The 70,750-nt window shown below is 52.8% G+C and overlaps 1 protein-coding gene across 1 annotated transcript; it reads right to left on the bottom strand.

Annotated features, from left to right (window-relative positions):
* Positions 1-29,029: 29,029 nt before the first annotated feature.
* Plxna1 (plexin A1) lies at positions 29,030-69,902 on the bottom strand. The gene is made up of 31 exons (XM_032906119.1): positions 68,586-69,902; positions 66,990-67,172; positions 56,377-56,517; positions 55,331-55,431; positions 54,973-55,096; positions 54,729-54,882; positions 54,235-54,334; positions 52,897-53,011; positions 49,609-49,809; positions 47,893-47,989; positions 47,625-47,818; positions 47,354-47,505; positions 47,151-47,271; positions 46,765-46,901; positions 45,461-45,628; positions 45,152-45,245; positions 44,568-44,807; positions 44,318-44,461; positions 43,691-43,925; positions 42,491-42,633; positions 41,719-41,975; positions 41,546-41,612; positions 36,691-36,837; positions 36,419-36,578; positions 35,707-35,810; positions 35,358-35,454; positions 34,828-35,018; positions 34,552-34,721; positions 32,880-33,092; positions 32,631-32,781; positions 29,030-31,485 (listed from the first exon to the last, which is right to left on the bottom strand). Exons 1-31 carry the CDS (start codon positions 69,825-69,827, stop codon positions 31,390-31,392), a joined length of 5,739 nt encoding a protein of 1,912 aa, XP_032762010.1. The 5' UTR covers positions 69,828-69,902; the 3' UTR covers positions 29,030-31,389.
* Between the last annotated feature and the right edge of the window lie 848 nt (positions 69,903-70,750).

Below are 70,750 nucleotides of genomic sequence, written 5' to 3'. Positions count from 1 at the left end.
CGCAGTCGTGCTGAGGCTGGATCCAGACCACAGCACACATTATTCAGGAGTGGGAACCTGGTCTGGTGTGTTTCAGTGTTGGGTGACTGGATGGACTCCAACCCCTTGCTTGCCCCCAACTGTGTTTCCCTAACAAAATTGCTAAGCAGCAGAGAGCATGCAGAGAACTCAGTGGCTGGGAAAATGCAAGTCACACTGAGTGGGCACAGCACAAGCTTGTCATGGCAGCATTGTGGAGCAGGGGAATTAACAGCTTGTGTTCCACCTGGGCTACAGAGGGAGTTCAAGGCTAGCCTGGGCAATTTAGTGAAACCTTAGTTAGGGTTTCTAGTGCTATGATGAAACACCATGATCAAAAAGCAAGTTGGGGAGGAAAGGGTTTATTAGGTTTACCCTTCCACTGTTTGTTGGCATTTTGTCTAAGCTCCACCTGACAGTTGCCTGGCAATGGCCATGTGTGCCTGACTCGCTATAACAGGGGCTGCTTGCCCCCTCCTCTCTCTCTCTTGCTCTTGCCTTCCTGCTCCTGCTCTGTCCTCTCATCCTTCCCCTCTCTCTCCATGTGCTCATGGCCAGCCTCTACTTCTCTACTCTCTCTTTTTCCCTGCCTTTCTCTGCCTCTACTACCCTCTTGACTCCTCTCCCCATGCCCTGAATAAACTCTATTCTGTACTGTACAGTTGTGTGGCTGGTCCCTAAGGGGGAAGGGATGCCTCAGCATGGGCCTGCTGAGGTAACCCCTTACCACATACCTCACCACACCTCCATACAACATATCCCCCCCCTTATCTTTTTATAAACACATCACTGTTCATCACCAAAGGAAATCAGAAGAGGAACTTATACAGGGTAGGAACCTGGAGGCAGGAGCTGATGCAGAGGCCATGGAGGGATGCTGCTTACTGGCTTGCTTTCCCTGCCTTGCTCACCCTGCTTTCCTATTGAACCCAGGGCCACCAGCCCAGCGATGGCAGCACCCACAATGAGCTGGGTCTTCCCCCATTGATCACTAGTTGAAAAAATGCTGGACATCTGGATCTCATGGAGGCATTTCCTCAACTAAGGCTCCTTTTCTAATGTCTCTAGTATGTATCAAGTTGACACACAGAACCAGCATAAAGGCCTGAGTTCAGATCCACAGCACCCATAGACAAAGCCAGGCAGCATAGCACACATTTATAATCCCAGCGACTGGGGAGGTGGAGACAGGGAGGACATTTGTGGCTTATTCACGACCATTCAAGCTGACAGGTATTCACTCTCTGAATTCAGTCTCAAAAAACGGAGTGAAAAGTGATTGGGGATGTGCACAGACATAGATAGATAGATAGATAGATAGATAGATAGATAGATAGATAGATAGATAGATAATAGAAAGATATACAGACGATTGATAGATGAATAGATGATGAGTAGATGATAAAAAGATATAGATAGATGATAGAAAGGTAGATATTGATAGATTGATAGATATAGACAGATGATAGATGATAGATAGTTGTTGATAGATAATAGATTGATAGATATAGATAAGTGATAGATAATAGATAGATAGACAGACAGACAGACAGATGATAGATGAATAAAATGAGGGCTGGGACTATAACTTAGAGGAGAGCACCTGTCAAGCATCCAGGAGGCCCGGGTTCTATCCCTAATGCCATAAAAATAAGAACCTCGATGAACTTTCACCTTACACCCATTAGGATACTCACCATCAAAAGAGCAAACTGCTCATGGTGTGTGTTGGTGAGGATGTGGCAGCCTTGGGAGTCTGGGGCACCGTGGCCTGCAGTGTACAGTGGTGGACCCACTGCAGCAAAAGCCTAGAACCGAGGCAAGCACTTGAGCGAATGTTTGCACACAGCACAAAAGGAGCAATTTCCATTGCCTTACTTTTCAATCGAGTAAAAGTCAAACCCTCTAAATACATCCATGTATGGAATAGAGGTAAGCCCAGTGGGATTGAAACATACCGTGGAATATTTTACAGCCCTATACAGGAAGGGGTTCTATACATGCTAGAACATGTGTGAATCCTGAGGACATGCCAATCATAGAAGATAAGACCCATGTGTTGCACTCACAGGAGAAGTCAGACTCTTGATGGGTTGTGACTGCCAGGGGCCAAGGAGGAGAGAACAGGGCATTTCATGGACCAGTGAGGAGAGTTCCAGAGCATGCTGCCCAGATAACACTGCTGTTGTCAACAATGGCAAAGATGATACTGGGCTCTGCGCATTTAACCATGGCTAAAAAATTTAGAAATAGTAATTAGAATATCCACAGTTAAGATATGACCTCTGTATAAAAAATAAAATGTATACAACAAAGTCAAAACAATATCAAGAAGAAAAAATGTTCCTCCTGCCTGCAGGCTGCCAGGCAGGGAAAGCAAGCTGTTCTGTGCCGTCCTTGACCTTCCAGGTTATGCTGCCCCTGAGCTGGCACAGAGAGGCACCAGCTAAACAGTGTTGACACAGGCTTTCGGGGATGAACAGTTGGAGGTTCCAGAGGGCCCACACGGTGGCTGAACACCTGGAGGGTCATATGCTCCACTCAGTGCTGTGCCTGCTCTGTCCTCATGGGAAACTGCACTGGCTCTCACACTATACAGCCAGGAAGCCAGAGCAGGAAGTTTAGTGAGCTCGTCGCGGCCATCCAGGTGGACAGTTACAGACAAGGTGCATTGTTCTCCGCTGTCATTTAGGGCAACCCAGAGATGGAGAGTGCAGCTTCCCGACAAAGGACTTAAGGGAGTCCCTCCTGCACTGGCTTCTGTATCATCAGGTCCCAGGCGGATGTCAGAGCTGCAGAGGGTTCCGAGCCCATAGTGCGCTATCCAGCTACACTATCTAGAATAGCAAGTGGGTGCCATGGGAGAAATCTGGAAAGAGTGGTTTGCTCTGCTCTTGTTCGTGATAGATAAGAGAATGGCCCAGCAGTGCTCTGCAGCAGGAGCCACACATGAAGGGGGAGAGAGGGGGCTGGGCACGAGTGTGGCCAGTGCTCAGTCATCGGGTTAGGAGGCAGACAGCTGAGCCTCTGAGTATCTATCTTTAATTAAAGCATGCCGGGATCCAGGGTGCGGCCAGGGAGGGGTCAGTGTGGCTTTAGGCCAGGCTGCAATTCCACCTTCCTCTCTTGGCCCTTCCCAATTCTCTAAAGCCAGGACAGAGCAGGTAGCCTCTCTGCCACAGAACTGGGCCGGGGCAGAAGGACCAGGAGGAGGCAGTGCTGGCATCCACTGATGTCTCAGGCCCAGGGACAGCCGAAGACCTGGGTTCAGCTAAACGGCTTGGCCATTTTGCAAGGATGGAAGGAAGGTCGGACTTCTTTCGGCCTTCAGAAACAAGATCTCTGCTTTCCACTCCACCCAGAGCTAGAGTCCAGCAAGAGCTCACCTGGCCTTCAGCCTTGGTGGCCTTGGTTGAGGAGGTGATCATTCCAGAGGAGGATGGGCAGGGCTGGGGGCACATATGCTGGTGAGGTTAAGGGACCCGAGTTCCTTGGCCACATCCCTGGACAGGCAGGGAGGCAGGTGGTATGGGGCCTCTCATCTCCTGATTCCAGATGACTTCCACAGCCTCCGCTCTGGCTCTGCTCCCTAGCTGGAGGGAGCAGGCCCATTGTGACTTAATTAACTGCTGGCCTGGGCCCTGACCTTGTTACTACAAAAGCATGGCCCTGGAAGCCAGCCTCAGAAGCTATAAGGCTTGAGTCTCCATTTAGTTCTGAGAAAAGTAGCCTTCAGACACAGATGTCCAGTCAGCTCATTCAATGTACGGTGTGGCCTCGGGGTCTTTATGCCATGGCCAGGAACTCGGTCCCCGATGCTCTGTGCAGAGTTTTGCTGAAATGTCACTCACCAGACATTTTTCCTCAGCCACCACTGTCCGTGGCTCATGAGCCTAATGGTGGAACTTGGAGCTTTAAGCTATGAAACATTGGGCAAGAACATTTGCTGAGAATCCTAGAAATCGCTAAGTTCAGATTGTGCAGAAGTCTCACATGTGAGTGAGTGCCAAGACCCCTTGCAGGGAGAGGTAGAGCCCTCCTCCCTGCTCTCAATTCGGGATGAGCCTCTCTCTGCCTCAACATAAAAAAAAAAAAAAAAAAAAGTTGCTGGGCCCAGGTTGCCAATGGCCTTGAAGCTTGACCCAGCTGCTAGCCACCTCCATGTCAGTGCCCAATGACAATCAGAGCTGTAGACTTTCTGGTAGTAGGGTGCAAGGCATGGACCTGGGGTCTGTGAGCCTCCAACAGGGCCCCAGCCTGTTGAGCAACTGATTGACTAGGCTGGCCCTTATGAAGATTATCATAGGTCCTGCTCTACTGTGTCCCCCGCAAATGAGAGGATTTTCAAGCCAGGCCAGAGACTCAGCCTGTAGAAGGAGCTGCTCTGGTGGGGCCATGGGAAGAGCAGGTGTAGAGGAGAAAGAGAGCTAGCGAGGTAGGCTTGAGGATACAGGGCCTAAGTGAGGTTCAGTCAGCTGCCTCATAGACTAGCATCCTGAGTCCTTGGTTCCACACGCACCTCCTGGAAGGGCTCACCCCTCACCCCTCCATGGAGGACCATACCTAACCTTCCACGATAGATGCAGGCCCCATCCAGGCTACGCTGCTGGCTAGCTCAGACCTCCTGGGTTTGTCCCTCACATTGGCGCTTCACCCTCAGCCCCACTCTGTCCTCCATTCTGTGGCCAGAGTCCCTCCCTGTGGGTTCTAGCTTGAGGAGCCACTGGTCCAGAGGAAGCCCAGGAGATCTCAGCTTGCCACTCACTTCTTCATACATCAGAAGACCTGTGAGCTATGGGGTCAGCTGGAGGAAGGACCACCCTGGTCTCTCTGAAAGCTGAATCATACCTGCTCCAGTGCTCCAAGCCCACAGCAGTGGACACACACTGGCATTACTGCTAGTTCTGGACAGACCACAGAGACAGATAACTTTGGATGATGACACGCTAACCCCACCCCACTCCAATCCATCTCAGCCGAGCCCTGGCCCCTGGCCCTAAACTCTATGTAGGTTCATACACTCTTCCCTGGACTCTGTTCTGGGAAGCCATATTAGAACCACCTATAGGACTAACAAATAGACAGGGTCTGAAGATTCCACAGGTCATGGGAGGGACTGATGGGGCCTTGAGGAAAGGACACAAAAGCATTTTAGATCAGAAAGCCTGCTGATCGAGGGCAATGGCTACCCACCAGTTGTCAAGGAAACAATGAGAATTTCCAGGTCAAGTCCATGGGAGAAGATGCTGATCAGTCAAGAGGTCAGACCCCAGAGAGAGACTCTTGGAAGGAAACAAGGAGAGAAGGGGCTCTTGGATGCCCTTGCCCACATGCCCAACACAGAGGCACTGGGCAGAGCAGATGCTCAAAGTGGTGCCCAAGCAGGCCTTACAGAGACCAGGCGAGCTGTGTCTTTACGGGTGCTTCACTTAGAGGAGCACACAGCCCAGACCCAGCACCCGGAGACCCCACACTCACCATCCCATAGTTCCTCTGCTGCCTGAGGAGTGGGGTAGTCCTGGCTCACACAAGCTGGAAGCTAGACCCCACCCAACTCACTGCTCCCTGGACACCATGCTGAGAACATAAAGCACAGAGTACAGGACACCACCACTGACCGACGAAAAGCTAGGGTGTCCCAGGGTCACCAACCTCAGGCTAGACTCAGGACTATGGCTGAGACACCCCCTCCCCACCTTGGCCTCTCTCCCTCCTTGCCCACCCTAACCAGGTTTTCATGCCTCTATTCAAGAGGTTGGGACACTGGTCTCAGCCCTTCCCTGGGGACAAGTAGGGCCTCCCTGTCCATCTCCCAGCCAGTTTCTACAGCCACAAAATGTGTTCTGGTGACTCACAGAGCTATGACTGTGTCCAGAGAGTAGAGCAGCCACTTCCCACTGTGCCAAATCCCCATTCCCTGCCCCACAGGAAAGTGTACTTCCCCTGGGACCCATGGACTTCCCCTGACTGACAGAGATGATGGCTGCTGGTTTCTCATGGGACTTGCCACTCATTTCTAGGCAGTGGAGTTTCTTGGAGCTTCCTCTTCTCTGGGTCAATGGGTGGCTGTACCCCAGCCTGGTCAGTTACCAGGTTTTCCTCAGTCAATCTAAGATGGACAAACAAGGTGTCATCATATGTAGAGAGAGGTGCTAGAGGGCTGAAGAAGGCCAGCCTAGGGCAGCCCAGCATGAATGGGAGAATGCTGTGGCCATCCTGAGTATGTGCGACAAGTGTGTCCCTGCTCTGGTCTGGGAGCCATGATGCTTTCTCTCCTCAAGCCAGTCCTGCTCAATCCTCACCCGACACTAGCAGGGACCAAGTTCTTCAGACACTGCAGCCCAGGGGCAGCCTCCTTGCCACAGCCTAGGGAAGTTCTGCTATCAGTCCTCACATTGGTGCTTCACCCTCAGCCCCACTCTGTCCTCCATTCTGCTGCCAGAGTCCCTCCCCATGGGTTCCGCCTTAGAGGAACCACTGGTCCAGAGGAAGCAAGAGAAGAAAGGCAGTAAACAGATGTGGAAAGTGTGCAAACAGCAGGAAGGGCTGCCTAGAAAACTCAGGGAATATTCCAGGGCCCAATAGAATCTTCTGCAAGATGAGCACCTCTTCCCCGGATGATTGTGAATGCTGGGCTCCCGTGAGATGAGGACCTGAGGATTTTAGACTTTATTGAATTTTAAGTAATTTAAATTAAAAAAAAATGGAAGCTCAAATCAGTTCAGATATTTTAGAACTACTTGGGTATGTAAATCTCTTTCAACATAAACTCTATCAAATCTAAATGCAGATCGAGTGCTTCTGATAAAAATTTAGCTTTGGAATTGACACGGGCCAAAAGCATAAAACTCATCAGATTTCACAGACTTAGCACAACACAAGAGTATGAGAATCATTCGTTGATATCTTTACATTGGTTACCTACAGAATAGTAAATATTTTTGATATGTTGGGTTAAGGGAATTAAGATAAATAGAGCTAAATACTTAATATGCATGTAAATATTAACTGTCCCAATTAGCATTAACTGTCAAATTGTTATCACCTGAGGAACCGTCTGAGTAATTATCTTTATCAGATTGGTCTGTCAATGTGTTTGTAAGGAACTGTCTTCATTGATGATGTGGGAAGGCCCAGCCCACTGCGGGCATCACCATTCCTAGGCAGGTAGTGCTGAGCTGTATAAACAAGCTAGCCTAAGAATGAACCAGCAAGCAGTCTCCCTCCATGGTTCCTGCCTCCAGGTTTCTGCCTTGACTTCTTCCTTCAACTACAGATGAACTGTGACCTGAAAGTGTAAGCCAAATCCTTTCCCTATCAAGTTGTTTTTTGGTCTGAGTATTTTATCACAACAGAAAGGAAGCTAAAGTAGTAACTAATTTTAATTTCTCATTAGCCAGGCTGTTGTAAACTTTTAAATTACCTACATGGCTTATGTGGTCTTTCTACTCTACGGTTCTTTTCTAGAACATTCTTGGATAAAAGAAGAAGGCCTCTCTGAAAACATAATATTGTAGGAAAGGGAAGAGCCCTGGCACCTGGGGAATCAGCACGTGCAAAGGTCCTGAGGCCCTTGGATGCATTTAGCATGCATGAAGGACTGAAAGAAGGTAGGCATCTGGAAATGAGCCATCAAGTGAGGAAGCAGACAGAGGAACAGGTAACGACAGGTAAACAGGGACGAGCTGTGGACAGAGCCCGATTTCCGGTCTCATGTGCTCTTCTGCGTGAGTGACACGGCCTCTCTCTGTTCTCTGCTAGAAAGCGAGGATGCCTGTGCACGCTGCTTCAGTGTGGAAACTGTCCTTCCTGTGTTCAGAACTCGCTCCTGACACCATGCTGGGGATTATGGGGAACACAAGCCGGTTGGGAGGCCCCACAGGCATAGCACGGCAAGTACATGCACCACCCAAGGAACTGGAGCCTGGACCCCCCTACTGGGAACACGTCATGCAATCTAAGAGTGGAGGCAGCACAAACACTCCCTCCCCTGCTGTGTGGGACACTGGGAAAGGCTGGAGTGGAGGGCCCATAACCTCAGTGCCCTCGAGGCAGTCCAACCTGCTGGTGGAGCTCCCGAGGCCCTGCTCCCATCTGTAGAATCAGGACATCACATGGTCCTCCTGCCCCACAACCACCGATGTGTTGAGGCCCGCTAAAGAGATTACAGCATGCCTTCTACAGACACCCAGGGCCTGGAGGCCAGCACCACTAATCCCGACAAAGGATAACAGCCCCTAATTAATTCTTCGAATCTGATGGCGGTGTAAACGCCAGCCAGGCTGCCCGCCTTAATGAGTTTAATCGACTGGACTTGATGATTTTATTTGAAACCTAGGGCCGCAAATTAAGCTCTTAAAAATGTACTTGAACTTGATTGGCAACTGTAATCCCAACAAAGTCAGTTTAATCCCTGGGCTGCTTGGGCAAGAGCAGCCTGCGCAGTGCTGTGGGCTCCAAAGCACCCACGGGAGCCCCTCCTTCCTTGGTGAAACTGGCCGCCTTGGCCAGCCTCAGCCCTAACTTACCCTATTGACCACATGGCAGAACCCCGTTCACCTTCAGACCCCAGCCAGAATGACCTCTGAACCCTTCCTGAGTTCCTCTTATAGAGCCAAGTATCATAGCTCTGTTTGCAGTCTCCTCATCTACTGTGCCCTCCAGGGCAGAGGTCACTCTTGAAATGTGCTGGCCAGGCATTGAGGTGGCCAATTTGACTGCACTGCCCCATACATGTGCTCTGTGCTCTCGTGTCCTTCTCGGGAGGTGGACAGAAAACCTGACCTCAGGATCTCCCTCACTTATACCCACAAGGTCCCTGGAAAGTTCTGCCTACCTAGGACCCTCCCAGCCAGCCTTCCGTCACACACAACTTCTGCACACAGTAAGCCTGGTCCTAAGGTGTGGGAGGTCCAGCACAGCACAACACGACCCAGTCAGGCTCAGCCCAGCCCAGCCCAGCCCAGCCCACAGCATCTGTCCAGTTTGCTAGTCTTGGACCATTTTGTTTGGAGGTGACTGATACATACTGCTGCTTTCTGTCATCCCCCCTCTATGGCCCACCTCTCCACACAGCTGCTGTGCTGTGCCCTTCCTTTGGTCTTCAAGGCCTCAACATGTTTAGCAGCACCCAGCTTCAGCAATCACCTTCCCAAGACTAATCCATGAGCACAGCCCTGGCTACACCGCCCTGTACCTGCTCTGGTCAACTGTCCTATCCTTAGCCTTTGCCCAGGATCCCTTCCTCCAGTTCTGAGGAACTGAGCAACCTCGAGGGCACGGGGCCTTGCACTTACACTGTACTCCCTTCTCCACAGACGACACATGCGCACTACCACTCGCACGCACATTCACACATACACATAAACACTCACATGCACGCACATGAACACAAACAGGTCAATACATGCACACACATGGACACAAACAGGTCAATACATACACATACATGCACATGTGTGTTTGCAAGCTCCTGTGTTCTAGTCCCAAAGAAGGCCCCCTCTTCATGCTTCTCTGAATGGTTTTCCTTACCACACTGGACAGGCTCTTTCTGTTGGCAAGACCTAAAGCTGTACGACCTGCTCCCTGCAGGCACACCTCGAGGAAGAGCTGACGTCTTCAGATCAGCTCAGACAAGGGAATGGCATCTCTGCCCTCACAGTGGGGACACAGGTGTGTCCCCTACAAACCACCCATTCTAAAGCCACTTAAGTGCATGATTTGGTTGTTAAATAACCACAAAGCATCAGGAAGAGGAGTAAATGTGATTTGGAGCCATGGCAGTCATAGGTCTGGGACCCTGAATGTCCTGTCCTCTGTGCCTCCCGCACCCTGTACTCACATTGCCGTCCGCATTGCCTGTTCACCCAGAAAGCTGGTGTAGCAGATTTTCTGCTCCCCCCTCCCCACTGCTATGTGCACACTAGGAGCATCCCCAGCTCCTTACCCCACCCCATGCCTGCAACATCCTGGGCAGTCCAGGCTCGATCGACACCAGGATGCCTGGAACCACACCCCACCCCACCCCCACCCTCCCACCCCCGGCTCCTCATGCCTGTGACCAGAGGCCAGTGTTTTGATGAAATTTTCAGAAGCTATGCATCTTTCAGGAGCAGGGAGGCAGAGAGTCAGTGTGGAGGTAGGGAGTCCGTGTGGGGGTGGGGAGTCCGAGTGGGGGTGGGGAGTCTGCACGGAGGTGAGAGTCAGCATGGAGAATGGTGCTCCCTGGATGTTTTCTTTTTGAGGATGTTTGAGCCCAGTATCTGGGACAAGCCAATGCAGTGATGTTGACTGTCAGTTGGTCTGTCTGCTCTGGTCTAGACAAGGCTTCTCTTGCCCTTGTCATGCACTGAACAGCACAGGAGAGGGGCAGCTTCTAGCTATCGTCTGCTGAGCCCATCCAAATCCTTACCTAAGTTTCTGAATTTTAGATGCTAATGCAAGACAGAAGGTGGAAAATTAAGGGGCTTGAGGAACGGAAGACGTCCCTCATCCGGGGGCCCAGGTTGCCTTCCTGCTGACTGAGCATTAGGAAACTTCAACAGAACCGATAAAATCAAATTGCCTACAGAGATAATGCCTGCTTTCCTCAGAGACAACTCTCACAAGGCTGTGGAAAACAGTAAGCTCTGCTTGTCTGGGGACAGAAAGTCTGTCACCTGGAGTTTGACACTGAACCTTCTCTCATCTAAAGCAAAACGTGGTTCTCTGGTAATTTTACTTTTTCAGGAAAGAGAAAGGTGAGCTAGCTCCCACTTCTACGCTTCGTTCTGAACATTGTTAATCTTTAAGCCTCATGGTAAATCACATCCTTTGAGCGAGTGACTTTGTAAACCCCAGGATCAAACGGAACCATTTTAAACACTCCCAAGCGTGCCTGACAGCCTTGCTTGGGTGTGGCCTGTCCTTTTCCTGTGTGCCCCTCCAAACACTGCTCTGTGGTCTGAAGTGTGTCCTTTGGCCATCTAACTTACTTCACTCTGGCTTATCCCAAAATTATTTGCTTGGGTGTAGTCAAGGACCTGACTTCCCCTGAGTGCAGGTCGCTCAGATCCCAGGGAACTCAAGCTGGGTAGTGAATGCTGGTCACAGCCAGCCAGTTCTAGGAGCCCAATGTGATACAGGATGCAGGCCACAGGGTCCAGCTGCCCAGAAGGGTCTGGTTCTATCAGGAAGTTTTCCTCTGCACAGGAAGGAGGAACTCTGTGGCTTTCTAGCTCGTTACCTCTGTGTTGTCTTATTGATTGGTGCATCATCGATCTCCCGTAGTCTTGCCGCAGCTAGTCATTGGTCTGCTCTCCTTCCCCGGGCGGCTTAGCCTGAAACAGGCTGGGTCGCCTCTGCGGTTTGCCCTCCATTCTGCAAACCCATTTTTACTCGTAGCTTCTCAGCCCTCGTCCCTCCTTCCCCATCTTCGGTTTCATCTCCTTAAGCAGTTTCACCCTTGCTTCTTTGCAGCCTTCCACGGGCAGCCATGGGTTGCACTGTTTCTATCTCTCCATCTTCAGCGATACGTCCTTATCTTTTCCCACTCTCTACATTCACTCGCCCCTTTCTTAAATCTTGAATCTCTTCTTTCTAAATCCCTGTCAGATATGGCAGTGTCCTTTCCTAGGTCATGCTGAGTTCTTAACTTTTGTCTCTGTGGGGCCCTCATGGCCCTGGTATCTCTCTCACCTGGCTCCGCCCGTGGCTGCTCCTCACGGTGGGAGAATCAAGGGAAGTTGAAAGTTGATGGCGGCCCTGGATGATCCAGCCCAAGCACACCATGCCTACAGTTTTACGGATTGCTCAAGGAACTTCTCTGGGACCATCATCCTCTGGGCGTGCCTGGTGCATGGTTCATGGGACCTCAGGACGACCACACCACAGTGTACAGGAGCTGTCCTTGACCCAAGGCCCACGCAGTCTCTCCTCCTGCAGTTCAGAGGCCACCACAGGCAAGAGACTGGTTTGCTGAGCCTCTGACACTATAGAAGGTGTCCCGAGTCCCAGAGGACCCCTGCCTTCCCCTACCCAGGCTCTGGCTTCCATGGAGGTCTTTCTTCTAAGCCTCAGAGCAAAATTTCCAACAAACAAAAGAGCTCTGAACTCCACTTTCAAAGTATTTGGGAAATTAATATAGAAAGAAAGGGGGACCTAATTCCATCTCCAACAAAGAAGTCAGCCCTGGTACAAAAGCCCCAGAAGAAGCCAGCCAACTGCTGTGCTGTGAGGACATGGCCAGGATGTGGCAGCCGGCAGTTGTGCAATCGCGTCTGCTTAGTCGTAGTTCAAACCTGAAGCGTCTCTCCCAACATTGTTCCCCAACTGGTAGAGCTGCTTGGGGCGGTTGAAGAGGGGTTAGGAAGTGGGTCGGTAGGGTTGGGTCTTTGGCGGTCATAGCCACCCTCCTGGTTGTGTTCTCTCTGTTTCCTGGTCTTGTGTGTAAGCAGCCTCTGCCAGGCCCTCCATCATCCACAGGGAGCCACTCCTCCCTGACTTCCCTGCTGCAAGCGAGTGAAACTGAGAGTCAAAGCAAACCTTTCCTCCCTTCAGATGGTCTCATTGGACATTTTCTCACGGCAACACAGTTACTAATGCCCAGGGCCCAACCTGTTTCTAATGCATATAGTGGGATCCAGTTCTGCTTCTTCTTGTGTTTTTCTTTTCTTTTTAAGGAGGAAAATGGTGTGTGGGTGTTTGTGGAGGAGAGTATGTGGAGGTATGGAGGTGCGTATATGGGGGAAGTATGTGTATGGAGTGTGTATGAGGGTCGCATCTGGAGGAAGGGTGTGTTTGTGTATGGGGGTGTGTGTAGAGGAGTGAGTGTGTGGGTGTGTATGTAGAGGGGTATATGTGGTGTGTGGATAGAGAGATGTATGTGTAGGGTGTATATGTGCGTATGTGGAGGTGTCTCAGTTCTATTGCTACAATGAACCAAACAGCAAGTTGGTGAGGAAAGGGTTTATTTGGCTTATACTTCCACAATGTAGTCTATCATTGAAGGAGGTCAGGACAGGAACTTAAACAGGAGAGAAACCTGAAGGCATGAACTGATATAGAGGCCATGGAGGGGTGCTGCTTACTGGCTTGCTCCCCAAGACTGGCTCAGCCTACTTTCTTTTAGAACCCAGATGTGTGTGAAGGTAAGTATGGGGGTATATATGGGTGTGTATGCAAAGGTATGAGTATGTGGATGTATATGGAAAAGGCGTGTATATGTAGTGTGTGTATGTGTATGGAGATGTACAGGTATGGTATGCATGTGTGTATGTGTATATATGGGATGTATGGGTGTGTATATGTAGGGGGATGGGATGGGCCTATGTGGGATGTATGTGAGTATAAGGGTGTGTGTGTGTGTGTGTGTGTGTGTGTGTGTGAGAGAGAGAGAGAGAGAGAGAGAGAGAGAGAGAGAGAGAGAGAGAGAGGGTACATTAGAGAACTCATGTCAACACATGTAGAAGGAGGGGGTGGAGGGTTGTACCATCCCCTTCCCTGGTTCCCAGGAAGGTGACGAGTTATACCTTGGCATTTATTCTGTGCATCTCTTTGCTGTCTAAGAAGCATGTATCTCCCTAGGCTTTTAGTAACAGTCTTATTAAAATAGAATAAAGCATAGGGGTCTCCAGTACAGGGTTCTCATGGCCCCCACTGGGAAGCTTGCGGATCATCTGGGTTCTTCACCAATGGTTCCCCACCCAGGTGGAGTGTGGGACTCAGCTGGAATGTGGAAGAGGGGACCCCGGGACTCAGCTGGAGTATGAGGCATGGGGGAGGGACCCTGGAACTCAGCTGGAATGTGAGGCATGGGGGAAGGAATTCTGGTTCGTCTGTGAAGGATCACTTCAGCTAAAAGTAGGCAAACGTGGACCTTGGGTCAATAAACATAAAGCCCTAGAGAAGCAGGGGGAAATATTAGCATACATCCTCAGCCCCTTCCCAGGGGCTCAGGAACCCTGATAGAGATCTGACAGTCTAACCCAACCGGCAGCCTTGAGGGTCTTGTTCTGGTGTACAGGGGAGAGGGGTGGGAACATGGCCTCAAGGCCAGAGACTGATACACATGGCTCCTCCCAGGTTCCCAGGTTCCTTCAGTGCCTTTCTCTCAAGTGACCTCCTTTCCCAGGAATTTAGACACTGGGTTGGGCAGACTGGAATGAGTGGCGAGGGCAGCTCCACATTACATGTACTTGACCTGACCACAGCCTTCTTCCTACACTGTGAGCATGAAACACGGCCCTGGGTCATGAAAGCAGAGGGCACAGATATTTTGAGGACAGAGGTTCAGCATGGCCCACAGGGAAGGGCTGAGAGGCAGGCCTATGGGTCCAAACCTTGATTCCTCGATTCCTTCCTAGCTGTGTTACCTTGGGCAAGTTGTTCAACTGTTCTGGGTCTCAGCGTCCTTTGAGGTAAACAGGATGATAATAGGTCCAGTGAGCCATGGGGCACAAGGAAAGTTCTCAAGCATTACCCCTGTGCTTGGTATTTGTCTGAGGGATCAGGACCTGGCGGAGGTCCCACAGGGGATGCCCAATACCTTCTTGCAGCTGAGGGCTACAGCTGTTGAGGCTGCGAGGACCCTCTGAAATAGACACACTTACCAGTAGGATCATGGTTGTCTCCAGAGCACGGAGCTGCACCAGGCATCCAAAGAACCTCATGGCATCTTGCATCCATTCAGTGTCATGGACACAGGTCAGGGTGGTGATCCTCCCCTCCAGTCCTTTATTCTTCTCAGTCCAGCAACCAAACTCAGAGCCACCAGCATCCCCAAGCTGCTCTGACACCGGTTTGTTTTCTAGGCTGCTATTTTAGTTACTTTTCTCCTTGCTGTGATCAAACACCCGACAAAAGCAACTGAAGGAAGGAAGGAATATTTTGGCTCCGGGTTATGGGTACAGTCCGTCACGGCTGGGAAGTCACAGAAGCAGGAGCCTGAGACAACGGGTCATGTATAATCCGCAGTCAGGAAGAAGAGAGGGCCAGATGCTGGCACTCAGCTTGCTTTCCCCTTTTTAATGAGCCCAGAACCTCTACCTGTGCAATGACACTGCCTGCACTTAGGGTGGCTCTTCCCACATCCGTTAATTCAAGCTAGAAACGCCCCTCACAAATGTGCCCGGAGGTTTGTCTCCTACATCCTAGAGACCAACAAGTTGATGGTCAGTGCTACCATCACAACTGTATAGCAAGTAACTCACTCAGCGACATCAGCCATCACCTCTGAAGACCTTGGTGTCTACAGGCCCAAGAATCCAACATTAGGAGCCTGCTGTTCAGGGGTTCCACAGACTGGTAATGTGTCTGCCGGCTGAACTGTGTTCTTAGAAAAGCCTAGCTTCCAGGGTTACCTCATAGCCTAGGAGTTGTTGACAGAATTTGGCTCCTTAGAAGGCCAGTACCAGGCTGGGGATTTAGCTCAGTGGTAGGCGCTTACCTAGGAAGCGCAAAGGCCCTGGGTTGGTCCCCAGCTCTGAAAAAAGAACCAAAAAAAAAAAAAAAAAAAAAAAAAAAAGAAGGCCAGTACCAATATCCCTATGGTCTTGGTGGTAGGGGGGATGGGGCGGAGGAGGCACCTTGATCAGACCCTGGTTACTGTACTCTATAGGGACCTGAAAGCTCATGTCATACCAGTAAGGAATCCTTTCAGTGATGGAGTCCCATGTGGCTTCCATTCACCACCCTGCCATAGGCGGAGCCTGACAAGTACCCAGCATACCACACTCACACCATATCTTGGGCAGGAATCTATGGGCTGTGTCAAACATGGGTCATCATAGCCTGATATACCTTGGCATTCCTGAGGGACTCTAAGAGAGAGCCTTGACTCTTCACTCGTTATGAATTTGCCTAGCAACTGTTGCCAAGCAACCACCTTCAGAAAGAGAGGCCAGAGAACTTAGCTTATGCTCAAGGTTGGAATGAGGAAATATATAGGTCAGTGGGTGCTGGGCTCAGGGTCCACCTGGATTCCTCTGTCTAGGTCTTTCTGGGTAACAGTCACCTACTGCTGTGAGACCCCGACAAAGTCACATGACCCCATTGGAATGCCAGGTTCCATCTGTTGTAGGGGTGGAACATGAGGGTGAGGGAGTGGGAGACTCCCAGGCGCTGGAATGCTATGGAACTCTGAATTGCATCAGGAGACCAGCTTGGACCAAGCATCCTTGTTTCTTTTTAGTCAGGGCTCTCAGTAACCACTTTGGACCCATTCCTGTGAGCATCTCCAGGATCCTTCACTTGCCACCACCACCCCCAGTCACTCATTCATTGGACAAATTTGCTGAGCACCTGCTGTTTGTCAGCCGCCAGTGGGAGAGAGAAAACAAGGAACCAAAAATACATGAGATATTACACAGCAAGGAAAATGGAGAAGACTCAGCAGAGATGTAGTAGGACAGGGAGATGGAACTAACCAGGGTGTGAGAGCTACAATTTTAAATTAAGTAGCTGGGGCCGGAGAGATGGCTCAATGGCTAAGAGCACTGGACGCTCTTGCAAAGAAATGGGGTGATGACCCACAAAGCAGCTGGCCCACAAACCAACTGTAACTCCAGGGGATCTGACATCTTTTGGCTTCCACAGGCATCAGGCACACATGTGGCACATACATGCACAGAGGCAAACACAAAAATATAAAAGTAAGTCTTTTAAAAGTTTTCTTACAGAAGTAATTGGGGAAAGTCTTTTTTGTAACCTAGAGCTTTGAATGAAACCAAAGGACGAAAGAAAGCAAAAAGCCACGGGTATCTGGGGCAAAGGGCACAGGCAGCAAAAACTAAAGAGTACTTAAGGTTCTGCAGGAGAATCAGGAAGTGACTGCTGACCCGTGCAAAAAGGACAAAGCAGATGTAGATGTGCCTGCACAGAAGGACGTCCCTGGTAATCTCTAACTGCAACAATCAGCAATCAGAAGGGACTGTTGGTGGTCCCAAGGGAGTGGTATGGCTGAGGGATGGCAGGAGGGATGGGGCTGTGTGGAGGTGGCTGATCAGGGGATACTCATGTGACAGGCAGGAGGGAGCAGACTGGGAAGGAAGCCCTTGTCCCTAAGGTCGATAGATAGGAGCTCTGTCTAGATTTCTGGAGAGCCTGGAGCCAGAGAGGAGTGCTGTGTGGGGGAGAAGGGAATCTGGCTTGCTTCTGCCCAGACTGACCATGACCCTGCTTCGGAATCTGAGGCAAGCCAATCATGGTGGCTTATGCCTGAAATCCCATTACTCAGCATCAAAGCAAGAGATTTTCTGCAAACTAGAGGTCAGTCTGTGCCATACAGTAAGGCAAAGCTTTCCCTCAAAGACAAAGACATGAGATAAACCTATGTAGGACCTATGTAGGCAGCCTATGCTCTGCAGGCACCAATGAGCCGCTAGACACTGGCTGCCCTTGCAGTGACAGGGAGTTCTTTCTAGAGGAGCACATCCTGTGGCTACCATGACCACATAACCAGAGCAACACAAGGGGAACATGGACACAGATACAGCATATTGTATTTATAAGCATAGCACAATACGCTTGTCTTTGTACAAGGAAAACTGTCTGATGGCTTGCTCCCAATGGCTATGACATGAGGGAAGTATGACAGTAGGGAGACTATGAGAAGCCTATTCTTCCTTTAAGTTGCTTTTCATAAGGATATGTATCACAGGGATAGAAATGAAACTAGGGCACCATAACATATGACTTAAGAAAGAAGACAATGAGGCATTAGTGTCAAGTGCTGAAGAAATGAAAATTCCCAGCTATGATTTTATACCTAGCCAAACTGTCCCCTGCACATTGTTCACACCAAGTTCATATGCTCAAGTCCCTTATAGTAAGTAAATGGTGCCATATTTACATATAACTCATGCAAACCTCTTTTATACTTAAAATCACCTCAAGATGACTTATAAAAAACATCATATCCATTTATTTACTGACTGCTGACCAGGGCCTTCCTTAGGCTTCGTCTCGGGGAATCTGCCCTTGAGAAGGCAGCTGCTATGTGGTAAGGATGTCTGAGTGGCTCCCACGGGGACTGTCTAACAACAATTACAGGTGTGCCACTGTCCTTGGCATCAACTGCAGTAGAGTAAGGAGCAGAGCTTCAAGGGGAAAGCTGGTGACATGGACAACCAAGAATGGTGGCAGTAGCCATCATAGCCATGGAGGGTTCAGATCAGATAAGACCCAGCTGGACATACCATTAGGGATGACTCTGTAGCCAGCCTGTGACTTAACTTGCTACCTGTAGACCTCTGGGACTCTGGGGTGTTCCCATAGCTCCCTTCTGCAAGCTCTGTTCCATATAAGTCAGAGGTCATCCTGCTGTCTGCAGGAAGCTCTGGCCTTTGCATCTAACTAACTCTGGCTGTGTTTGGCCAGCATGGCTGAGCAGTGTTATCACATGTAATGTAATGTGTATTGACCTCCTGAGGAGTCACATACCAAGGATGGTACAAGGGAACTGAGCGGGCAGCTTAGACACTCCTGAAGGCGTCATGACAGAAGTAGGCCTTGGAGAGCAACAGGCTGCTAGCCCCTGAGAAGATGATGGCTAGGACTCACCCACCTTTAGCAAATCACCTGCTGTTCCAAAGAAAGACTCAGCTAATGACATCATTTTAGCCCTGAAGTATGGGCACACCCATCCCCAATGGAGGAGGAGGAAATCTTTCAGAATTAAGATCCACACACACGACTGAGGCAAACAATGAGTTGGGATGGGCCCCAGGGACTCAGCACACATTGGGCAGGCAGGGGAGCAGGGACCCACAGGTGCTATGTGCAGGGACATAGCATGGCACTTGGACATTCATTTTTGCCTGCTGGGATGTTTCTGGAACCCTGACAGAGAGGGAAGTGGCAGTTTGGGATGATATGCTGGTTCTAGAGCCCCAGCAGGCAGGAAAAGCAAGCTACAGGTGTCAGGTGGGTGGCGAGGGCCCAGCCAACAGACAGGGACCCATTCTGCTGCCCTGTAGACATCTGAGGCCTGTTGTTCTCCCTTTGGGCATTGTCACTGCTCCCTGACCCTGCATGTCCAAGTTCAGAGGATGGACACAGATTGCATATGGCAGGCGTACCATTCTGATGACCACTGTCTCAGTCTCTCTCTAGGACCCTGCAGATGCCAGGACCTGGAAGCCAAGGGGAATCTGAACTCAAGCCATAGAGGCCATTTAAATTGACACGGTACTCATAGCTCTCCAGGGAGGTTGGGAAAACTGGAATAAGAAAAATGCACTGCCAGGGCCATAGCCAATGTCACACCACAGAATGACTGAGAGGAATCAGGGGCTCCCACAATGGGGAGTCCTTGCTCAGCTTCCTCCCAGCAAGGCTCCTGAAGCCTTGGAGATCTTAGTGATCTGACTTTGTGCAAGTCACGGTGTCCTGTCTGCACAGATGAAAGATCGCACGTTAGTCAGTAGCTGGCGAGATACGTGGAGAGCGGAGATCAGCAGCCACACGGGGAGAATCTGGGGCATACCAGGCCTCTTCAGCCCAACAGTAATCACAGAACAAAGGCCTTCATCCCAGTACCTGATGCACACACCCTGGCAGGCTCCAGTGAGTCTTCCACAGTGTCATGGACTGAAAACCAGGGATAGGAACATCTGGGATCCTGGAGATCACCCACTAGACAGGCTTGGAGGACTACAGCTCATGCTGGGACAAGAGCCTTCAACTACTTTGGGACAAACTTCTACACACAAGCAAAAAAGGAGGAGGAGAAAAGGAAGAAGAAAGAAAGAAAAGAGGGATAGAGGAGGAGGAAGAGGAAAAGAAGAAGAAGGAGAAGGGGAAGGAGAAGCAGCAGCAGCCCAGCCCCTTCAGTTCACCAGCATGCTATGGGTTTGCAGTGTGACCTGGAAGGATATTGGAGATGCTTAGCTCTGCAGGGCCCCTGAAGCTTATAATTCCAGGTTGTGTGGCTTCTGGAGACCATTCAGGGTCTCCAGGGGCTGATTCCCATAAGTGGGTCAGCAGGATGGTATTCTGCTGCCTCAGGAGGCCCCAGCTCTGCACACTGTCAGCTGGTGCTGTTTGATGAGCAATTGCAGGGTTAGCAAAAAACACTGTCCTGATAAAGTGAATCCAAGGAAAAACAACCCTCAAACTCTCACCTCTTATAGTCAGATACTTATCAGGTGGCCCAGTGCTCAGCCTCCTGAAACCCTGGGTTGATGCTTCATAGCTGACTGCTCACAGAGTCCCTGACTGGCCTTTTGGCTCCCTGGTTCTCCTCTCTATGTCTAGGGACAGCTGGTCACAGCATATCTTGGGTGGTCATGGTTGGCTTCTCTTTGCAAGATCTCACATCCTCCAGATGTTGCCTGGAGTCTCCTAATGGTCCAAGACAGAGTAAGGCAGCATCTCTGCCACACTTCATTGACAAGTCAAGTCACCTGTGACCAGAGGTGGGCATGAGGGACTCACATTCTCCATGAGAGGGGCAGTTCACAACAAGGTAGGGCAAAAAGATAGAGAGAAACTCTACTGCAATTAGCTATTTATACAGCTTGGGAAACAAAACCTGAAACTCATGGTGAATTCTGCATGGAAGGACCACCCGGAGTTTGTCTCCAGAGCTACCAGTGACGCAGAACTGGCAGCTGGAGTCGCAAAGAAAAGCCAGCATCGGGAAAAGTTTGCAATTTCTCCAAAGCACCTAAGTCCTGTTCTGGGATGAAGAAAGGTTTGCATTGGGAATGTCCCCTTATCCCTGTCCAGGCTGAGTGGCAGCAGGGTCCCCATTGCAAGTGGAGCTGAGCTGGGTCTTTGGAGAGGTGACAGCATCGCAAGGCTCTTACCTCATCTTGGATCACCCCCTGATGAACTCCTGATACCCTGGTAGTGTTGACAAGGGATAGAGTTAGGAGGTGGGCCTAGACGAAAGAGGCAGGTTGCTAGGGTCATGCTTAGGCAGGGGATGCTTTGTGCCCTACCTTTCAGTCTATCTTTGCTTCTTGGACAATATGAGGTGAGAAGTTGGGCTCAGCCATGCTCTCCCTCCATGATACCCAGCTCCATCCCAGTCTCATAGAAGGAACAACTGGATACAACTGGATCAAAATCTCCAAGACTGTAACCAAAATGACCTTCTCCTTGTTTAAGTCATTTCCCTCAGATATTTTGTCTCAGGGACAATACACTGACCAATACAACAGCCCATCATAGTAGGGTCTGGCAGGGCCCTGGGTCTTGTTGGAAAGGTCAAGCTCAAGGAAGATAGGTGACAGCTTGGTGCACTTGCCTAGTCACAAATGGGGCACTGTCCACAAGGATGTATAGGCTGCATGTGTGCAGAGACTAGCATGTGGTCGTTAATTCACTCAACAAACGCTGAACGTGTGCCAGATACCGTCCTAAGAGCAGAAGTCTACCTGTCCTCACAGGCCAGCGAGATAAACAATAGCAGTGTGTCGTGACAGGGAAGGCGGTTGCACGGTGTGACCATTTTGAATTCAGTGGCCACCAAGAAGGGTGTACCTGGAGGGAGAAAGAAGAACTATGGCCTTTCAGAGTAACTAAACCTGGTGTTCTTTCTAGAACCCAGGGGTAAAGCCGAGGACAGGAGACCTTTGCCAGCCCTCAGCTGCCTCACTGCTAATCCTAGTGAGTCGATGAAGATCCTGCACTGAGTGGGGGGGAAGGCCCACCATGGGAGATGCTGTGAGCCAGTGACCGTGGGAAGTGGGAGCTCGAAGCTGGCAAGAACTCCAAAGTCACGACCACCCGCCCGAGCTTCGAGGGCCTCTGACTGCAAGATTTAATGGGCCTTTAGCAGCACGCTGAGAGCATGCTGGAACCAAGTGGCTCTGTGCTGGCAGCTTCCTAATCCAGGATTAGCCCACCGTGGGATATAGCCGTGGCTTTACCCTTTGTGTTGAGGTCTACAAGTGGGTCGCAGTGGTCCCTGACTTGTGGGCAGAAGCCTGAGGGGACAGTTTCAAGTGTGTGAAGTGATATGGTGTGTTGTGGTGTGTGTGTGTAATGTAATGTGATGTGATGTAGTGTGTGTGTGTGTGTGTGTGTGTGTGTGTCTGTCCATCCGTCCGTCCGTCCGTCCGACTGAGCACGCTGCAGTCTCTACGTTTGCTGTATCAGCCCTGAGCAGACACCTAGTTCCATGCTATACCTGGTGGCAGATAATGGGCCATTTGCCTCTCAGGAGGGACAGCCATGCTCTGCAGACCTATCAGGCTTCTCAGGCTGGTGTGGCTGAGGGAGGGAAGCAAATGGACTTTGGTCATTGTATGTGGGCAGTATAGATACTGCATGTCTTGGGTCCCAACCCTTAGAATGAACTTCATAGCTGGACAGCCCAAAGAGGACCCACAACTCTCTCTTCACAGACTCTTTGTTACAAAGTAAAATCAAACCAAACCTGCCACTTTCCTTTCCAGGAAGGAAGCTGGCTCTCTGGTAGCCTGGTGAGCTCCACCACAAGCTCTGATCTGCAGGATGTCACATGTCTGCCAGCTCCCAGAGGAGGAGGACTGTGATCTCTGCACTGCCCTCAGCCTGTGGCATCTGTCGTCGAGTGCATATACACCCCGCTCAGTTGGGTTTGCTGATGTGGCTTCCAAACCATCTGTGGCTTCTCTAATATTGCCCCACAGGGAGGCAGGGTCAAACCGCAGACTTTGAAGCTGCCTCGATCCCGTGCTATTAAACCTATCTTTTTAACAGTCTCTGTTTTGAAAATGTGTTGGTTCCAGATCATCTTCTCAAGAGACATGGCTGCTCCCTTCCTTTTCTTCTTCCCCAGGTGGCTTAAGGTCACCCATGGCACAGCACATGGGTCTCCTGACACTGGGAAAGAGAGCTCAGGGCCCTTGTCAGCTCCAGAGGAAATGTCACCTTGTGTGGCTGGGCAGGCTAAGCACTGAATGTCACCTGGGTGATGTGAGCATAGACGATTCTCTTGGGTGCTATATCCCATGCAGCTTGGGTCCTGGACCCCATCTAAGAGCAGCAATGGAATGTAGAAAGGACAGTCAGATGGACATATGTACAGTAAAGCTGGGATCCGGTGGAATTCTGCTAGCTAAGCATATTTATTAGGTATAGCACAAGAGTGGGGTTTTGCTGGTCTCTGTAGGAGTCTATGGGGAGCAGTCGCAGACTGTACACATCGCGGAGAAGAAAGCTACAGTTGCTAGTCTTTGCACATACTGATAATCATTCATAAACACTCCTACTTGGATTCCTGAGGGGATCCTGGCCCTCCTGAGCCTGGCTCCATAGGTCTGAGGTTTGAAGTCCTTAACATGGGTTGTCGATGTCAACAACAGTGACTCACTCAGGATGTCACCCATGCAGGGATTCCTTGGCTCAGCTCCCTACATGTTAGAGTCATAATTCTCCTCCATCCTTAGCCCTGAATGGCCCTGTCAGGTACTTGTTCCTTTGCCCTAAACAGCCCCCTTCTCCTTCACTAGGCTCCTGTTAGACTGCTGGGACTTGATAGGCTGCAGCAAACAGGAAATGTCACCTTGACCAGCTCAGGAAATGTCACCTCGTACAGCTGGGCAGGTTATCTCCTTCCCTCTCCTCAGTCCCACCAGGAGAGGCAGGATCTTTCTGGCCTGACCTCTGTCCCCTTGATCTGTCCATGTGAACTCTTCTGATGGCACTCAAGGCAGCTTAAAGGGTTAGATCCTCCTCCCTCACACCCACCACCAGGATGCTTCAAACAGCAAGTCAGCCTGTCTGACTTTTTCACGAGCCTTCCCCCGACTCCTGCCCTAAGCCTGAGTGGGACCCAAGTTTGTCCATTGGGTGATAGAGGCCAGTGGCAAAGTGCATAAGGAGGTAACCTGATGTTCCTGCCAGCTATCCTCCCCACCACATCAGTAGACACAAATGCATTTGAGTCATCTATTCCTACAGAGACAAGTGGGATTCTGGGTCTTCTAAAATGTTATTAGAGTCACTCGTTTGTTTGTTTGTTTGTTTGTTTGTTTATGAGCAAGTAGGTCCGGTACTTAGGGGTTCCAGGAATGGAACTTGGTTTGGGTCGTCAGGTTAGGTTAGGTAATAAGTTATTTCACCAGCTGAGCCCAACTTGTCAGTATATGGCTCTTTCTTGAGCAAACATTGTGTGTCCTTCCTCTGGTCCTTTCGGTCTTAGCCAATGAGCAAAAGGTGGGAGGAATGTGTCAGTTCCTCTGTGGAGCTGTCTAGGTTTGCGTGCGCTTTTGGGCTTCAGGTTGTGTGGGCCTGACACCAGTTGGTATGATAAGTTCCACAGATATAACATGAAACAGCAGCAGAGACCCTCCCAGGCAAAAATGAGGGGACCTGGAAAGGGAGGCACACAGGGTCACAGAAACGGTAGGACAGAGAGCTTGACTGGGGACAACTCTGACTAAAGATTGTGGCCAGACCAAAGCTACAGGAAAGCTGGTGGACTGACCCTGATACCAGGGTTCCTGCACAACAGGAGCAAACATCTCTCGGTAGCAGATAGTGCTGGGGGCTAGGAGCCCCTCCCAAAGTGAAGAGCTGAAAGAGTTGGGTGGGTTATGTTTGACAGCCAAGAGCTACAACTGATTGGATTGGTCCAGGGACAAACAAGAGGCTCCTGTGCCATCATCTGACAGACAGGTGCCTTCTTACCTCTCAGGTGTTCAGGTAGCAAGAGGATGAAACATACCCACACACGACCCCTCACCTGGGTGGTGCAAAGCCCACACAAGAACCCTGGGACGCAGCAGGTTGTGGTGGGCAGAGAGGATTGAACAGTTCTGGGCTTTTGATCAGGCTGCCTGGTTCCAAGTCCCCAGGATCCTTAAACAAGCTCAAACTGCTGGCAGTGCACCGAACAAGAAAAGCTGCAGGGAGATTCCCAGCTTTCCAATTCCTGTGAAACATGAAATGGGGGGTAGGTATCGCTCATATTTTGATGGGCTCTCTCTTTTCTCCTTGGGGTTTGACAGCTCTTCCCTTATCGGTCCCATTTTATATCTTATTTGCATGCACGCACATTCAGCCAATCAGAGTTCACCCAGTCCTACATAAGCGATTTACCAAACCTTTCAACAGTTTCTCTTTGCGGCATGCTTTGAAGAAGAGAAGAAGGCTTCAGAGACAGCTCCTGACTCTGGTCAAATTTCCAGGTCCTCTGTGGAGAAAGAAGACTGACCTCAAAATTCAAGTGGGGGGCAGTCTTGTCAGAGGTTCCCACGCCTGAGGTACTAGAAGCCCTCCAAGCTCTGGAGCTGTAAGCTTGCTGGCAGTCTCTGGGGTGGTGTCCTCAAGTCTGCCTAGAACATGGAGCTGCAAGACCTGAAGCCTCTCTTGGTTGGCATCCTGCTGCCACTGAGGATCTCAGGATTCCCACTTTCCTGTTATGTAAATATTCACTCCTGTGTGGCAATGTAAGTCCCCTCATTCCCCTCTGCTCGCTCTCTTGTTGGAGGCAAAGTGGGACAAGCATCCAAGAAAGCAGAACTAATCATCTCAATTGGGCACCAATGACTGACCGGAGAAACTATTCCATCCAAGCCTCACTTAGGAAACCAATGAGTTTATGGTGTATGGGTGACTTGCTAGCAGCTGAACCACTGAAAAGTCTGACCTAGCATGGGTGACCACTCTCCGCATTTGCATTCCTGGAGCTCCCTGCTCAACTTTCAGGCGGTCCCACTGGAAAGCCTCTTGCTCAGAAGTTGCACCGCTTATTTGACTGGGGCCGGGGGCATGTCTCTGGGATTTTACAGTTTCATAAATCTTGGAAGCTTCCCTTTCTCTCCAGGAGGGAATGTTACAATGTCAAAGAAGTTGGGCTTAGGACTGTGCAGACCAGGACCTGTGCATGGGCACAGCTCTGAATAAGTGGCAGAACTTGGGTTCAAGTGCACTGGCCATTCTCCTGGGCATGTGCCTGTGTCCAGCCAACCAGAGTAGCTTCGATCTTTGCCAAACACAAGATACAGTACAGGGTAGATCTGGCCACTTCTTGTACCTTTGTAAAAGTCAACCAGCTCTTTCACCTACCACACCACACCACATTGCAAACAGAAGGGCACTTTTTTTTTTTCACTTTTTTTTTTTTTTTCGGAGCTGGGGACCGAACCCAGGGCCTTGCGCTTGCTAGGCAAGCGCTCTACCACTGAGCTAAATCCCCAACCCCCAGAAGGGCACTTTTAAGGGACATGTCTGGGTGTTTATTAAGGTAGAGTATGCTCCAGCATGGTCAGAAAGCTCGGTTCCCAGCAGACCCCTTCTTGAACATCAGGCAAGTCTCCCAGGAACAAAGCTACTAGTACCTGTTCTCAAGTGGAAACTCCACTCTGCCTTCCTAATGTTTGGGGGGTCCTGGGCACTGTTCTTGAAGAGCCTCAGCCCAGAGAAGAGCTTTAGGAGCCAACAGTCTGAGAATGAATTCAGGCCCCACCGAGGTGCCCTGGGTCCCTTGGAGCAGATATCTCACCTTTGTTCCTGGCCTGCTCTAAAATTAGCCAATCTTGGCTGATTGCTGCTAGTCTGAGCCACACTGAAGAAATACCCATCCCAGGGCCTGGGCCATCAGAGCTGCCCTGTCTGTATCGTATCTTGGGTTCAACAAAGCTTGAAGCTATAGACGCAGAGAACGTCACTCTAGGAGACCCAGTTGTCCCATTAGGTGTGGCCAGTCACCTCATAGATAATCAGAGACTAGAACAGCCACTTGCAAGAGCTGTCTGCCACACAGCACCCCAAATGGATGAAGATGTGCTGTGGCAGATGCCTCCCATCGGCCTTTGATGACCAGCTATAGCCACCAAGAGCAAACCTAAGTCAGCTTCCTGCTTCCCAAGGGTGGCATCCTCCTTCCTCTTCAGCAGCCTGTCCTGGCTTCTGCCTCACACAGGCCTCTCCTAGGTCTTTAGATTGGCTCTGATGTCTAGGTCAGTCCTGCCTCTGCAAATGGCCCTTCCTTTCTCTGGGACTACATAGTTTGCAAGTCTCCAGTCATTCTCCAGCCCCTGGCTGGCTTTGGTTGGCTCTTGATCCGGCTGTCTGAGCCTCAGTTAGACTTCTCCATGTACTTGAGGCTATCAGTAGACATCTTCCTCATATCTCTGACATCCTAGCCTCCTGCTTTGTCCTTTGCTAGAGTCATGGCTGCTCTTGGATCCAGGAAAGAAATGCAGTAAAGTGTCTTCTTGATCCACAGCATTGAGGACAGGCCTTGAGTCTCTGCCACCCAGACCCCTGTGGCTGCCCTATATGCTCAGTGACCACAGTGCTGTATGGATGGATCGCTGCCTTCTATAAGCCGTGTGGCAATCAGACCCTGCTTGCGGTAATCATGCTTGATCACCCTGTGCAGGGGCACTGATTGCTTCTTTGAGAGGTTGCCTCACTCCCGGGTGGCAGGGTTGGAGCCTCTGGCAGCCTAACGAGGGTAATTCAGGCAGAGTTGATTGTGCCAGAAAGTCGGGAGGGCTCAGGAGACAGAAGCGGGCCATGTCACACCCCAAACAGGGCCACATTTGCTAAATCTGTTTCCCTTGCAATTTTAGGGTGATTACGTCCCCCCTCTGTGTGACAGGACAGATCGGCTGGGAATGGAGGAGCACTGATTGTGGTTTACAGAATGCCATCAGAACCCAAAAAGGAATGGAATGAGACAGGGGCAGCTAGAGTGCCTCGGAGCCCAGAGGGCCAGTGTGGCCAGGACCTCTGCTCCCCAGGTTGTCTCAGAACAGTTCCACCTCACTGTCGGGAAGCTCACTCCCAGCCTTGTGCAGTGGGTAGACATCAGCACTATCCTCAGAGATGGATCCTAGGTATTAAGATGCTCCCAGGGAGGTCGCATGTTTCCACAGCCGTTGAGAACTGCCTCCTTTAGTGCTACTGCACCAAACTCCAAACAACACTCTGCCAAGCTGAGGAGGGCAAGGCCGTACCTGAGCTATGTCATGGAACAGCAGACTTATGAACCCAGGAAACTGGATGAGCGTGCACATGGGCTATCCCACTCTGGGCTCCTTTGTGTAAGGCCATGGTGAAGAGAGGTAACCAGGACCCTGCCTTACAGATGAGTGTGCTCCCAGTGAGGACTGCACATGGTCCTGCCACACACACTACCACTGAGGCTTCCTCTTTGTTCCAACAAGGGGGTACGCTGTTTGTTTTCTGCATATATAAAACTGTGATGTGACACACGGGTCTGTGCCAGATTTCCAGGGTTCTAGGTGTTCACACAAGCCTCCAGTCTGGAGGGCAGAGGCCCCAAGGTGTCTGCTGCCACCCCTGAGGATATAAGCTATTCCTGTGGTTACCTCTTGATTCCCAACCCACTAAAATTAAGACTCAGAGCCACGAGCTTTAGCAAAAATGTTTAATCTCTCCTTAATGTGTGTTTATTTACAAGTACTAAATCTGAAGAACCGTAAAATAGGAAATAGCGGTATATTTACACATCTGATGGCTGAGCGTATTGGCTCTGCCGCTTCCAGAGAAGCAATGGCCGAGGCCTGATCTACTCAGACCATCCAAATGACCAGTTTTTTTTGGGTGGGTGGGGGTTGGGGGAAGCAGGTAAGAGGGAGTGTTCTGCGGCATTAAAGGACAGCTAATCATGGGCTTCACCTTAAAAATATCTTTCTCTCTCTAAATATATCTACTCTAGCTTGTGTAGCACCGATGTGAGCCACCAGATCCAAACTGGGGGAACTGGAGTAGAGGGTGGCGGTCAGGCCCCTCTGTACCAACAGAGGTTGCTGGCCTGTGCCTGGAACTCAATGCAGTGTCTCTTGGGGACACATCAGGCCCTCATCCCTGATGCTGTTTAGCTGTCCAACCATAAGAGAGTGGGGCAGCTGGAGAGCACAGGGCCAGCCAAGGCATGTGGAGGCCAGGCACCCCAGGCCCAGCTTGAATAGCCCAGGCACTCCTGAGTCTGGGTGCAAAGGAAAGACCAGGCAGGAAGTTGGGGCTTCTGGGGATGGGGCCCATGGCAGGACAGCAGTACCAAGAATGTTAGGGCCGGGCTGGCTGGCGTAGTGCTTGCCCACCTCCCTGGGCCCTAGGACTGTAGAGGGTGGCCTGAGCATCCACCACCCAGTGCGCAGTGGGCTCCAATCCCGAGCCATATTGAGGCTGGAGTGGAACACTTTGCAGGATACCACAAGATGGATGGCTCTTGAAGACCAAGGACAAGAAGATGTCAGAGCTCAGTTCCAGTAGTAGCAGGGAGGTGAGGCCTGGCCCTGATGGCTGTGCCGAGATGGTAAGAACAGCTAGGGCAGTTCGCATGTAAACAGATATGCTAAAGTGCTTGCGAACAAATGCCCTGGGGAAGCTGCTCCAAGCCACCTCATCACCCACCCAGGCAAGGCGGCCTGGTAGGACAGATGAGGCTGGCCTATTCTGGAGCCTTGGGCAGGGTGGTGGGGATGGATAGTGAAGGCAATGAGCCTAGAAGCTGTGCGTGGTCCAGGCAGAGCTGGAAGAACTGGGGGCTTCCATCTGAAGCCTACAACCAGGGAAGACTTTAGGGGAAACTGAGGCTCCCACCCAGGCACAGCCCGGAGGCATCAGAAGGAAGAGAGGGATATATCCATGGGTAAACCCCCAGGCAACAACAGGGGCTACTGAGAAACGGCTATAGCCAGGCTGGCTAGCCTTGGCTCTGACCCCAGTATTAGCTCAGGGAGTGAGCCACAGAGATGGGGTGGGAGTCTAACCAGAATTCACGGCCCAGGGTACCCAGGCCCATGACTACCACAGAGGAGTTGCTCCCTGAGACCTTGCACCTGTTCCATAGCAAATAAAGGCGCAGCTCTAAACTGACCTCCACGCTGTCCCACCGGCTCCGTAGCTTGGAGTGTGAGGGACCACAAGGCTAGCAGCCCGCGGACGTGGAGTGTGCTGTCCCCAGCATTGAGGATGGGCCTGGCCACAGTTAGCTGTCCCTTAAAATCCATTATAATCTTTAGTACCATCAAAAAGGTGAACTTGAAAAGGGAATAGGCCGCTTGCTTGCTTCTCCAATGACTAATTAAAAAAAAAAAACATTAAAAAAAAAAAGGTCTAATCACCTCTAGTATTCAACACTTGCAGTTTGAAAAGATCAACTCAGACTAAACGCTAGCACAGTCATGCAGGTCCACAGCCTCTGCACCCGAAGCTCAGGGCACCAGGAATCCTGGGCAGTGGCTTCTTCCGTCTGGGGAAGTAGAGGCCACATCAGACGGCAGCTCCAGGGCCCTTGGTTTTGCTCTCTTCCACCTGGGTTCCTCAGAATTGCCTTTCCGTGTCCCTCCCTCAAATAATTGTACAGCACCCCATTGGGGCCAGGGCCACACACACATATATATATATACACATACATACATATATATATGTACAGGGTCCATTAAAAATGTACTCCTTGTTGCTCCTTGAGGGCAGAGGTGGACACAGCTGACCTCTGGTCCCTTGGGTCACTGTCCATGGCCAGCAGGGTGGCAGAAATGCCCCCCAACCCCCAGGGCAGAATACCACAGGCTTTCTTGTTCCCTTAAAAGCAGTACCCAGATGTCCCACCGTAGAGGGGCCAGGACACTGTTGAGATGCCAGACCGGAAGCCAACGGGAGCGTCGGGGCAAGGAGGATAGAGGGTAGTGGATGGTGGGCTATTATCCTCCTGAGCTCCATGGTGGGCTGCAACAGGAGCAGGAGGCGGGGAATAAATAATGGGAACATGCACTCTGACTGGAGCCCCAGGACCAGGGGCTCCCAGAGGCACAGCCCTGAGGACAGAGAAGGGTTCGCCTAGCCATCGTCCGCGTGTCACTTGGAAGTGGGGTCTGCAGGCCCTCCATAGGAGGGGAGTGGGGCCTCTCCCCAGCAGAAGGATGTGGCATTCCAGCCTTGGCCGCGCAGAGCACGCGGTGAATCTGAGGGTGGTGGCAAGCACAGGGTGCTAGAGTAGAGGCTGGTGGGACAGCCCCGGCTGAGACTTGTGTGGCCTAGCCTTGGGTATCTCACCTCTCCCTCAGACTCTGCCTGCTGGTAGCAGCTGGAGAAGCCAAGAACTGTGGATTGGTCCAGTCCCTTGTCCTGCTGCCCTCCCTTTGGAGGGCCTGGCCTTTTATCTCGGCCCCTCAGAGGCCACCTCTCTCCCAGGAAAGCCACTAGCAGCTCTAGCCAAGCAGCAACTATCCCTGGGCAGGACCAGCCATGCTGTGCAATCCTCGCCCAAGGCAGCGAGCCCTAGGCATAGAGGTGGCTCAGCAGGAACCCTCACATCCACAGCGATAAAAGTCGGCCCTGCACGGCAGGGAGAGGAAGGCGAGGGCTAGGACCCAACTGCAGCCCTACACCTGGCACTTGGTACAGGTGGGCCAAGGGCTGTCTCTTGGGTCCTCTGCTGCCCTCCTGCTCTGCCTCCTGCTGGGTGGGCATTTCCAGGGCTCAGCTGCTCAAGGCCATTGTGTCCACCACCTGCTCCAGTTTGCTCCGAAGCCGCTGCCTTCGAGCCTGCTCATCTTTTTCCAGAGCCACCAGAATCTGCAGGGGTGGGTTGAGGGGTAGGATAGGGTCAGAGTCAGGGGTAACTACCCACAGACAGGGGTTGGAAGCTCTGAGGGAAGCTGCTGGGCCACCATATGTAACAGTGGTGTGCCTTGGGGGATTTTGGGAGCAGTCAGGCAAGACCTGACTCTACCAGTTCCTAGCTGTGAAAACAGCTCTGCTCCAGAGTACTTCTGTACTCTAGGGTGAGCTCCCAAGGTCATTACGTCCACCCTCATCTCCTTCATCAACAGCCTTTAGATCCTGGCTATGGCCTCTCCTACCTCACCCTTCTTAGGCTTCTGTGAGTCTTCTATGGCAGTGCTCCACGTCCTGCTTTCTGATGTGACATGGTCACTGCTCTCTACTGTTGCTGGGTTTCTTATGATCTTAGGTTGCCTTCTTGAGTATCACACTCCTACCTGCAGTCATCTGACTCCCGACACTTCAGTCTATGTGGGAGCCCAGGCCCACTGTCCCATCCTATGCCCTTAATCACTACAACCTCTGAGCCCTCTGAGCCCTCTGAGCCCACAGCTCCATGGCCTTAGACCGGTCTCTGTGGCTTCCCATCTGCAGACAGGCTGCCTGGCTATCTACCTCACTGGCCCAGCACAGCCAGCAGACTACTGCCTCTGACCTATAACAATCTGTCTGGCTCAGGGACACAGCCAAGCCAGAGCCTCCACACCATGTCACCCTGGCCTGTGTATCTTCTGCCTGTTCCCAGGTGAGCTCTAGCTCAGCCATTAGACTCTATGGATCGTGGCCAGTCAGGCCCACCCAGTGCCTTGGCACTGCCCACATATACCCAGTCCTTGGCTATTGGTACCCACAAGCTCCAGCCCAGAGTCAGAGACAAGTCATCTCAGAGAGGAGTCAGGGGAGCTGCTCCTTGGCAAACCTTTGCCCAGTCCCAGAGATACCATCCAGTCCAATAAACTCTATTATAGGCCCACAGCTATCCACCCCAGAAAAACATCCCCCTGTCTCCCCAACCTGCCCCTGAGACCCTTCTGTGTGGCTAGAATCTCCGATTTCCTTACTGCCCCAGGAACAGTTCTGCTGTCAGGTACAGAAGCAAAGCAAGTACTGGGTGAGCTCTGAGATGCAGGTGGAACTGGGGTGGGGGAGGGGCACACCTCGTCCTTGTACTTGGCGATGTAGGAGTAGATCTCGTGCAGGGCACTCATGCTGTTGAACTGGCTGAGATGCAGCCGGGACTGCTCTGCCAGGTAGGCGCTCATGTCTTGATCACTGATGGCGGGCATCTTGGCAATGTCAGCATAGTACCTGACAGTAGGTGGCAGGGTCAGCATGGCTGGGGTCACAGGGCCTACCCACCCACCAACCTGTGGCCCTGGTCTGCATGTTCCCTGCTGGCCACCCACCTTTCAACCCAGCTCTTGTAGTTGGGGATGTCCTTGGCATAGAGCAACTTGTTAGAGGGTGAGTCTTTGCCCAGCTTGTGCTCTGATGTGGAGCAGGAGTCCATGAAGGTCTGCGCTACCACTGAGAGGCAGGCATCTGTTATGCTGTTCTTGTGGATGTCGAACACGAACTGAGGGTTCTTAATCACATTCACCCAGAAGCGCAGAGGCAGGCTGTGGACAAGCAGGCCCGAGAGTGATGAGGATCGCTACTCTGTATCCTATCCCTTTCTAGACAGCAGCTAGAGTGGCCAACCATCCCACAGGCCTGACTGTCCCCCAGACAATGAATGGAGGCAGCTTTGTCACCCCACTGGCCAGACAGAACATGCTGCCAACAACCTGTTGCCTCTCAGAGCATCGTTTCTCATGTTGAGCTTACGTCTATGGCCATCTCTGAGGCCTGCACACTGGCTTATATCCTGTCCCGGCACTCAGCTCCAGTCCAAGGACATATGCCTTCATACCCACCCTCTATGCCCCACAAGGCCTCCGACAGCCTTGGCTGAGCACCCAATTAGAACACATGCTTTTCAAACATTAACTAAATAAAACTGGAGACTGAGGCTATTGGTGACCATAGGCATGTGCCAAAAGCCTGCTAACTCCACATGGCTGAGGCAGCTGCTCTAGAGTAAATAAGAAGATTCCATAGAGCACACTGCTCCTAGTCAGTGCTCCTAGCAGTTCCTCCCTTGCTGGGACTCTTGACAGGCAGCCCAGATGGACCTGGGACTTAGGCTCCCACGGGCTGGAAGGAGACCAGGAGGTTAAAACCAAGAGGAATCTTGAGAGGGGGAGGGAAGGGGTACAGGATCCAGTACACTAGGTCAAGGGTCATGAGATTAGGAAAGCTAATGGCCAACCTGACTTAGAGGTCAGAGCACAACTTCAGGGTGAAAGGAGCTAACAGGGGTGTGTGGCCATGAAAGGTATGCCCTGGTGGGAATGTAGAGTGGGGATCTGGTGTAACCTTGCAGGAGAGGAAGGTCAGCTGACCAGTCTTCAGTCCAAGTGGCCCTTCTCTAAAATTGTGGGCTATGGGGGTGGGAAGACCATACACAGGGGGAGAACCTGCTGGGTCAGGTTACATACAGCAGAAGCCCACAAGTCCTCATGTCAGCCAAAGCCAGAGAACACCGAACAGCCCCAATCAGGAAAGGGGACATGGGGCCTGAGGCTAGGTTGCAGGCATCTAGGGCTGGTCCACAAGTATAGGTGGTCTATTCTAGGAGCAGGCAGGTCGGGGCTGAGCCCATAGCAGTCACGGGAAGCACTGGAGTGAGCCCACTGGGGTCTGGCTGTCCTGAATTCTCACCTACAATGCACGGCTCCACACTTACTGCCATGTGACCTCAGAGTGGCCTTCTAGAGCCATCTCTATCCCCAGGTGCTAGCATTTCATGTCACCGAGCACAGGCTTGTGCTATAAATAGCACTTCCTCTATGCTATCAATTGGCTCTGGCCCACCAAACTCTGCTTCTTACATGGCAGCCCCTCACCCAGGGAATTCCTACAGGCCAGAGTAGTGGGGTTGCGGCAGGATCCAGGGCTGGAAACTGGGAAGGTTCAGGGTGATCCTGGCCCTGTAAGGCTGGGCCCCTGGCAGTCCCACCCCTGTGGTAGTCGCACCAATTGCTCTTCCAGGTATGGCGCACATCTGAGTCGTGGATCTGGTGCTTGTCGGCCTGCTCATCTAAGAAGTCAAACATGTACTTGATGGCCAGAGGCAGGGCTGAGCCACGGTGCGCCGTGCTGAAGATGGTCTCAAACAGGTCATCCACGAACTTCTGCAGTGTTCCCTGCAGGGCGAGGAGTGAGCTTCAGGGCTACCCAGGGCACAAACCTCCTAGGTGACCTGAACAGGTCTGTAGGAACTCTGGACTGGGCATCTTCACATACACTTACCTTAGTAGCCAGCAGCCTTGTCAGGTAGATCTCAGAGACCATCTTGCTGCCACGGTCGCCTTCACGTTGGTCCAGGTGGTCGTGGTTCTTGACCAGGTGCCACAGTTTTGTTCCACTTTCCAGGTCTGGCGTGATCATGGGTGTTCGTGAGCGTAGGCTGTCAGGGCTACTGGCTGTACGCAGCATGCTCTCTGCAGGAATAGCCTGTCAGCTGGCAGGGCTGTGTCCCTTACCCACGGCCAGACCCTGCCCTACCCCAGCCAGTTTCCTTCAGAGGGCACTAAGGCTCCTGCTAGGTATGTAGGGGATGGCCGGCCACTGTGGTCACATAAGTAGCACGAGGTCCCTTGTTTATAGGCTATGGGGACAGGCATTACTTCAGAATGGGAGGGAAGGCCAAGAGCCCAGTGACACACCACATGCCCCCTTAGTCCTGGCATCCGACACACTGGCAGAGCACTAGGAAGAAGGGCAACCCATCCAGGTCCACTGTCCACCTACTACCTGCTTGCAGCCCTGCGGCCCCTCACCGTATCTGCTGAGGGACTTGGTGAAGGTAGAGGAGTTGGAGATGTTGTAGGCAGACGTCTGCTTGGGTACTAGTGCCACTGATGACCCATCTGTCACCTGTGGGCAGACATCAAGGATACAAGTCCCAGGGTGTCCTGCCCAACCTGGGGTTACCTAAAGTCACCCATGGTTCTGCCCCCGGAGGCAAGTCATGCCACCACTCTGAGTCTCCATTGGGACCGTCCCAGGGTAGATTAATCACTCAGGCATGGCGTAGTCCACAGCTGACAGGCATGTTCCAGTTTAAGGGAAAGAAGCCCACGCAGTGGTCCCTGGATGGTGGCAGTGGTCCCTGGATAGTGGGGTTACCTGATAGTGAGCCAGCGTGTTCAGCCTCTTCCAGTCGTTGTCAATTTTGGTGGTGACATCCTCATCCTGAAGGATGATGCGTGCCATGCGGCCCTGGCGCCACTCTACAGGAAGTAGGGTATTAGAGGTGGGACCCACCCCTTCTCTCCCTCCCTCCTTCCCTCCCTCCCTTTCTCCATCCCTACCTTCTCTTCAAGCTCCTCATCCTACTGGTACATAAAACAAGGGGGTGGGGAAGACAGGAAGGCAGGGAAGGGCTTGCTCTGCACTTGAGGAAGAACCTGGGCCAGAGCCAGAAGCAGAGGCTCCTCTACTGGACAACTACATTCACAGCTCAGAGGTGGCATGGTCTGCCCATGGGGTTGGCCTTTCTTCTGGTGCCTGGATGAGCCCAAGAGGTAGGCCCTGCTATACCCAGGTTCCAGTCTCAGCCATTCCAGCCACATCTCCTGTAGGATCCCAGAACTGTGTCCCACATCTTTTGACTTTCCCCAGTGCAAAGTCCTGTTCCTTCAGCCCTGACAGTTTCCCAGAGAATATCAAACTCACACCCTGCCTCTCTCCACAGGTCTCCTCCATCATTCTACTCTGGCCTGCAGACCCTAGTTTATCCTGTCACCTCCCTTGAAGTGTTTGTTGTATGACTTCCTACCATCAGGATAAGGAGCCTGACCTCTGACCAACATCACAGGAACAATGGCCCACCACTCACCCAGGTCCATGTCCCCAGCCTTGGGCCGCTGTGAGTAAGGCACACCCTTATACACAGCGTCCAGTAGCTTCTCCTTGACCTGGGTCACGGTGTCACAGTTCAGTCCCTTCACAGGGACCTCAGGTGCATTCTCATGTTCAGGGTTCACACAATTCAGGGTCTGTGTGTGAGGAGGGTGTTACAGTAGCATCAGTCACACTCCTCATTTCTGCTAGCCCTGTTCACTCAGTTCAGTGTCACTGGAAGGGAAGGACCCAGGACTGGGGGCTCACCAGGGTCTTGTAGTCAATCTGCTGCCGAATGAGCTTGTCTTCGCTCAGAGAGTAGCGGGCCTCCCCTGTGATGGCATCAATAGGGCCCTTCTCCATCTGCTGCTTGATGGCACAGTACAGCATGAAAAGCGGCTCCCCAGCACACTCCTGTGTGGGTGGTAGGGTATGAGGTTGGGCTAGGACCTGGTTAGCCCTTTAAGGGCTATCTAGCTATTTCTAGCGGCTCCATCTCCTCATGAAGGCAAGCCTGTCTCTAGAGAGCCAGCACCAGGCAAGGAAACCTAGCGAGCATGACACCCCCAGTGTCCTTATGACTAGAGACACAGAAATCCTTGAAATACTGCCCTTACTGCTCACCAGGTGTGCTCATGATCTGTGGGTGTCTAGGGACCCACCTCGCCAGAGGTCCAGCATCACTCAGAGCATGCTTTCACCATGGTCACCAGCACAGACACACTGACTCCTGATGTTCCTCATCCCCAAGGGGCAAAGGAACCCACAGACAGGTGCCAAGGAGAAACGGGGACTGGTGGGGTAGCCAATGCACACTTGGCAAGGGCCTACACTGTCCCTACCGTCAGCTACCTGTCATCTGGCTCCCTGCACTGCAGGTGTGGGCCAGGAGAAGGGCCATGTTACTCAGCAAGGTGAGTGAAGCAGACGCTGAAGCTCAGACTGGTCCATGGCCCTGAAGGCCCACTCCGACTGCTGGAGTCACTCCTCACAGTGGCCACTGGCTGAGAATGCCTAGGTGGGAGGCTGGCCCAGGTGGGCCCTTGGCAAGCCCATGCTGACTCTGTTCCTGTACCCAGATGTTCTAGCCCCTTGTTAGCATCTGAGGCAATTAAAGAGACAGCTGCTAAGGAACAGCCAGGAGTATAGATCATCTTGAGACCTTCAGACAACACTCCTGTCTTTGAAATTATGTTTCATTTGCAAACTTGGCTTCATTAAGTCAGCCAGGAAGTAGGAGGGAGGGGGAGCAGGTTGGGACTCAGAGCCATCAATAACTGCCTCTTTTGGCAAGCACTACCTCACATGGTTTCCCCAGGTTAGATGTCTGCCCTTGGGTTCCTGAGCAGAGTTAAAGGAGCACAGGGGGCAGGCCAGTGCCCAACCTTGGATGCAGGCCGGCCCAATCCTAATGCATCTGCCCCAGAAAAGCCAGGGCTTCTCTGAGAAAGCTCAGACCTGGAAGGTAGCTGTCCCCAGGGCCAGCATGGACCATCATTTCACCAGGCTTTCCAAGACTGTGAAAGAAAGGTCAGAGACGGGAGCCCAGGGAGGAGGTGGGCCCTGAACGAAGCAGTCCTAAGCCTAAGGGCTTTTTCTCTCTGGGCCTCATTTCCCTGTTCTATGGCAGGGGTAGGTAGGGCTCCACCTTCCTCTCAACCCTGCTGAGAAGGTGCAGAGAACAGTTCCTTCATAGAGAGAGACAACAGGGCAGGAGTGCAGCTCAGTAAATAGGGTACAGTACCAACACTCATCTGCAAGGAAAGTCGAGGTCAACCCTACCTCAACCTCAGGTCATGCGCTTCACCTGTAGCATAAAAGCTGTAAATGATGGAATGTTGTTATTTAAACAACAACAAACACCCCTACCATATCCTAAAGAAAAACCCTAGAAAACACAGAATTGAGGCTTCCAAGATCAAAGTGGCTGGTCAGACAAGTTGTTTGACTTGAATAAACGGCAGCCAAGGAAGTGCTGTCTGTCCTCGTGCCCTCTCCAGTGATGGTGTCACGGCACCCAGGCGAGGAGAGGCTCTAGAGGCAGCACATCTTATGCCCGGGTACCTGCGCTCACTCTGGAAGCCCACAGAGCAGACAGTTCCAGCAGAAGCCGGCTGTGTTGGGGAAGAATTCAGTCCCCTAACACCCTCTGCCAGTGTGACAGAGGATGGTGAAAGTGATGGCTCAGTGGTCTTACCTGAGGACGTGTGCCAGCTTACCTGAGGACATGGGCTCACCCTACCTGGGGTGGGGTAAAAGGGAGTGAGGAGCAGAAGCAGGGTGGGGTACCAGGGCCCCCTGTGAAGAGCACCCGGGACAGGTGTGACAACCACAGCCTGGGAGGTGAGGCGGGTAGGGTGGGAGGGCTCACTTAAGCCAGAATTTTGGGCCAGCATGTCAATGCAGTCAGAACTCAAGACAATAAATCTCAATAAAGTCCATTCCTCTACCTGCAGATGTTTGCTTCAGTTAGATTCACTGACACTGGCTATTGATGATTGTGGCCATCTGAGCAGGGCCCCTGCCCCTTTTACCTCACAGGGGCTGTTGTTGACAGTGTCCTGATAGACAGGCATAGCAACTGCCTTGCTCATACATACACTCTAGTCACATGTATCTGTGAGCAGGGGATGGGCTCAAACCCTGCCCAAGTGCAGACTCATGAGAAGGCCATGCATTTAGTTCTTCCCTCTGTCCTCCCCAGTCCAAGTGAGCTGTGTGTGTGGTATGGCTATGCTGGCCAGAGAGGGTGATCCCCAGGGTAGGAAGGGACCGTTCATGCTTCTCAGAGTGGCTCATGGCTTAACATGCTTGCATTTCTGTAACAGTTGTCCATTACATACTGTGTGCTGTAGCTGGCCACAAGCAACTGACCCAAGGGAAAGCACAGTAGCAGTGTAGGCTGCACACGTCTGTCATTAGACAGAGCTCTGCAGCCACACACTTGAGTTAAACTAGTCAGCAATGCAAGGGCATCACGGACGATTCTGCTTAGAGGCCATCCTCATATCAGTCAAATTCAGAGGCAGAAAGGTGGTAGAGTGGAGGGAGGGGAGGGGGACAAGGAGTGTGTCATGAAGGCAGATTTCAGCCTTACAAGATGATATGCAGATGATATTGACGGGGGCTGCACTTTACAGATGTATTCACTCCAGTGGCTAAAGCATGAAGGTCATGAGTTTGAGGCCAACCTGGGCTATCTAGGGAGGCCTTGTCTCAAATAATAAGGTAAGGGTTAGTGAGATCACTCAGCAAGTGAAGGAACCAACTCTGCTAACCTGAGTCTGATCCCTGGGACCCACATGGTCAAAGGAGAGAACTCATTCCTCTAAGTTGTCCTCCTACTCCCGCATGTGCATTGTGGTATATGCCCACATAATAAAGAAATAAAAATGTAATTTTAAAGAAGTCTAGAAGGTAGTGCATTTTCTATTATGTATATTTTAGTCCAGTAAAACATTTTTTAAGTCTGTGGCATGGTAAAAAGAGACCAACTATTGAGCCATGAAAGGGTGGAGGAGCTGGTCTTATGGCTGAAAGAAAGCACTCTGGAAGGCTATGTAGGATGTGACTCAAGCCTTAGACTCCACAGAAGGCAGAACTACAGGCAAGAGAATCTGCTGGGCAGCTCAGGGAAGGGAGGCACTGAAATATGTCTTCCCTCAGCACCAAAAAGCAGGCATGTATCAGGAGGCCCATGTGTGGCTCAGTGGCCAGACAGGGATAGAATAAGCCCAGGCCAATCTGGGCTCATTCCTGGAGTATCCGTTTTCACTATACAGCAAAAAAGGCCACACAAAAACCAGAGCTGAAAGGAGACTGAGAGGGCCTAAGAGTAAACCTGGAGCAGATGGCCCACTTCATTTCTCTGAAGCTGTACTTCCTCCCTTTCTGCTGCTCCCCCATTGCCTTGTTCCCCACCCCCATCATCATTCCTACACCCCTGACTGCCTTGAGATGTCAATGCCCCTCAGTGAGGCTGTCCCAGATGTCTGATGGCTCTGTTCCCTCTGCCCCACAATGACAGGTGCACAGCCAGCTCTGCCAGCTTCCAGAGGCAGTCTGCCTCCCTATACTGTAGCAGTAGATATTGCAGAACTGGCTCAGGATCTGAGATCCAGATTCCTCACTGTGGAGAATGAGGATCAAACAGGGTCAGCACGAGTCAAGGCCCAGCATGGGCACAGCTGCTGGAGTGCCAAGGCCTTGCTCAGACTTGCTTTAATGAGCATGTAAATAACTGTCCACAGGGCCACGCTTTCATAGATGTGCACATTAACTATTATGGGGCTGCTGAACACACAGATCCCCCTCTCCTCAGCTGTCCCTGTGCCATCCAGGTCACTTTTCTCCATCTCTGGTCCCTCAGATCTTCTGTCTCTCACTCACTACCATGTCCTATCACTGGCTCTCCTCCCAGCAAGTAAAGGCATCCAACCAGGGATCTGCTCTGAGCAGACCCATGTGCTGCCACTTCTGGGTCATCCAGAGCTCAGCAGCAGCCTACTGGGGGAGGACAGAGTCCAAGTGCTGGCAGACTCAGCACCAGCCCACCCCTGTCCTGCTGTACTACTTGTCACTGAATCCACAGAGCACTGGATAGGGCTATACTCCCTGGACGACCCACTGTTCCCACTTGTGACATATGTCCCATTGGCCACAAGGTCAGAGGAAGTCAGAGACTTTGGAACTGTGTAATTATCCAGTCTCTTAAGTGTAGGCAACCAGTTCAATCAACCAGCCCACCCTGTCACCTGCAAGGATTCTGGGAGCTCTGGAGAGCCAGAAGCCCAGGATGGACTCACACCCCACACGGAGCTCTCGAGGCCAGTGTCAGGCCCTCAGAAGCCTGTCTAGGTATAGTCCCTTCTGAGCCTGGCAGCTAGTTCCAGGTACCAAGCAGGCATCCAAGCTTACATCCAAACTCCAGCTTAGACACTGACTTCAGAGCGTGAATGTCTATCCTCCCTCTGTAGGTAGCAAGCATCAGCACAAGAAACAGCTAAGAGCAAGTAGTCTAGGTTGCTGGGCTGGGACACCACACCTAGGACCTGGCCTCTGCCTTCGTGCCTTCCTCCCCATCCCAGCCCTTCCCTCCACTCATTGGGCCCCGGAGGCCTACCTTAAGGAACTTATACAAAAGGAAGGTGAACCAGTTGGTCAACATCTTCTCCGCCACTGATTCGGTCCTGTGGAAAGAGCAGCAAATGGCAAAGAGGAGTCACTCCACCATTCCAGCAGGCAGGTCCCAGGACTCCCATGGTGACCCCACCAGCCAGGCTTGCCTCCCTGTACCTCCTCAACAGGAGCTTGGGGTGGTTCTTGCTTTCCAGGTTCTTCTCGATGAGGTCGGAGAGCAGCTGCTTTAGCACTCCTGTGGCATACTCCATCTCACCCTGCAGGGCCGTCATGATGAGCGAGGCCACGTTCCCACGGTCACGCATAGAGAAGCTACGCTGGGCTTCCAGTGTACGGATGAAGGTTAGCAGGAAATGCTTCTTGGTCAACAGCTGTCCAAACAGTGTCAGCGACTTCTCCACGTTGGCCTGCACCTGGGGGCACACAGGCCTGCTCAGACCACAGAGGCACACAGCTTCAATAGCTAAGGCAGGGGAAAAGCCTTTTGTGACACCGAGCTACTTGGGCCAGGAACACACAGGTAGGCCAGATCGCCCTCACTGCAGTGAAGCTCAGCACCTACATCCTCCAAGGGACTCAGGCAGGTGAATGGCAGCAAAGCCCCACACAACCAAGCACAAGGAGAGGAACCAGGGTCTTAGGCTAAAGGGCGAGCTTGGTGAGGCCTGGGGCACTGTTCTAAGCTTAGGGTCTCCTTCCAGCCTCCTGAAGCACTATGGGCAATGGTGTCACCCAAGGCAAGCTACCTGCCCCAGGAATTGGGTCCCTGCCCCAGAGCTCAGGGTCCCAACCTTGTGCTGTCTCCAACATGGGTCGGCCTCCATACTCTCAATGTGGCCAAGCTCTTCAACTTTCTCTGGAAGCCATATTATCCCCATGCTCTTGGCTGCCCAGCAGCCCCCAGGAACCTCTAAAGTGGCAGTCCTACCTCCATCTCCTTGAGTACAGGATGGTCCTCAATCCCAGGAAATAGCACTCGCATGGCATATGTGCGGTAGTCAAGGAACGGGATGCCAGCACCATCCAGGTCGCTGGTCAGCTCATGGATGTCTGTCTGTAGCTCTGCAAAGGCTGTGCCCAAATGTGGGGTCAGGGGCAATGTGAGGTTAAGAGCAGCACACTTGAGGTTCCCCTTGCCCTTCTCAGTCCTGGTCTGCCTACTGTGGACCAGGATCATTGGTCCTGACCTTAAAGAAACCAAGTGCCTTTCTGTGCCTCGGTTTCCCTAGTTTAGGACCAAATATTTTCTTCCTCTCTACTATCATGAGATTAACTAGCTAAGAGTAAAAATGGCCCCAACATTGGCTGGGTAGGAATAGGAAGTCCTTTAGCCAAGACCCAGTCCTGTGTAGAGGGGGGTGACAGATATTCCAGTAATGCCCCCAGGGTCCCAGTTGAATGTTAGCCTCTGCCTTATACACATCATGGCCCCAGGGCCCTCAACACCATTATCTTAGCCCTTACCACCTCTCAAGGTCAAAGAAAACAGGGCACAGTGGCAGGCCCTATAGAACACTCCAGAGCTATGAGGTTTCAGCCCTGTAGTTGCCCTCTATCTGATCAGGAATCAGAGGGGCAGGGCAGGCTCTGGAGTACCCAGCAGGTTTGGTAAAGTGCTGTGGCTTCATTTCCTGCTTGCTGCCAGGCATCTGGCCTCCCCTCTCTGGCAGTTGTTGGCACAAATTGGCAGAGAAGATATGGATGTACACTGGGCTTTCAATCTCCCTCTATAGGTTGGAGCCAAGGGCCCCTATCCTCCAGTCCCAGGTCATATCTACTTCCTGTCCACCAAAGTGGTCTACAGGGCAGGTACCCAGTCAACCATGGGACTATCTGGGACTCTTGGGGGGGCTGAGCACGATCACTTGTATGTACCCTTGCCTCACTATGTGATACCCAAGGGTGTGGGCACTGTTTCTGTGCCCACTGGGCAGACCAGGAGACTGGGACACAAAAGAGTAAGTGGCATAGCCCCTAGATTATAGCTGTTCATAAGGTGGTCCCTTTACAAGTAGGACGATTCTGCCATCTGTCATCTCCCTGGGACTGAGCCAGAGTCCAGTGGTGGTGACTGACTCAGTACTCAGATTCCCTCCCTGGCTCTGGCCCCACCCATCTCCCTGCTGACCTTCCTTGCACTCGAGGGCCACACGTGACTCCAGGTTGTCCATCTGGAGCTGCAGCCGCTTAAGGGTCCGGTCAGCATCCCGGGATTTGCGTTTGTAGGCGATGAGCACAGCCACGATGACCAGCAGCAAGAGGCCACCCCCACCACCAATGCCCACAATGGCCGGCAGCGTCAGCAGGCTGTCTGAGTACACCTGCAGCATCCCAGGTGAGAACTCGAAGCCCCCTGCCCGCACCTGCCAGAAGGAACAGAGGTATTCAGATGCATCGGCCCCTCAGAGCCCGAGGCCCTGTGCAATGGCCCTTAAGTCACCCATAGCATCTATCTACCTGCCTGTGGCGACAAAAGCAGCTAACAGGTACAAGATGCTGGGAGCAGATAGGCCCAGGTAGTTAACACACAAGCACGCGGCAGTGGGACTACCAGTGGGAGAGGGGCTCCAGTGGGAAAGATGGCAAGGACTGAATGGGGTTGCATTAGAACTCAGTCCGTGGGGATTTTCTCAGAGGTGGGGTTGCTCTAGTGGGGGTAGGGTCAGTAGGTCAGGAGGGTGGTTCCAAGAGGCCATAGATAGGCTGTGATAGGGAATTCCTGGCTCTCTGTATAAAGAAAAGTTAGAATATGTACCGTGACTTTGTGCTGCCCCGTGAGGTTGGGTGCTTCACACAACAGCTGTGTCTCAGACACGGTGAGGATACAAGGCGTGGAGCCGATGAGCACCGTGTAGTTGAGCCGGGAATTGCCAGGAGCAGGTGGCAGGAGATTCCGCCCCTACAGCGGTTAGGGTGAAATGAGGGCCAATCCTGAGGTCTCTGCACAAACCCCGCCCTAGAGCAGCCTCTGCAGCAGGAGGCCATGGTGGCTTGTTGAGACCTACCTTAAGAATGAGCGGGGAACTGGGCTTCAGCTCCAAGAGCCCAGTAGGGCTGAGTGGCTCCAGTACAGGGTCCGGGTAGTAAAGGAATGAGGAGCTGTTGAGTACCAGCAGCGTGCGGACATTGTCCATGATGAAACCAATCTCATCTGGCCGCTCTCCCAGTTCTGGCGGGCTGCGCTTTGGGTTGTCTATAGACGGCGCCCGGCACACCATGGTGGTGTCATTGTACACCATGCAGCTCTGGACACAGGTACCAGGATCTCAGGCAGGCTATCTCTCCCACTGTGGGCCAGCTACCCAATAACAACCCCACGCTAGGAAGGACAGCTTCCTGTGTAGATGGTCGAGGCACCAAGGGGGCACACAAGATGCCCATTCTCTGTAGGCTGAAGGCTAGACAGGCTGAGGATCACCCCTAGCTGACCACTTTGTCCTCAAGGCCCCAGCACAGACAGGTAAGCACAGTGAGGCAGGAGCAGGAGTGTTAGCAGCAACAGTTACCAGTCTAGGAAATACCCATATGGCCGGGACGGGAGGGAGAGCAGAGTGAGGTAGGGGATCAGAGGTCCAGGGCATCCACTCACATTTTCCCTCTCAATGCCTCCATACTTGGCCCGGATTCGAGGTTCACGGACGGTGGCCAGATTGGTGCCTGTGACTGTTAGGAGGGTCCCACCACTAAAGGAAGAAGAGAGGAATCAGACAGTGCCCGAGGCCTAGAAATACAAGACAGACGCAATCTCTTCCTGCAAGAGCAGGTGGGTCAGAGCTCAGCCAGAGTACTGCTTGCCAGGGTTTTAACAACCCCAGGAGGCTGCCAGTGAACAAACCCCCACACAACACCCTGGAGAGGTACTCCCTGACCCACAGTGGCTCCACAGCAGGTCTCCCACCTGTTGATGCTCCACTCAGGGTCGATCCTCAGGATAGTAGGGTCTTCAGTATAGTTGTACTTCACCTCGGGGTTGGAGAGTTGGGCACGGTTGATGTTGATAACAATAGGGGCACTGCCAGGGGTCTGCCCGGGAGGTGTCAGGCAGCGGATCTCTCGTGAGTTTCTCCTGGGATGGGGTCAAGATGGGTGAGGGCACTGTGAGGTAACATGTCAACACATGAGCAGCTCTCCACTGGTGGCTGAGAACTGGCTCCCAGGGAAAGGCTTGGGCCTCCCTCAGGCGGCTACTGGATGACTACTCTGGCCTTTGAGTACCAACTAGTGTTGGTCCTACCCTAAACCCTGACTGGCTTCTTTCCTTCCCCGCTTGGGTCTCATCTACATTGAGCTGTACATCTCCCTTGGTCTTGCCCTCCACTGTACTCTAATGACATAATCTCTAATGTAGATGGATGAAATAGATCCTGTCTACTGCGGCTGGCTATTCAGGAGACCCTGGCCAGGCTGTCTTCTAACAAGTACCAGCACTAGTACCAGCCATCCATCCTAGTCCACCTTTCCAGGCTTGGGATCAAGACTGCTTGCGGCTGACAGGCTACTGCCCTGGAGGTCAGAGACTAAACTACAGGCCTGACCCTTCCCACCTGTCAGCACTGACTTCTTCAGACCCCTGAGCATAGACTCACTATCACTGGGTGCTTTGAACAAACCAGCTCCCTTTCCCTACTGTGCAGACACCTGGAAAAGGCCCTGTTCCTAGCAACAGTAAGCTGGCCTGGGGCATGGGGTCACAGGTCACCTTCATTAGCAGTCAGCAAGGCAATACCTGCTCTGAGGCTGTCCCTTGGCTATATATCACCGCAGCCTGGAGGCCTTATAGTCTCCAGGCTACAAACACCAATGATTAGTCTGATAACGGGTAATTACCACAGGAAAATATTTAAAGGGCCTTTCCATTATCATCCTTAATCTAAAATTATCCACTTCAAGCCTCAAAGCTTTTGTTACGATGTCTGTTTTCTCTATTAAACTTTTAAAAATACTTTTTATTTTGCTTGTAAGAAAGATGTCCCCTTCTTAGGAGGAACTACTGGAGGCAATAGTAGTACCCACTGAGGCCAGGCCACGCCCCCTTCCTACTCTGGAGGCTTGCCCCCCATCTCCATGGCAACCTTTCCTGTCTCTAGGTTTCCATAGAGATCACCCCAACCAGGTTTTCCATACCCGTTGCCCAGGCAACAGGAAGGGACAGCAGAGCCAGGAGGGAAAGCCCTGTGTCCCCTGACTCCTCTCACCCCATACCAGGAGAAGGAGCAGGGCCGACCGCCAATGGACACAGCTACATCGCTGCCTGCATTCAGATGGCTCCCTTCAATGCCAATCCAGGTACCTCCAGACAGAGGCCCCCGGGAGGGGCTCACACGGTAGAAGGTGGGTGTCTGCAGGAAGATGACTTGTTAGAGGAATTCCCTCTTAGAAGCATACGCTAGCATCTAGGCCTGTTACCCTGTGTTCCAGACAGGCAACCCTGGGGTAGGGGTAACCACTCCCTTGTAGCTGGGCTGAGCCTGCATATGGGCAACTGGGGCAGTGTCCTATATTAGAGGTGAGTCCAGGCCTATTTCTGCAGTACCCTTAATTACTTTCTGGGGGCAGCAGGAAGCAGAGGGCAGTAGGGTGGGGCTTACCACAAAGGTGAAGCGCTTGGGGGACAGAGCTCGGTAGTGGAGGGAGCAGTCCCGCACACACACTTCCACCAGGGCATCATGGGCTCGCAATGAGCTGGCATCTCCGATCTCACACACAATCCTGTGGGCATAGTGGGGCTCAGCACTTCAAAAATGCTCCCCAGGCCACCTAAGCCCTCACCACCCACCCTAGTCTGCCTTACTGTTCTGCACTGATGTACTCGCTCTCCACAGGGCTGCAAAGCACCTTGCCCACGTGCACGCCTAGCCGCACATCCTCAAAACGGAGGCCCAGATTCTCACCGGTGATGGTTAGTCGAGTCCCTCCCTGCCGAGGGCCTGTCTCTGGGGACAGCTGCAGGAAGGCAGAGGCTGGGGCGGACATAGCAAGGTCTACCGTGCCAGGTGGGAGATGGTAGGTGGGCTTAAAAGGGTGGGGCTGAGTAGGTGTTGGACTGGGTCTCCAGCTCCTACCTTGAGAATCTTGGGGTCTGTGCAGCGGCTGCTGCCGTGGTGGGCATGCATCCAGGCGGCTGGTGAGTCAGCTGGGCAGTGGTGTCGTAGGGAACAGCGGCGCTCAGCTACACACCAGCCACACTCAAAACGTGGGTCCGCCTTCAGGCAGAGGCCGCAACTCTGGCGCAAGGCTGGGCACTTGTAGAGGTGGGCTATAATGGTGGGAAGGTTAGTCAGCATGGACCCACACAGCATCCACCCACCCAGGCTGACAGCCCTTACTGACCCTGGATGTTCTGGGGGTTGTCAATGACAAAGTTGCCATTCCACACAACCGACAGGTTCACAGGCAGGTCGCTGACATCATTCCCCTCATAGGAGTACTGTTGGAAGAAAGGACAGTGGTCCTGCTTAGGGTGGTGGGCCACACCCCCATGCTACACGGAGGGTTAATGGTGCTTATGGGGGCCCCTCAACATCTCCGAAACGGACTACTATGGGCCTGCCGACAAGCAAGCTGCACGAGAATACACAGCTCTTCTGGTCATCTTTCCATACATGGCTTCTCTTCTAGCTCCATGGTCCTGCTCCCTCCTGCCACGTTCTATCTCCTACAGCCATGGAGAAACCACATCAATTGCCAGTCTCCATCTATTATCCTCCAAGGCTATCTCAGACACTACTTCCAACAGTAGGGCCGTTTTGCCTGAGCGGTGCAGTCAGCGTCTGGGAGAGTAGGGCTGAGTCCAAAAGCATCGGGGAAAGCTCTGTGAACAAGAGTCTCTACTGAATAGGCCAGGACTTTTGAGGTGTGAGGTCTTTGTGACCCCACAGCCTGAGCGCAGGTCAAAAGATCACTGTCCTGGGGAGTAAGTGCTGTTTTCACTTCTTCCTGGCTGGCTTGCACTTAGGGTAACAGTCCCTCTCAAGGGTGGGGCCTGGGCTTAGCTGCCTCCCACTTTCTGCAGTTGATGATCTCAGTTCTGTATTGTGTTTGGGCCCAGGCATGCGGCTTGGCATCTCAAAGGGGTGGCTCAGCAATTCATCACTATTTTATCTCAAGGAATTTAATTGGATCCTATCAAATTTCCTGATACCCTTTCTTCCCTTTAAACACTGCTGAAGGGAAGATAAATGGGGGTCTGCAGAGAAGAAGACAACAGAGACAGGGATGGAGAGACACAGGAAGCAGAAGCAAGAAAAGGGGATGATAAGAGTCAGAGGGGAGTGTGTGGGGTGCAGGATATGCGAGGAGCGAGAAAGAGAAGGGTGGGAAGTCAAAGGGGAGAGTGTAGCCTTCCCTGTTAGGTGGAGAGCTGTCTACTTTGACCCCAACTCCTGCCCGGTAGGATACCCCTGTTAGCCCAGGGCTGCTGGAACCAGGGGGTGGGGACAACTAAAGTCTTGACTGTTTCAAAAAGTTCACTGTTCTCCTGACTATACACTTCCTGAACAGAGGGGAAGTGAGGCCTGGCAGCAGTCAGGAGCCAGAGGAGAGCTCAAAACCTGAGCTCAGGTGTCCCGTGCACATCCCGAAAGGGTTTGTTTTCTAAAGGACTCTGCTCTGGAAAAGACCTCAGTAGCAGACTTGGTAAACTCAGTGACAACTTTGGGAATGTCGCTGTGAGGTAAGAGATTTCCACCATGGGTTTTCCCTACCCATCCAGCAAGGCCACTTGCTGATCTTCAGATGGCCATGGTGTGTATAGTCTTTCTTTGTGGCCAAAGGACGCAGACACAGGCTATGGTCCCTTTACCGGGCTATTTCACTTAAGAACCTGATGGTGCAGCCGCACCACCATCCCAGTCAGCTACACCACCCATACTCGCCCAAGGACTCAGTATTGGCCAGGAAGCCAACAGAGCCCTCAGACCTGAGGGTTCACCTGGCCACATAAGTCATCTTGGCTTTTTTTTGCTAACAAACCAGGACCAGGTGGGCAATGGCCCACTCCAAAGCATGGAGCACCCCACCTGGCCCACCCGACTGCTATTCTCTCACCGAGGAGTTCTGGCATTGCAGGCTGGAGCTGTTGAAGCGTAGTGCAGTGACGCGGGCCGGGTTGCCTGGGATGTGGAAAAGGCACTCGTACCCTCGCTGACCTGACTGTGGCTGTGGCAGGTTCCGTGCGGCCAGGGTGATGGGCTTCACCACACCCACTGGGACATAGATGTGGGTAGAAGGCAGGATCTGTGGGCAGTCCTGAGGGCAGCAAAGCACTGGCTGAGCTAGGTCTGGTGGCAGCAAGAGGTACAAGTCCCACTGTGGCCCAGGATATGGTGGCTCACAAAGCCCTGGTTCCCTGTGCCACTATGCATCTGGGCACCGCAAACACAGTGGTCTTCAGGTCCTGCTCCCACCAGGCTGTGGCTGCACGGGCTAGCCTTTTACTCATGCCAGATCCTAGGACCCCACTACTCAGTCTTGGGGCCACAGGTACCCCATCTGGCCCACAACTGCAAAGACCCAAAGCAGGAGCCAAAAACAGGGTGCTGGGGTAGCAGGCTCTCAGCTGGGGGCCTGGGAAATGTAAAAATAGCCTGGGCCATGTAGAAAAACAGCCAGGCCCCCAGGGCCAGGGCCTCAGCGACAATAACTGACGCAATGCCCGGCTTGCTTGCAGCATGGCTGGCAGCAGCCTCAGGAGACGACACCCTGTGGGAGCGTGCGGAGCAGCTTTAAATAGGGATGCTGAAAACAGGCCTGATCCCTGGGGACTGACTGCCGTGGCTCCCAAGATGTAGGCCCAGGGTCTGCTCTGCAGAGCCTGGTAGAGCCTGACTCTGACCCAGCCTCTCAGGGTTTGACCTCAGAAGATCTGCACAGGCTCAGTGGGAGAGACTGTGGGATGACCCTGGTGAAGACACTGGAATGCAGGGACACATCCACATTGCTGTCTTCCATACCATCTGAGGAGCACTTGGTGACTATACCCCAAGACTCAGGCTGTGATGGGACCTAGCTGAGAGAGCAGCATCAGCTTAGGCTCAGCCTCCCCTACCCCCCGCCCCAACAGTCACGCAGAGCTGGGCTTACCATCCACCTAGTATAACATACCAGGTCCAGAGCCCAGCATTGCTCACTGACCCCTGCAATACCTTTGTGTGAGTGGAGCAGACAGAGGGCAGAGATGGCTGAATGGAGCCTAGCCAGATCCTCCTGCGTGCCCTACTAACCCAACACTGTCTTCCCAGCTCTCAGTCTGCCAGCCACATTCTGGATGGAAGACCTGCTTGGGTCTCCGGGGATAGCTTCCACCTCACCTGGCCTCCTGTATCCTATCCATGCTAGGAGAACATCTTCCAATTATGGTTCCTAGAACTCACAGGCCAGAATGAGTGGGACCTGTGGGGCTCACAGGGTCAGGCTGAATTAATCCCACCACCTACTTGTACCTCAGGTCCTGCTGACAGGAGGTCACAGAGCCTTTGGGGTATATTGGCTTAGGGACCAGCAGCCCTGAAAGGTCTAACTAATTCCTTGTTTCTCAGCAGCCCAAGGCATGCCTGGGAGACACTGGCCAACACTGTGGAGTGGAGCTGGTGTCCTTGCCTAGGGCTCCTGATTGTGCCTTCACTTCAGGACCAATCTGGAAGTAGCCAAGACAAGGGGATATTTAAGGACTCGGGTCAGGTTCCTAGTCATCTGACCCACAGCCCTCTTCCTCATGCAGACAAGTCTACTTCCCTGTTCGGAACTCATCCTAGGGCTTAGCAAGGGAGAGAAGCTATGAGTGAGACCCACCAGGCCACTGGGGAGGCCATTCTCCATCCATACAGCAAGGAAACTATTAGGATATGCCAGGCCCCCAGGACTGTCAGTGTGAGCTCTGATGACCATGCTTCTGTGAGGTTCTTTCTAGGGCCTACCACCCCATGCTGGCTGCCCATCTCACTACCTGTTCAGCAGGCCCCGAGAACAGGTGGCAAGGTGAGTGCTTACAGGTCTTCCTGCATCTTCAAGCCAGTATTCTGGGCACAGAAAAGGATCTTGGGTCAGAAAGTCCCAGGACTATATGAATCTGCATGAGGTCCTCCAGGGCCAGAGGCAGGCAGGGAGATGGGGAGCTGCCACTCTGTGTGCTATGTATATATCTATGGCTGTGTAACGCTGCTGACCTTCCATACAAAGCTGCAGCTAGAGAACAGCATGTGTACATGGCATCAAGCTGTTCCCAAAAGACCCTTCCCGACCCCAGCCCTGTGCAGACAAGTCAGGCTCTGTGCTGCCCATCCCACCCAGAATACCATGGCTGCCTGGGTATGAGAACCTGAATGGGTTACCACTACAGGGAGAAATTTCCTCTGTTAATAAAACTTCCTAGCAGTGATGGGCTATTCAGAGCAGGATTAGAGGGACGCTGAGAAGAAACCTGGACCACCTTGGCTTCAGGAACCACCAACAGGGGTCTCCCCTGCCGTCTACTAGCACATCACTCTCTGGGCACTGCATAGGCCTCTGGAGTGGCCTCAGGCCAGCCCTGGACAGGTCCCAAGGTCCCTGACTTGGCTCCTACTTCCTACCCTAGATACTGTGATCCAGTTCTCCGACTGTTACCCTCCTAGAAACCCACCACCACCACCACCACCACCGTGTCCCTTGTTCCACCCATTGTCACAGTCCCCATCACCATTAGGTCCAGGGTCTTGCCTTTAACTGCCAACTTGTCCTAGGAGACATCAGGACAGGAAGCAGCAGGATGATGGGAGGGCAGCTCCTGGGGCCCCACTCACACACACATGACCTGCCAAGCTTTCCAGATAAGTCCAGTTTGGTTGCAGTTCCCACAGACCCAAGTAAGAAAATTCATGGCCTCCTCTTCCAAACCCAGCATAGTATTCAGAGTGAAATGAATGGGTCCTGATTTAAGTCCTGGCCCCACATCAACATGGACCCTAGGATCCTGTCCCAACTTCCCATGCATGCAGGCCTGTATGCCCAGGATGTCATAGGTTCCAGGAGAAGTGGTTTGCCACTCAGTCAGACTCAGCAGCAATTGCCATGTGGAGCTTCAGAAACCCCACAGCTCCATGGCTAACATCCCTCCCTGGCTGGGAAAAGAACTATTATGAAACATGCTGGTCAGGCTCCGGCACAAGCTACCACAGGGCTGCTATCTCTCAAGGACCACAAAGGACACCCATGGTCTCAGGCTATGACATTCAGGAAGTTGTCCCCACCTTGGTCACACCTTGGTATACAACTGGTACCCTAGCCACCCATGGGTATTGTGATACCCTGAAGGTCACTGGTACTTATGAAGCCTTCAGGTCACTTACCCAGCCTTACCTCAGACATGTTGACACGGCCTTCCAGAAAGGCACAGTCAGCCGCATTGTTGGTACAAACGTGGCGGTATTTGCACCAGTGGCAGGGGAAGGAGCCATTGACACATGCCAGGCAGCTGCAGGGGAAATGGGACAGTTAGGCCTAGGGAGTTTCAGCTTGTGCTTCCACCATGAGGACCTAGTGTGATACTTCTCCTTGGAGTGTCACCTCAGGGTCTTTGCTATGGCTGCCCCTGGCTGAGAAGGTCATCAGACCTGCTGCCTGCTGGACAGGCCTCATTGAGAATGGTCTTACCTCCTCTGATTCTCTTCCTCTTCAACACAGTACTGGTCACTGCAGTGACTCCTGGCCACCATGACAGAACCAGAATGTATTTATAAGTATACCAGGAGCACATGTCACACTCCCCACTTCACGCTCAGGCTGGTGCACGCCCGCCAGGAGTGGCTTCCCCCTTGACTGCTCAGATCTCAGTTCTCCTCCGCCTGTTCTATCCAAACCTATTCTACTTGGGTAGGAGCTGTTAAAATGTGCATCTCACAATCCTGGGGGCTTGCAAAGAGACAGCCTCACGGCCTCCAGCATATGCCTCCCTGTTGCCCTACAGGCCAGCCCTATCAATTCTAGTCACCTAGCTCCTGAAGACAATTCCAAGAAAGCCCCAGGAGTCTCTCAATAAATGAAAGCAAGATTGAACAGTCAGCCAACCCCATGTCCCAGGCCAAGTCTGATAAAATTCTCTCTGAAGTTCCCACCCTTTCCTTGGCCTTCTCAGGACCCTCTCTTGACCAGTGTGGCTAGTAATGGACCTTAATATGACCCCAATTTCCTTGTATCTGAAGCCAGTTGCTCACAGTCAATATGGGAAGAAGCAAACAATGCTGCCCCTGCCCAACTCCCTGTGCCCACCCAGAAGACCCAAGAACTAGGCAGAAGCCAATGCCTGGGGGTCCTACTGTGCAGCAACTATTTCCAGGCCAGAGTTAGCACCGAATTGTCTGTCATGTCTGGGTTCCACAGTGGCCCGGATCAGCGTCTCCCTCGCAGTCCCTAGCCCCACTCTGGTGGCCAGCGGGACTTTTCAGGGGTCATCTCTCACTCTTCTGCCCAGTTCCTAAAACAGCTCTCCACAGATGCTACAATGCCAGCCACAGTCTCCTTCCACCCTGCCCTCAGGGCCTTGCCCAGCTAGCTCTTCAACTGCAGGTGCTTTTGTGGGCCTCTTATTCTGTCTGCTTGACTGGATGTCAGCTGCAGGAGAGCAGGCCTGCAGAGAAGTGTCTCCAGTAAGACCACAGGGATGCGACTGTAGCAAGGGCAGGATCTAGGGACACTCACGACTGGTGAACACTGCAGTTATAGAAGACAAAGTCCACAGATGCAAACTTCTTCCCTGTCTCCTTGGACTTGAGGTAGAGCTTCACCACCCGTTGGTCTCCTGTGGAACATGAAGACTAAGCCACCAGGGCCATAGACCACAGACCTGGCACCCACAGAGAAAGCCCAGATATAAACTGACCCATCACTCCTCTAGCCTAGGCCCCAGGTAGCTGATGTCCCTTCCCTAATTGGCCAGTAAGGAATCAGAACACAGATCCTCCATGAAGGTTGGGCTAAATGGACTCACTGGGCTACCTGCCAAGCACTGAGTGAAAATGGACCATAGCAGGCAGAAAGGCCTGTGCTCAAACCACCACTAGGCTTTCCTCAAATGTAGCACCGATATCCCCACCTCCACTCCGATCCCTTCTAAAGCTTTGTCTGGTTCCACACACCTCCTGCTTTGACTCTCCTGTGCCTGCTACTGCTGAGCAGGAAGAGCACCCACTCACCCTGACCCTGTGTGATGGGCGCCACTTCCCGGGCAGAGGGTGAGTGGCAATGGATGCGGCCATCTTCCAGGATGCTCTCAGTCTCTGTGAAGTCCTCAAAGGAGCAATTGACACCAGCTGAGAGGTCAGGCACGTTCCAAGCCTGCAGCACAAGCTGGTGTGGCAGAAGGGATGGGTAAGTGGTTACTGCTCCACTTGCTCCACCCACTTCTCCCTCCCAGCCACCTCCAACAGCAACACTCACCGGCACCTGGGACATGGTGACTGACACATTGCGTGGCTGGACAGTCAACTGCACACACTGCAGCAGGTCAGAGGCGAAACGCTGGGGCTCTTCTGCCCGCTCACAGGCATCCTGCCTAGAGCAGCTGCAGGAAGATTAAGCCCAGGTTGGGCTTATAGATCCAGAGGCTCCAGGGTCACAGGAGAGGGGTCCCTAGGCTGAGGACATGGGCTCCTCTGCCCCCACCTGATGACATTCCTATCACTTGTCAGAGGGTCAAATAAGACCTAGGGCAGCTATGACTGAGATATATATAGCAGGCTTCCAGGGCCTCTAGGAAATGTCACCCACCTCTTCAAGCCAGACCTCCCAGACTCACATGCTGTGCAGGACACACCAGCCACAGTGGGGGTCCCGAGACCCTAGGCACAGCTCACAGGAAGTATACTGGACACAGCTTTCCACAGGCACCCGCGTCACCTGGGGAAGGATCGTAGTGTGAGGCCTATCTAGGCCCATCCCAGGCTCCTAACGCATTCTGAAGCTCAATGTACTCAAAGTCAGGCTGGGTCACCCTGCCTTGGCCAAGTGGGTCAACAGGGTCAAAAGATCCAAGGCAGGCAGCTAGCTGAGACTTACAGCTGTGATTTCATCTCCCACCTGTCTGGACTCCTTCATGGCCTGAACTACTGAGGAATGGAGACTTGTCAGCTTGGTGAAGGATTGGGGTCAGCCCTGGTGGTGCTCAGAGGGGCAGGCTAACTCTGGGTCTCCCTAGTTCTCAGGACCCAGAGGCAGAAACAGGAAGGATTGCAGAGGAGAAACAAGAGCTGACCATAAAGCCTAGCATCCTGCCTGTTCCCCTCCAACTACTACCTGTCCATCTGCCATAGCGACATCAATTTACACATAAGGGCAGGAATAGGCACCAAGTCAGTAAGGCTGGGCACGTAAGAACACAGCCTTGAAGACCGAGGCAAGCCAGGCTGGCCATGTCTCGCCAAGGACATAGCCACAACCCACTGTAGACAGCCAGAGCCTGAGGCAGCTAAGCCCAGCCCAGAGTCCCAGTTCAATCCTCCAAAGGCACCTGTATTTGGACAGTGCAGTCACCCAAGTACCAACTTCCACAGCTAGAAGTCACAGGGAGAGAAAGAGGGCCTTCCATACCAGGCCCTGGGGAGTCTGAGGCTACACGGATGGCATGGAGCCCTCATAAGTACACCTCCTAGAACAGATCCACTGTTCATCTGTCTATAGTGTGACATGTCAGGTTTTATAGCCAATAGGACACCGCCAGGGGAAAAAGCAGCCTCATGACTCCAAGCAAAGCATTCCTCAGTTTCCTTATGACTGAGCTCTCTGACTGGGGATCCCACCCCAGCCACCCTAAAAGCTTATGGCCGAGCAGCCAGCAGCACCCACCTGCTTCTCCGTCATAGCATAGAGGTACTGGTGGTTGGGGCTGAGGACCAGGTCACGCAGGATCGGGTTGCCCTCCTGAGCCACCACACTCTCATAAGCCAGGGCTGGCCTGCCGCTGGGGTTTGCTAGGTCCACCAGAATCTGTGGAAAGGATGCTCAATGAGGCAGGCCAACAACACTCTATCCTAGACCCACCTCACCTGATGCAAAGGGGCCAAGCCCTCTAACAGGCACCTCCCCACCAAAGCCCTGAAAGAACCAGGCTGGTTCAGAATGAGCCAAGGCTGACCCAGTTTACCCCAAGGACAGGGAGATAGGACAAGACACACCGGGCAGGAGGTGTGCCTTGGTTCCTCTACCAGTGTAGACACCAAAACTCGGTGGTACAATATATGTGGGCTATAGTTCCTACGATCAAGCTGCAGGGATCCTGGCAAGTAGGAACCTCTTTCACGGGTCACCACAAGGCTTGTGAAAGAAAGCAGGTTTGAGGTAAGAGGGCAGGTAAAGACCTTATGATCAGTATAGCCAAGGAACAAGAACAGGGGCTCACACATAGTGAGGCCAAGGCTAGCCTTGGTGCCTTGGGATGAGGGATAGCCCAGCAAGAAAGTGGCAGGGAGAAAGGGATCTCATCAGTGCAGAAATATAGTTCAGATACCAAACAAGCCAGGCGCTAATTAGCCTGCTCCTCTCCTGCAGCCTTGGTGCTGCAAGTATTTTTAGTGCTTTTACCAAACAAATGTATTTAATTAACAGAGAGACCCATGGGGGCTTTCAAGATGGGACTCGTGGGGCGCGTCTGCCCAGCTCAGCCGGGCCCAGGCACAGTCTCCTGGCACAGGACCTGCAGCTTGTTTCTACCCACTCTGCAGCTAAGGCAGCCTAGCATCTACCTCCAGCTTCCATCTGGCCTACCTCTATACTGGGTACAAGGCTGGAGTAAGCTTGGCCTTCTTTGTACCCCACAGACCTGGGGGCAGCAAGGGCAGCAAAAATCAGCACCCTGCTATAGGCTAGCTCTGTCAGGAGCTGGGAAGCAGGCCAGCTAGGGTGGGGCCTGTGTCTCTGGGCCAAGAGACTGCAGGCTGGGAGAAAGGGGGAGGGTCACATTCCTGAGAGCCTGGGCCACCCCCCACATCCGCTCAGCTGCCTCCACCAAGACAAGCTTAAGTCAAACCAGACCCGGAAGAGCTGGGTCAGTGGGGAGGTCCTGGGAGGCGTACAGGGGCTGGGCCAATAGTTGCCCAAACTTTATTCCTCTGGCCTCTGAATGGACAAGTAGAACAGCTAAGGTAGAAAGGGGCCATAGCAGCCCAGCACCCCTGGAGCTGGCAAGGACACTAACCCTAACCTAAGCCTATACATCCCAGCTATGCCAGAGCAGGGGAGGGAGCCAGGTCCTGGTTGACTGCTAGAGCAGAGCATTCAAGCTAGCTCACACTGCTATACTAAGTGGGTAGCACTGCAGCCAGAGACAAGGATGGACTCACACACCAAACTTGGCTTAGATGTATCTGTTTTCCTACTCCTGACACCGGAATGAATCATGGCCCCACCCCCACCCCCACCCCCAATGACAGAGACAAAAAAGCTTGCCTGAGACAGGTGCCAGGAAACAAGCCTGTTCCGTGGGCAGGGGACCGAGGACTCCAGACCAATGTCTTCCAAACCTCCAAGACCACAGCCATGACTCTACTCCCCCACACCCTAGACTTCCCCTACATCCACATCCCAGAAAGATCCCACCCTCCTCCCTCCTGGTTAGTAGCCCCAGCATGCAGGGTGCCCTGGACAGAGACCTGGGGAGTTTCCTCCTGCCACAATGTCCAACGGACCCCCAGCCCTATCCTGCCTGTCACCAGTCTTCCCAGAGAGCAGAGAGCAAGCCTTTCTCCAGTCCATCAGGAAAGGATCACAGGCCACCCAGGCTAAGGAGGCCCTGCCCCCAGTCTGATGGCTTAATTGACTGGGACAGGTGGTCTCGACAACTGCAGTTGGGAACATATGAGTCCAGCTGTCCACCCACCTGCCCAGCAATGGGCCACATGCACAACCAGGTCCTAGGGACACAGCCCAGTAGAGGCCAGCTCTGAGGAGGGGCCACTGAAACCATTCCTGAGCTAGAGGAAGGGTGTGCATCAGGGAGGCTAGACAGGAGTGTGGAGCAGCACTGTGCACTGAGCCAAGCCTTGCTCGGGCCGTCAGGACTTTGTGCCTATCAGTGCACACATGTCACAGTGTCCCCGGGTACAGATGTGATGATGGAGCTTGTATTCTGAATATGAAATGCCCTCCACAGGTTCATGTGTTTAGAAGGATTCACTCCCAGCTGCTGGCACTGTGGAGGGAGGTTACAGGATCTTTTAGATGTTTTGTTAAAAACTTGGACATCACTTGGGGTGGACCTTGAGGTTTACAGTCTGGGGCCACTTGCCTGTCTGCTGCCAAATCCTTCCTTACAATAGACTATCCTACGGTGAGCTAAAATAAACCCCTTCCCTCTTAAATTGTTTTTGACAGGGTAGTTATTTTATCTCAAAATCAGAAAAGAAAATACGAGGCACCTGTGACAACGTGTGTGCGTGATGGAGTTCTCTAGGTGCATATATAATGGGGTACCTGGGTGTATAGTATGTGATGTAGTTCCTAGGTGCACTCCTAATAGACCTAGGTGCACATGTGGATAATAGGGTCCCTTTGCATACATATGATGGGATCCCTGGGTATACACATGGAACAGGTTCCTATATGTATACATGTAATGGGTGTATCCATGATAGGTCCTTGTGTGCACATCAGTTGATAGGGCCCCTGTGTACACACATAGGACAAGGGTCATGGACACACATGTGATGGGATTCCTGTGTGCATATGTATGATAGGGCCTCAATGTGCATATATGTGAAGGGGGTCTCAGTGTGTACATGTGATAAGACCCTGTGTGTACATGTGTGATGATATGGCCTCTGCATACATAGGTGTTTAAGGGGTATATGTGTGTACATACACGTTCTAGTCTCTGAATGTAAGTGTGATATCCCTCTGTATGCACACGAGTCTCTGTGTGAGCCCATGGTCATGTGTAGTAAAGCCCTTGTACACATGATGGGTTCTCCATACATACGTATGTAATGGATCCCTGTGTACATGTGTATATATTCCCTGGGACTGCATAACAGAGTCCTTAAGGGTAAATGTACAAAGAAGAAATTGTATGCACATGTAATATATGATCCTTGTGCATACATGTATGATGATGTCCCCATGTATATGTGTTTGTTAGAATCTATGTGAGCACATGAGTGGGGATCCCATATACACACATATGTGACGTCCTGTTTGATGGGGTCACCAGATGCTAAAATCCTTTGGTATACATGTATGTGATGGAGCCCCCATGTAAATGTATATGTAACGGGCTCCCTGTATATATGCATATGTGTGATGGGGTCCCCATTGTATATACCTATGTAATGGTGGCCACTGTGCATAAATGCATTTGATGGGGTCCTCAGGTGTACTTTTACCCAATCCAATGGGGCCCTATGTGCAAACATGAGGGGAACACTGGTCCCAGGTCATGCTAGAGTCACTAAAGTATAGCTAGCTTCATCAGACCACATAGAGCCTATGAGAAGAATCAAGTCCTAGGCACCTGATTGTAACTGGGGACACAGTCTGCCCTGAAACATTGGGGAGCCAGCCAGGAGGGCATCCCAGGAGGGCAAAAGCAAGAACTTCAGAAGGCAGAGTAGGCACAGGGTCAGGGCAACAAGAGCAGGGCAGCACTGACAGGGCAGCAGAGCCCATGTGCCAATGGCTCAGCCCACAGCTGTCCACTCCAGGGCCACCCACCTGGAGACAGCTGCTCTGGCAGTCCCTTGCAAAGCAGCTGGGCAACTGGCAGAACACGGGAAGGCATGGGCTGGGGCATCCTGAGTATCCTTACCATCTACAGCTGTTGCCTGCATGTTTCTTTCTTTTCCCCAGACACCAGAATCTTCTACAACTGTCCTGAACATCCCATTGCTTCTAGAAGCTGTGGTAGAGCCACCCAGCCTCCTTGGACACAGCCCCAAGCTGCGCCAACACCTAGTCAGCCTAGCTTGGTGACATAGCTGTCTTTATCCTGAGCCTTTGCTTCTCAAGACTCAGCTCTCTATCCTCTCTGTTGTGATGGACCTGAAATCTGAGCTGATCAAGGAGAGAAGCCAGGTCAGACTCTGATCTCCCCAGTGGACAGTAACCCTGCCCATTGATCCTAGGACACCTCAGGAGAGGCCATACAGGGGGAGCCTTGTCAGGCTGGAGAGAAGGCTGCCACCAATGGAGAAGGCCAGAGCCCCAGGCTTGCTAGGCTCCAATCACCTCTAAGGCCCTGGCCAACTGCTGCAGGGCGGGTGGGCAGGCAGCTGACAGCCTGGCCAGGTCAGCTGTCCATCCAGCCCTGAGCCAACAATGGGGCCATTATCCAGACAGAGGGCAGGCGGGGTTGCTGAAGAGGATGTCTGGGCTATCCAGGCTGTATGCCAAGGCCGGCACGCGCCCTAGCTGCCCGGAGGCAGGGGGCTGCCCAGTTTTGCCCAACCTAAGAGAGGAAGTCCCTTGCTCTGCTTGGCCCAAGATAGCAGCCTGGGCTGACCCTACAAACTACTTAGCCCTGGCCTCTCTGCTTGTGAGAGTGTACTGGGGGGTCCCACTCTCTAGAACAGGGTCTAGAGGAGAGAGGTCAGGGGCAGCATCCAGTGAGCATGGTAGTTTCTGCAGATTAAAACTGCCAAGCCTGTCTTCTATAGGAGGTTGTCATAGAAGGGGCTACATAAGGCAGCCTCCATTCCCATAAAGGCCCTTCCTCTAACCCCCTGATCACCACCATTCTCAAAGTCGAGGCAGTTTGATAGTGTAAGAGTAGCTGGCACTTAGCTGCCCACGGATGACAAAACATGGTTTGCAGGTGTCCAATAGCTATAATTGGGCTAGGCACAGTGGTTCCAGGGGTCACATCTCTCACCCCTACCTCTGCCACACATAAAAGTGTGGGCAGAAGGGCTAGAGCTCTAGACAAAGGACAGCCAGGGCTGTGAGGACCAGCTGTAGCCTGCTCCAGCACAGATTTTTCCCACATAGTGAATCACTCTGGTTAACACTCACCTCTTAAGACTGAGAATTCAGAGGCTCGAAGTTCTACAGGAGACAGTACCTGATTGGAGGTTACTTGGTGACACTGTGCTATAGCCCCACTGTTCCCCATTCATGGAAGACGTTTCCTAGGACAGCCCTGGGCTGGGCTACTGTAGCCTCCCCTGTTATGGATGGCATCTAACTGCTCCCAGGGGAAGAGCTGCCCAGGGTGGGTACTCAGAGCAGGACACACTGAGTGACTTCCATGTGCATATGGGTAACCTTTCGGTCACTAGGAGCTAATATGCCATCAGCCTGGGGCTAGTATCTAGCTAGCACTGATCAGGTCTGTGTCTTGACTCAGCCCCTGATAGCAGGTCTCCTTTAGAACCAGCAAGAAGGAGGCAGAGCTCCCAGGAGACACAGATGTCCGCTCAGCACCATGAGAGTACATGGATTCCACAGGGGCACATCTACTCCACAGAAGGCAGACAGCCTGGGCCCCTTCATTCCCTACTTAAAATCAGCAGAGGGAGAAAACAGAAATGTGTTTTGCTGAGTAGAGCCAAGGGTCTCCCACCTAATGCTTGGAATAGAACATCAGTCCAGAGGTTGAATAAAAGACCAAGATCAGAGCTCAGCAACTCTTCCTGACACTGTCAGAACCTATGCCCCAAAGGCTGGGTCCTTGGAGCGATGTTGCATGAAACACTGAATGCCAAGCAGAGGGTTGTATGCTTGACCTGCATGTGGCCCAGAGTATATAGCTTATGGACCCGGAGCAGGCCACAGCTTGGCACTGTGGTCAGGATGAGCCTCACAGCAGCTGAGCAAGGGACACAAAGAAAACGCACATGACTCAGCTCATTCCCAGAACGACAGCCGCAAAGGGTCAGCCAGGGCATCCCAGCAATAGGCAGAGCCTGGGAGGGCTCTGGGGATGGTGATGCTGGTGGTGTGGCCTTCAGTGAGCCTTTGCATGCACCATTATGAGTGCCTCTGAGGACACAGGGTCTTCAGCAGGGTTGGGTGCAGAGGCAAAAAGGCAAGCTGGAGGCATCCAAGGTCAAGGGCCTGTGTTGGCAGGCGGGGCTGCAGCAGCACAGACTCTGATAGCAGCAGAAACAGCTGTAAATGAAGAAGGCCACTGGCGCGCTTGAACTGCAGAGTAAGCCGGTTGAAGGCTTCCCTCCTGCTTCAGACTTTAGATGTGCTGAGCAGAGCTGTGTCCACCCCTCACAACATCATCTGGGGACACTGTGATTAACACCCTGGGGAGCATACACTTGGAAGACCAGATGGGGCAGCACAGGCTGAAGGGTACGGCTTCAAGGCTTTGTGAGTATGGTCTGGCAGGACAATGGCACCGTAGCCACACGTGTTCCAAAGGATCACAGCAGAAAGAGGGCAAGAGAGAATGGTGGTCCTGGGTCATAACTGGATACCACCACCCCCTCCTACTTCAACCCCAGTCTCATCTTCCACCCTCTTCAAACTTCTGGCCAACTCATAGGGAGGCTTGGTCTCATGCAAGTCCAGGAAAGGAAAGGGGTTTCAGGAGAGGCTGGCTGACAAGGGCAAACTTCCTCAATGGCTGGGCCTCAACAGGCCCCTGAGCAGACGAGTGCTACCTCAGGTTCTTCCCCGAGCCCCGCCACCCACCAGCTTCGGCCTGTGATCCTTTGCTCAGCTGTTCAATGGCCAGGGCATGGGTCTCTGGCCCCAGACTAATGCTTTATACGCACATTAGGTAGTTTACAGAGGTTTCTAGAAACAAGGGGTTAATTGACAACATTGAACAAACCTCTCTCTTACACACACAAAACCCACAGATATCCAGATTATCCTGGAGAAAATAAAACAAAATGATGCCCTAGCAAGAGAGGCTATATTCTACCTGGCATGGATCTGGCTGGACTTCAGCCCTGAAGTATAAGCGGACAGGTTATTGTTCTGGGGTACCCCTTCCTTCCTAGGCTTCTGCAATAACCTGGAGCAAGTACTTGGCAGGAGTTCAGAGCTTGTTTTCGTAGAGGTACCTGGGCCATCTTGCAGGACCAAACAAGGCCTGCAACTGCAAACTCAGGCAAGAAATGGCTCTTTGGAGGCTGTAGGGGGAGCTACTCACAGGGCTGGGGCTCTGGGGCCCAGGAGGATACTGGGAGGGGCATTCCAGAGAGATGGCCTCTGTTTGGGGGAGGGTCATGCTGGCAGGCAGGGCTCTGGAGAAGAAGGGGGAGGCAGGGGCACCCCAGCCAGCCTTGAGCAGCTGAAGTTGGCAGGTCTTAAATTAATCGCTACAATTTTACACAACAACACGTTTGGCAGGGCCTGGCCTAGGGCCAGGCAAGTCTCTGGAGCTCCCTAGATGCTTTTTAAAGCCCTGGAAGTCCCAGGCCTGGGAAAGATGGGAGGGGCCTGCCCAGCCTGACTGCCCTAGGTCAGGCAATGGCCTAGGGTCCCCAGAGTCTAGGTTCCAATAAGCAGGGCTGAGAGTTGGGGAGGAGGTGGGGCCATAAGCACCCTGCACACAGTTAGTCAGTCAGCAGAGCCAGGGCCAGAAGCCTCAGGGGTGGGAGGAGCCTGGATAAAAACAAGAGGGCTTAGGAGGCCACTCCAAAGCCCAGATGCAGGAGGTGGCCTGCAGCCCATAGGCAACGGGCTAGTGCTGGCTTGAATGGAGGACCACAGAAAGTTGCCCATCTGTCAGGGCCATGACCTGGGGAAGTACAAGCTGTGGGAATCTTGTTGCCTGGTGGTAGGCCAGGCATTTCCAAGGCAGGCCAGCAGGTAGAGGGAATCCACCCTACTCCCAGAGACAATCGAAGGCACTGCATGGAGGCCATGCCAATCTCAAGGGCCACAGAAGCAGCCTGGGATGCAGACCTGGGGACCAGCAACAGAAAGAACAGCAAGGAAGGGGCTCCTCCGAATCACTAATGCATAGCCTGGATCTCAGAGCCCTGCTAGGTCCCAGCCATCCTCCAAGGACCCACTGAAGAGGGGAGGGAGGGAGGAAGCAAGGGCCCTGGAGTCATGTAACATGACAGCTCTGTGCCTCAGTTTCCCAATCTGTGAAACAGATGCTGGGATGGCTGTTGAGGCTTCTGGTGAGTCAGTCACAAGAGCACTTAGCACGTGCTCACAGCAAGGGAGCTTGTCAGGCTCTGAGGAAGAACTGAACTGAGCTTAGAGAGGCTCACATAGCCAGAGAGAGCTAACGAACTTCAGAAACACCTCATTTGCACAATACTGGCAACCAAAGATGATGGATAAGACAGGAACACCAGGTGAACTGTTTCATAAGAGCCCACGACTAGGACAGGTAGACTGGGTGAAAAGGTTCAGGGGTCCCATGACACAACGATGTTCATGGCCTGGGTGACTCAGATGCATCCAGTTCAACCACAGAGCTACAAACAAAATGCCAGTCCAACTCCATACCCTCCGGCACACATAGCTGATCCCTTACACCCCAGAAAGGCCTCATTCACTCAAGAACTGCACTTAGCCCAGATGCACCCAGGGATGCAAGGAGCCTAAGTCATAGGTGAGGCTCTGTGGGCAAGAACAGAGGCCCTTGGCCTGAGGAGGACACTGGCCAGGGCAAAGGGTCACTCAGATCACTTCCTCAGCTGGACTGTCTAGCGGCTGCCTAAACACTCTCAAGGCAGCAGAGGGGACTCCACTCCTACTGCCCACCCACCAGCACGGGTATGGGAGATGGGAGGTAGGAGAGAGAATGGGAGAAGGCTGGGAATTCAGCCTTCTCCACGGGTGTCACCCACAATGCACCTCTGCTCACGGACAGTCTCCAAGGTTCCATACTCCAGGACTCCACTTCCTCTCTGTGGGAGCACTGCCAGCCAAGACTCCAGGGAACAGGTATGCTCAGCTCGCCAGTCAAAGCCTGGAGCCAAAGGGGCCCCTGGGGCCCAGGAGGCAGCCAGGCGAGACAGGACTGGAGAGACCCGTTCTCCTAGCTTCACTTGGGCCTGTCTGCCACCCCCTCAGTCCACAGGACATCAAAAGGGGGCACTCCCAACCCCAGAAGCCCATCTCTAGCTGGGAGGTAGGCACTAGAGAACCTCAAGAGAAAGTCTCTGGTTTCCTGCACCCTACCTTCCATAATCCTTCTCAACACACATCTAACTGACTTCACTCAGTGGTTCCCCAGGCCCATGGGCCTCCTTGAGGCACACTAAGTTACAGAAAAGGCTATACTGGAGCTCCGGGGCACACCTACACCACCTGGGAGTCACAACAAACAAGTCAGGGCTCCAAGCACAATAGAGGCCTGGTCTGAGCTGCTCAACCACCCACCTCCACTGATCAGGTGGCTGCTCTACAACAGAGTCCATAGGACTCCTTGCTTACCCTGAGCCCCTCAATTACCAGCTCAGGTCCCTAGGCCTCAAGACCACCAACAGTGCCCCAGCCTAAGATGGTGACATTGAGATTGGGGACTTCCCAGAGAACAGGCAAGGTTGGGATGTGGTTCCCACGTGCAAGGCTATGAGACAGAGAAGAGGCCAGGACTTCCTGGCCCTGGGCCCAGTCACACCCACGGGCACACGAGCAGGCAGGCCAGAGGGAGGAGGCGGGGGCTGTGTCAGCAAGAGCTCTCAGCTGTTATTTCATCTCCTGGCCCCACCTGATGGTCCTCTGGGTACCCAGGCAACTCTACCTTTCAGTGTTATTGGAGGCTTCTTCCTCCCAGGTAGGACCCCACCCATTGTCCTTCCAGTGACAGGCCAATCCACAGCCTCTGGAAACCCTCCCTGTCCAACCAGTCCTAAAAAGGAAGAGTCTAGAGACCAAACAGGTCAGTACATAGAACCAGGATCACCCTAAGGCCTGAGCTGGATCCTCAGTCACTCAAGTCACCAGCTCGCCAGGCACCAGGCAGGCTATGGTGTGATAGGGGCGGGGCTCTCCCCTTGCCCTGTCCTTGGCCTTGGCATTGCTTTGCTGCATGGTGGGTGGGAGTGGGGCTGGCTGAGGCAGAATGCACCAGATCTCCCAGGGTTGAAAGAACGGCCGAATGGGGAGGGGGACTGCAGTCTGCCCAATCCAGTATCGACACAAGCTTCCCACACCCAGCATCTAGACACCCAAGCCTCTAGGACCCAGGCTTCTGTACAGTGGCCCTAAAAATCTTGTGGAGCAGAACAAAGCCAATCACAGGAAAGGTGGAAGCACTGGCTCCTCGCAAGCCCCATCTACCCTTGGGCCCTGAGATAAACAACAGGGGGACAGGGGAAACTTCCCATGAGAAGTACAGAAAGAAGGGAGCCTTTCAGAGGCACCCAGACATCCGAGCCTTTCCAGGTCACTGGGCCTCCCACAGAGGCATGCACCTACCCATCTCATGCACAGACCCAATCTCCCTGTCAGAGAAAATCTGGTTTCTTTCTCTTTGATGGGACCTGAACACACACAAACACACCATCCGGGGGGTGGCCCTTCCAAGCCCACACAGGCCTGACCTTGCGGATGCGGCCACTGCGAGTGCCAGCAAAAACCACGGTGCGGCCCTGGTAGTCATAGGCAGCCACAGCAGTCAGGCCATCTTCCTTGTCCACAAAAAGGGGTGTGCCCTCGATGGTGACCGTGCCCCCGAGTGGCTGGTTGAAGTCCTGCCCGCAGAAGTCGTCATCAATCTGCAGGGGCTGTAAGGAGTGGTAAGGTAAGTATTTAGCAGCTACAAGGACCTTTGCCTTGAGCAGGGGACAAGGCTGGGGAAGGCAGGCTGAGAAAACCTATAAAATTCTGGGAAAGAAACAGAGTGCATGGCAGCCCAGGTCCAGTGAATGCCCAGAGTGGGAGAAAGGCCCAGAGAGGGTAACTTGAAGGAAGGGCAGGTGAGCTACAGGGCCCACAACTAGGCCAGCCACTCCAGAAACTGTCATGTTGGACAAAGGAAGAAACAGCCTTGAGTTGGGGGGCAGCCAATGAAAGTCTTCCTTCTGCAAATCTTACATTTGCACCTTGCATGCAGACAAAGAATGTGTTTAAGGCAGGAGGAGGGAGTGGGTACAACCAGAAGGCAGAGAGGAGGGACTTGCTGTGCAGGCAGGAAGAGATCAATACCTCAAGGTTCCAGAGCTGGCTTACAGTGGAGGCACAAGGAGGGGGTGGATAGGCAGGACAGGAGTTTGGGGAGAAGGAAGAGGACAGCTGGTCCTCCTCTGGAGTCTAGTCTCTTGGGGTAGAGGCTACTAACATGGATGCAGAAGGAGGCCAGCCTGGCTGGTGATCGATCCCTGGAAATAACCAAGGAGCAATGGACAGGTCTGAGACCAGGAGCAGGGCATCAAGGGGACATGTGGGGACACAATGCCTTTCCTGAGAAGCCCAGTGGAGCGGTGGCTTCACCTCGATGCACTCAGAGCCCAGCCACACTCTTCATTCCTGTAGGAGCCAGGCCCTCCTGCTGCTCTACTCCATTCTAAGGAACAGCCAGTGGCTCCAATTCTGAGATGGAAAACCTGCTGTCTCCTGGGGATAACTGGCTTTGGGGGCAGGGAGCACTGGCTGCAGAGCATCCAGCTGGGCTTCCCCTGCCAGGGCCTCTCTCGGAGTGTACCCCACTGTGCACTCAGCACCCAGTACTGAGCATGGTGGGGTCCCAGAAGGCTGATGTCCTGCCAAGAGGATATAGGGATAAACTCCAAAGCATCAGTGCCTGGAACCCTTGTATTAGCTCCACTCCCATTCTACCTCTTACTGGCTGTGAGAGCCTGGGCAAACCAATCTCTACCTCTTGTCCTCTATAACCTCATTTGTAAGAGAGGAACAAACTAAAAACGGTCATCACCACTCAACATCCCAAGGGCATTGGAGCTGTGTGGACAGGTGCTACCACCCACTTCCTAAGGCACAAGGCGATGCCATGGTTAGGAGCAGAGACTTTGGGGCTGATATGCTGGGTTTGGGTCTTGCCTCACAGGGCTGGGAGAACCAGGGAGGGGAAAAAGTAGAAAGCAGGTTCGACAAAGAGCAGGGTCACCAAGGTGTAAGTGAAATGTGACCCCAGGAGGCGTGGCGGGAGCCCCCACCCACACTCCCCAACTCCTGCTCACCGAGTTGATGCAGCCCAGCTCCTTGTTGAGCAGCCAAGGCAGTGAGAGCTTGCCTTCGCCACGGTAGCATGATTGGATGCGCTCCTTGATTTTCTCCTTGATGGCCCTCAGTGTGAACAGGCATAGCGCCGACTCCTTGGGTGGCTTCACACGGTTCTTCTGGCCCTGTGCAAACACTGTGAACAACACGTCCTCATCCTCAGCAAGGCCCAGCTGCTTGGCCAGGGCTTTTCCTGGCCTGCTCAGATAGGCGTCCTGCACCAGGCGGTACTCCACTCCAGCCTGTTCACAGCCAATGGGGAACTCCACGTAAGAGTAGAACTTGGGGTCATTCACACATAGCCGTACAATCTTGGAGGTGAAGAAGTGCTCACCAGCGGCATCAGGCGAGGTAAGCTGCGTGTCCAGCTGCAGGGTGAGGTAGTATACGAACTGCTCGCTGCGGAAACTGTACACATAGTAGATGTCAAAGGCTGGGAACTTGGACAGTGTATCTGAAGGGATCTTGAGCTGCGATGACACAAACTCATCCTGGTACACAAAGCCAAACATGTCAGCATCTTCCTCATTGGCCATGAGCCTGCGACTGGACAGAGTGGGAAAGTACTCTGATTTGCCATCGATGGGTGTGCCCACGAAGAGCTTGGCCTGGCCCTGGCCGGGTGGCCCGGCAATAAGCACTCCCGCCATGCTGCCAGCCTCTCGCACACTGGACAGGTAGTGTTCCTTACGGTGGTGTGGCTCGCCCAGCTTGAAGAGATCGTCCAACCTCAGGAACTGGCAGATGCCTTGTGAGGCACTGCCACAGGCCAACAGGCGGTTGGCAGCGTAGTCCAGCAGTAGAAGCTTGTTGACGTTGTCTGTGCTGCCCAGACCATGTGGGCACGACTGTACACTGGGGGGTGGGTAGCATTTCTCATTGTCTTCTACAGGACCCGTCACATGGGCCCGAAGCAGGGTTAGGTTCCCTGATAGCTTGTAAATGCGGTTCACGGCGCCAACATATACCTCTCCCGTCTGTTCGTGAACCACCAGGTGAGTGAGGCCCCAGTCACTGGCCACAAAGGTGCGGAAGGCAGGTTGTGGACCCAAACCAGCTGGGGGCGAGCTGATGGCTATCCACACATTCCTCAGCAACAGCAGCAAGAGCAGCAGCAGTGTCCGAGGGCTCAGAGGTGGCAGTGGCATGGTGGGCTGGGGCCTCAAGCCAAGGTATTCAGGTCCTATAAGGGCGAGCATCATGGGACTGGGTTTCTTGGCCCTGGGAAGAACAGGGAAGAGGGTGTGAGTGTGGTGCTGCCCACATATGCACAGGACCTCCATGCACAGTCTCCTCATTCTCTGAGCTCTTCATGGGTGTTTGTTGCACATGCATGTGCACACTATGCAGATACCTCCAAAAAGACCCTCTCCCACGACCCAGACAGATCGGAGCAAAGAAGGCAGCAAGGGTGAGCCAAGTGTCACAGGCACGCACAGGAGCACAGGATACCCCGGCAAGATAAGAATGTACCCAGGAACACAGCAACTTTCAAGAGTCAGGGTCTATATGATCCTGACCAGAGCCTGCCCATCCCCTGAGGATCAAGATACCTCAAAACCCTCAATCTCAAATGGGTGACATGTTTCCTGAATCAATGTCCCCACCAAAACTGGGCAGAGATAGGCTGTAATTACACATAAGCTCTTCCACACTGAGTGCCAGTTGCCTTGATTGACTCCTAGGACCATTTGGCCTAAGGTAGTCATGTCCCACACTATTAGATGCCCTCCAATGTGTGGACTGCTCCCCTGAGACTCTAACCAGACCCCAGCATAGCATCCATACCCACAAGGGCCAAAAAGTGACCCCCAACCCCCTATCACCCGTTGCCTGTTCCATAGCCACATGGCAGTAGTTCTGAGCTTGGGGTCAGGCTAGTCTGGGCCACCTTCTATAGGATCATGACTCTGGCATTGCTCCCGGGCTGACCTTGGCCAACACTTCTAGGACAGACCTAGAGGCAGCAGCTCCCACTAGAATTCCCACATCTCCAGGCAGAGGCACTCCCCAAGATGCCTCCTCCCAGGTACTCCCCCCTCACACTGGACTCTGAGCAAAAAAAAACTTCCAGAGAGAGCGAGAGTTTCCTAAATTCCAGTCCCCAGCAGTGCCTCTGCCCACT

The sequence above is a fragment of the Rattus rattus genome, chromosome 6 (genome assembly GCF_011064425.1).
Source record: "Rattus rattus isolate New Zealand chromosome 6, Rrattus_CSIRO_v1, whole genome shotgun sequence".
In the NCBI taxonomy this organism is placed as follows: Eukaryota; Metazoa; Chordata; class Mammalia; order Rodentia; family Muridae; genus Rattus; species Rattus rattus.
The sequence above is the reverse complement of the archived record's forward strand: the minus strand, read 5'-3'. Positions and strand labels throughout refer to the sequence as shown.

Coding starts and splice junctions, on each gene's coding strand:
- Plxna1 (XM_032906119.1), bottom strand. CDS start 69,827: ATGATGCTCGCCCTTATAGGACCTGAATACCTTGGCTTGAGGCCCCAG. Junction 44,462..44,567: donor GTTCCCCGCTCATTCTTAAG/GTAGGTCTCAAC, acceptor TAACCGCTGTAG/GGGCGGAATCTCCTGCCACC. Junction 33,093..34,551: donor CATACCTGGAAGAGCAATTG/GTGCGACTACCA, acceptor GCTTGTCCACAG/CCTGCCTCTGCGCTTCTGGG.